We start from the raw sequence: 71,667 nt of genomic DNA, 5'->3' as shown, positions 1-71,667 counted from the left end.
CTCCCGCTACAGATCCTTGCTCTGGCTGACCTGAATCAAATGTCGGGTACTTTTCTGTGGAAGATGCCACGCAAAGGCTGAAGAGAATTCGGCCATGGCTGTTGAAGAAGAGCCCTCACCAGCTCACCGATGAAAATCCCATCTGTGGAGCAGCCCAGGACGATGGAGAACCCCCTGCGAGGAATATGCCAGAAGACTTTGAGGACAGCCTTGATCTGCGGGGAAGTGCAGACCCTCTGTCTCAGGACACTGGCAGCTGTGGACTGAGAGTGCAGGAAGAGGCAGGGGAGGCAGGCAAGCAAGAGCTTCCTGACGGAGGTGTGCCGTGGCAGGCCCCCGCTGAGGGCCAGAGCCAACACCACACCCTCAGCCAGATCCTACTGACAATGATGCATCTGCTAGAGCTCCTTAGAGATCATCTGGAAGGTGGGGGCTCAAGGAGGCAGGTGCAGACTGGCTCCTCCTCCACTGATCACGTGCCCCGTGGGAGCCCCCTGAATCAAGGAAAGCCATCCAGGGCACTGAAGAAGGCACGTCAGGGGAATGAAGAGCTCCCAGGAAACACAACAATCCACCAAGCTGAGCAAGTATCTTTTCACCAGCGAAACAGCCTCTTGGAAAGGGAGATTCAGGAGCTGCACCTGAAGCTCGAGGCAGAGGAGCACCTCAAACACATGGAGATGAAGATGATGGAGGAGAAGGCACGCTGCCTGCAAGTAAAGAACGAACTTGTCAAGGGGCGAAGGAAGGTATATGCCGCCCACTGGAACTTAGGCCTCTACAAGATGATGGCCGAAGACCGACACCGAGAATGGCAGAGAATCTCCTCCTTGCATGACCGAGAGCGCCTCTTGGTGAAGAACAGAAGTGAGGAGAGCCAGAAAGCTGTTCTGTGGGCAGAGAGGGAGTTCCAAAGGCTCAAGGAAGAAAACCATTGCCTCAGGCAGAAGTTGGCCAACTCTGGGACCAAGTTCCAGCCTGTCTCCAGGGGGCCTCCTGCTGTTGCTCCTGCTCCTGCTCCTGCTTCAGCTCCGGCTCCTGCTCCTGCTCTTCTGGGCACAGCCTCCAAATACCCTCAAGGGCCACAGGCTCCCATGAAAGCCCAGAAGCCCAAGAAGGGAGCAAGGGTGCACTGGCCAGACTCCAAGTTCTCGGGTCCCATGCAGGTCTAATTCCCTTTCCCAGCAGCCACCAACACTCACAAGCAGAGCACAAAAGCTCCTGGGCTTCCTTACCCCTTAAGCCACAACCATTGCTCCTTTGACTGGAGATCCACCCCATTCTTGAACTGATGCTACCTATTCCCTATAGCCATGTGAGAGAGCATTTTTCATTGTTAAGGACCAAAAAAATAAAACGATCAAATTGCTGATCCTACTGAGACTGAGAATTGATTGTATGAAGGGATTCTATGCCAAGCAACGAAGGGTTTTAAGTGTCCTTTACTGATCACTTAATTGTCCCAATAACCCAGTGGGTCATATACTACTGAGGTTCAGAGAGGGGACACAACTTGCCCCAAGATCACACAGCTAGTGAATTTCAGAGCTCCCATTCCAAGCCAAGGTTGTCTCATTACCCACTGATGTGAAAATAACTACCACTCCGACCACTACGATGACTTCTGCTTCTTCATTTCTGAGAGAGAGAAAGAGCGAGGGCACACACACATGCAAGCGGGGGAGGGGCAGAGAGACAGAGATTGCTAGACAGCCTTCCCACTCAAGTGCACAACCAGACGCTGGGTTGAATTTCACAGACCATGGGACCACGCCCTGAGCCGAAATCAAGAGTCAGACGTTGACCTGACTAAGCCACACAGGCACCCTTCCCTTGTGCAAGGAACTTCTAGGCAAGCTGCTGTAAGGATCCCAGAAGGGCTTGACAAAATTTTCTCATAGGTCACGTTCTAGTTTGGATGCAAGGATTATGGTGATGCCTAGCTGAGGTAAAGTCCCAGCAAAGCATAGAGGGCAGCCTTTCAGTGTCTCCAACGACTCCCTTCTTGGGTACACATCGTTTTGTGTTCCATACTCTACCACTGGATTAGAGTCAGGAACTCCTGCCTCACTTCGAAAGGACAGAATATGGCCCAAGAGACAGATAGCATGTCCCTTCTGAGGCTCGTAGACAAAGACACTGGTCTCCTCTTGGGCTTGCTCTCGCTCCCTCACCATTGGTTTCGAGGGAAGCCGCCTGCTCCTTGTGGGCTGTATGATGGAGAGGCCCATGCGGCCAGGAATGAATATTTCTTGCTCACCGCAATGGAGGACCTCTGGCTGCTAGGAGCCACCCGAGTGAGCACACAAGCAGATTTCCCGCCAACAAGCCTGGAGATGACTGAAGACCCACATGACATCTTGACTGCAGCCTTGTGAGAGATCCTGAGACACAGGTCCCTGGCTAGATGCACCTGGATGCCTGGCCCACGGAAACCATATGCGGTTATCAATTGGTGTTGTTGGAAGCCCTCTGGGTTGCAGAAAACATTCAAAATAGACACAAGGGTGAAGCCACAGTTTTGGCTGCTGACCCACCCCCCTCTCCTGGGCTTGAAATTCCAGGGAAGTCAAGCGATGGTAGCAACCACTGAGAGATTAGGGTAAACAATGCCAGAAAGAGGTCCTCTATTCTGTTCTCCATGTATCTCTCTGAGAGGACATGCCCTCACCTGATCCACCCGAGCCAATAGGTGGCCCATGCAGGAGGAGACAACTGGCCGTGTGGTCCAAGTCGGCTGAGAGCACTAGACCCAGCGTCGCAGAGCCTCCTTGAAGCCAGAAAAAGAGCCCAGAAGTTCCCTGGTGTCCCTAGAGAAGGCACAGAAATTAGATGAGTTGAAAGCCTGGGACCTGGTCATTGGGCTTCTGGGCAAGAGGATAGATGGCCTGTGGAAGGGACACTGCCTGCAACCCCTCTTGGACCAGACCCCACCTGTCTGCTTTGGGATACTGAGGATTAAGACGAGAGTGAACTAGTGTAGAAGAGATGGTATTCTAATGCTTGGCAGGTTGAAAGCGATTGAAATCGTTGACATTCCTATTCTCCTCGTCCTCAGGACCACCATTAAGGGGAAGGGGCCTTCAAAGAAGCAAGAGGAGTTTATCACTTACAGCAGCCATGTCAAGTGTCAATATCCAACCACTCCAGTCCCTTCCACCCCCTTGGCAGCCCCAATGCTTTCATAAGGACACAGATACATTCCCCTACAGGCTTTGGAGCAAACGTTAAGTTTTGATTTCTCTAAGATAAATGCCATAGTGCCATGACCTGCTCCTATGGCGGTAGCAAGTCTAGTTCTCAAAGAATCTGTGTGGAAGGGTTGAGCCACTCTATTGGACACCTGAAATTGATATTATACTGCATGTGAACGGGAATGTAACTCACGGCTTGGAAAAGGAAAAGAAACTCTTAACTGTTTTCAAGAGTCAGCTCTATCATTTTCCATTCCCAACTGTGATGCGGGAGTGATCCAGTCATTCCACATCCTGCCTTGCATTTGGTGGTGGGGTCTCTCTCTCCCTCTCTGGCACATTTGGTTTGAATCACTGTGATAGGTGTGCAGTGAGAGCTCACTGGAGTTTTCATTTGAATTGCCCCAATGGCAACTTTCTATGTGGTCTCCATCTGTCTACACTTTGGTAAAGGTGGCAGGCCCTTTACTTTTTCCCCACCCCCCCTTCTCTTTCCTATTGCTAACTAGATTGCATGCTTACATGGGGATCAAATTCTGAGTTTCCATGCTTCAGACAGGAGTCCTCTATTAGCTATGTGATTTGGACCTATTTCCTCCAAATTGGTAGCTTGTCTTTTGGGTCTTCTTAAGGAGGTGTTTCACACAGCACAGATTTACAATTCTGATTGTTGGATAAAGTCTATTTAATCAACTTTACCTTAGGGAAAATAATTTGATGTTCGACTGGAGGATTCTTTACCTAGCTTTCCATTCTGGAAATTTTCGCCCACATTTTCCCTATAAGATTTATCATTTTCCATGTAAGGCAGTGATTAATTTTGAGCTACTTTTTAAAATACTCTTTTTTTTTTTTTTCCTTTGGGAGAGTGAACATGTGCATGAGCGGGCAGGGGCCCGGAGGGAGAAGGGAAAAGAGCATCCTCAAGCAGCCTCGCCAGTGAGCTTGGAGCCTGACTTTGTCCCGGGACGCTGAGAGCTTGACAAGAGCCGAAATCAAGAGCTGGCTGCCGCACAGGCTGCCTCACCCAGGCAGCCTGAGTTAAGTTTTGTATAGGGTTTGATACTTAGATTGTGGTCCCCGGCCTCCTCGTCCTCCACCTCCTCCTCCCCTCTCCCGCTCCCTCTTTTGCTTCTCCTTCTTCTTTGCCTATGCATGTCCACTTGCTCTAGCACCATTTATTCAAAACGCTGTCACTCCCCCACTGAACGGCTTTTTACCTTTGTCAAGGCCCCATTCGACATATGGGCGTAGTTCTCTTTCTGGGTCCCTGATTCTGTTCCACTTATCCAACTCTATTCTGTTCCATTGGTCTAGCTCTTCACCAACACCACGCACTTTTGATTACTGTAGACGAATATCTTGAAATGGGGTAGAAGGATTCTTCTGGTTTTCTTCTTTAGTTTTAGTTTCTCCTCTTTTTCTAGGTTCTAAAATAGAAAGATTATAGTTTTGAGACTCCTTTTCTTTTTAGAGAGAGAGAGATAGATAGACACAGAGACAGAGACAGAGACAGAGACAGAGAAATGGAAGCGGTGCAGAAAGAGAGAGAGATGATTAAGCAGCCACCATGCCCAGCACCAGCACAGTGCAGGTTCAGCCTCACTATCCCAAGGTTGACCATGACCCGAGTCAAAATCAAGAGTTGGACTAACTGACTGAGCCACCCAGATGCTCCTCCTCCTTTCTAATGTATGCATTGAGTGCTAAAAATTGAGCTCTCTGTTGATTTAGCTGTGTCCCATCAATTTTAATACGTGGTAGTTTTATTTTCCTTCGGGTAAGTGCACTGAAATTTTATCTTTTGTCTCCGATAATCTAGAAAGTTACTTTCTACGTGTTTAGATTTTGTTATGTTTCTCCCTTTGATATCTAGTTTCATTTTTAACTTTTTTTTTATAAGTGTCAAAGTTTAATTCCAAGACACTGCTACATAGGGTTGAATTTTTTTCAGGTACACAATATAGAGTTTCTCCTCCGTTGCCCAACGACTGTTAGCTCCTGTTGCCAGGCACTGATTTGCCTTGGAGTCTCGGGTGCACCTCCCCCACCCTACTCCCTTCAGCTCCTGTTACCAGGCACTGGTTTGCATTGGAGACGGAACCCTCGTAGGGGTTCCAAGCAGTTTCTAGTGGCCAAGAGGACACTGGTAATCAGAGACAAAGCCCCCAGGCTCTCTGGAGCCAGCTGGTGGCCATTACAATGTCTCCCCCACACAGTTCCGGAGCCGCTGTGGGCTCTCCGGGAACAGCTGTGGGCTTCTGGGTTGCCGATAATCGAACGTTGGCCACATGGGCCACGAGACTCTGGGTTTGGCTGGGAGATCCTCGTGTGGACTGTGTTGCTGGTGTTCATTCCAGTAAAGTGTGGACTCCGCTTAAGAGGAAGAAAGGGGCACTGTGCCCAGAATGAAGTATCTGGAAAAGACATGGAGAAGACCGACCCGGATGCACCAGCCCATGGAGCCGTCGCATCATCGGAGCACAAGGCCAGTCCTCTCCTGCTACAGATCCTTGCTCTGGCTGCCCTGAATCAAGATGTCGGGTACTTTTCTGTGGGAGACGCTACGCAACTGCTGAAGGGAGTTCGGCAAAGGCTGTTGAAGAAGAGCCCTCACCAGCTCACCGATGAAAATCCCATCTGTGGAGCAGCCCAGGACGATGGAGAACCCCCTGCGAGGAATATGCCAGAAGACTTCAAGGACAGCCCTGATCTGCGGGGAAGTGCAGACCCTCTGTCTCAGGACATTGGCAGCTGTGGACTGAGAGGGCAGGAAGAGGCAGGGGAGGCAGGCAGGCCAGAGCTTCCTGACGGAGGTGTGCCGTGGCAGGCCCCCGCTGAGGGCCAGAGCCAACACCACACCCTCAGCCAGATCCTACTGACGGTGATGCATCTGCTAGAGCTCCTTCGAGATCATCTGGAAGGTGGGGGCTCAAGGAGGCAGGTGCAGACTGGCTCCTCCTCCACTGATCACGTGCCCCGTGGGAGCCCCCTGAATCAAGGAAAGCCATCCAGGGCACTGAAGAAGGCACGTCAGGGGAATGAAGAGCTCCCAGGAAACACAACAATCCACCAAGCGGAGCAAGTATCTTTTCACCAGCGAAACAGCCTCCTGGAAAGGGAGATTCAGAAGCTGCACCTGAAGCTCGAGGCAGAGCCTAAGCTGTGCGAAGAGCACCTCAAACACCTGGAGAGGAAGATGATGGAGGAGAAGGCACGCTGCCTGCAAGTGAAGAACGAACTCCCCAAGGTGCGCAGGAAGGTGGATGCTGCCCACTGGAACTTAGGCCTCTACAAGAAGATGGCCGACGACCTGCACCGAGAATGGCAGAGAATCTCCTCGTTGCATGACCGAGAGCGCCTCCTGGTGGAGAACAGAAGTGAGGAGAGCCAGAAGGCTGTTCTGTGGGCAGAGAGGGAGTTCCAAAGGCTCAAGGAAGAAAACCATTGCCTCAGGCAGAAGCTGGCCAACTCTGGGCCCAAGGTCCAGCCTGTCTCCGGGGGGCCTCCTGCTCCTGCTCCTGCTCCTGCTCCAGCTCCAGCTCCTGCTCCTGCTCTTCTGGGCACAGCCTCCAAATGCCCTCAAGGGCCACAGGCTCCCCTGAAAGCCCAGAAGCCCAAGAAGGGAGCAAGGGTGCACTGGCCAGACTCCAAGTTCTCGGGTCCCCTGCAGGTCTGATTCCCTTTCCCAGCAGCCACCAACACTCACAACCAGAGCACAAAAGCTCCTGTGCTTCCTTACCCCTTCAGCCACACCCATTGCTCCTTTGACTGGAGATCCACCCCATTCTTGAACTGATGCTACCTATTCCCTATAGCCATGTGAGAGAGCATTTTTCATTGTTAAGGACCAAAAAAATAAAACGATCAAATTGCTGATCCTACTGCGACTGAGAATTGATTGTATGAAGGGATTCTATGCCAAGCAACGAAGGGTTTTAAGTGTCCTTTACTGATCACTTAATTGTCCCAATAACCCAGTGTGTCATAGACTACTGAGGTTCAGAGAGGGGACACAACTTGCCCCAAGATCACACAGCTAGTGAATTTCAGAGCTCCCATTCCAAGCCAAGGTTGTCTCATTACCCACTGATGTGAAAATAACTACCACTCCTACCACTACGATGACTTCTGCTTCTTCATTTCTGAGAGAGAGAAAGAGCGAGGGCACACACACATGCAAGCGGGGGAGGGGCAGGGAGAGAGAGATTCCTAGACAGCCTTCCCACTCAAGTGCACAACCAGACGCTGGGCTGGATTTCACAGACCATGGGACCACGCCCTGAGCCGAAATCAAGAGTCAGACGTTGACCTGACTAAGCCACACAGGCACCCTTCCCTTGTGCAAGGAACTTCTAGGCAAGCTGCTGTAAGGATCCCAGAAGGGCTTGACAAAATTTTCTCATAGGTCACGTTCTAGTTTGGATGCAAGGATTATGGTGATGCCTAGCTGAGGTAAAGTCCCAGCAAAGCATGGAGGGCAGCCTTTCAGGGTCTCCAACGATTCCCTTCGTGGGTACACCTCGTTTTGTGTTCCATACTCTACCACTGGATTAGAGTCAGGAACTCCTGCCTCACTTCGAAAGGACAGAATATGGCCCGGAGATAGATAGCATGTCCCTTCTGAGGCTCGTAGACAAAGACACTGGTCTCCTCTTGGGCTTGCTCTCGCTCCCTCACCATTGGTTTCGAGGGAAGCCGCCTGCTCCTTGTGGGCTGTATGATGGAGAGGCCCATGTGGCAAGGAATGAATATTTCTTGCTCACTGCAATGGAGGACCTCTGGCTGCTAGGAGCCACCCGAGTGAGCACACAAGCAGATTTCCCGCCAACAAGCCTGGAGATGACTGAAGACCCACATGACATCTTGACTGCAGCCTTGTGAGAGATCCTGAGACACAGGTCCCTGGCTAGATGCACCTGGATGCCTGGCCCACGGAAACCATATGCGGTTATCAATTGGTGTTGTCGGAAGCCCTCTGGGTTGCGGAAAACATTCAAAAAAGACACAAGGGTGAAGCCACAGTTCTGGCTGCTGACCCACCCCCCTCTCCTGGGCTTGGAATTCCAGGGAAGTCAAGCGATGGTAGCAACCACTGAGAGATTAGGGTAAACAATGCCAGAAAGAGGTCCTCTATTCTGTTCTCCATGTATCTCTCTGAGAGGACATGCCCTCACCTGATCCACCCGAGCCAATAGGTGGCCCATGCAGGAGGAGACAACTGGCCGTGTGGTCCAAGTCGGCTGAGAGCACTAGACCCAGCGTCGCAGAGCCTCCTTGAAGGCACAAAAAGAGCCCAGAAGTTCCCTGGTGTCCCTAGAGAAGGCACAGAAATTAGATGAGTTGAAAGCCTGGGACCTGGTCATTGGGCTTCTGGGCAAGAGGGGAGATGGCCTGTGGAAGGGACACTGCCTGCAACCCCTCTTGGACCAGACCCCACCTGTCTGCTTTGGGATACTGAGGATTAAGACGAGAGTGAACTAGTGTAGAAGAGATGGTGTTCTAATGCTTGGCAGGTTGAAAGCGATTGAAATTGTTGACATTCCTATTCTCCTCGTCCTCAGGACCACCATTAAGGGGAAGGGGCCTTCAAAGAAGCAAGAGGAGTTTATCACTTACAGCAGCCATGTCAAGTGTCAATATCCAACCACTCCAGTCCCTTCCACCCCCTTGGCAGCCCCAATGCTTTCATAAGGACACAGATACATTCCCCTACAGGCTTTGGAGCAAACGTTAAGTTTTGATTTCTCTAAGATAAATGCCATAGTGCCATGACCTGCTCCTATGGCGGTAGCAAATCTAGTTCTCAAAGAATCTGTGTGTAAGGGTTGAGCCACTCTATTGGACACCTGAAATTGATATTATACTGCATGTGAACGGGAATGTAACTCACGGCTTGGAAAAGGAAAAGAAACTCTTAACTGTTTTCAAGAGTCAGCTCTATCATTTTCCATTCCCAACTGTGATGCGGGAGTGATCCAGTCATTCCACATCCTGCCTTGCATTTGGTGGTGGGGTCTCTCTCTCCCTCTCTGGCGCATTTGGTTTGAATCACTGTGATAGGTGTGCAGTGAGAGCTCACTGGAGTTTTCATTTGAATTGCCCCAATGGCAACTTTCTATGTGGTCTCCATCTGTCTACGCTTTGGTAAAGGTGGCAGGCCCTTTACTTTTTCCCCACCCCCCCTTCTCTTTCCTTTTGCTAACTAGATTGCATGCTTACTTGGGGATCAAATTCTGAGTTTCCATGCTTCAGACAGGAGTCCTCTATTAGCTATGTGATTTGGACCTATTTCCTCCAAGTTGGTAGCTTGTCTTTTGGGTCTTCTTAAGGAGGTCTTTCACATGGCACAGATTTACAATTCTGATTGTTGGATAAAGTCTAATTAATCAACTTTACCTTAGGGAAAATAATTTCATGTGCGACTGGAGGATTCTTTACCTAGCTTTCCATTCTGGAAATTTTTCCCCACATTTTCCCTATAAGATTTATCATTTTCCATGTAAGGCAGTGATTAATTTTGAGCTACTTTTTAAAATACTCTTTTTTTCTTTTTTTCCTTTGGGAGAGTGAACATGTGCATGAGCGGGCAGGGGCCTGGAGGGAGAAGGGAAAAGAGCATCCTCAAGCAGCCTCGCCAGTGAGCTTGGAGCCTGACTTTGTCCCGGGACGCTGAGAGCTTGACAAGAGCCGAAATCAAGAGCTGGCTGCCGCACAGGCTGCCTCACCCAGGCAGCCTGAGTTAAGTTTTGTATAGGGTTTGATACTTAGATTGTGGTCCCCGGCCTCCTCGTCCTCCACCTCCTCCTCCCCTCTCCCGCTCCCTCTTCTGCTTCTCCTTCTTCTTTGCCTATGCATGTCCACTTGCTCTAGCACCATTTATTCAAAACGCTGTCACTCCTCCACTGAACGGCTTTTTACCTTTGTCAAGGCCCCATTCGACATATGGGCGTAGTTCTCTTTCTGGGTCCCTGATTCTGTTCCACTTATCCATCTGTATTCTGTTCCATTGGTCTAGCTCTTCACCAACACCACGCATTTTGATTACTGTAGACGAATATCTTGAAATGGGGTAGAAGGATTCTTCTGGTTTTCTTCTTTAGTTTTAGTTTCTCTTCTTTTTCTAGGTTCTAAAATAGAAAGATTATAGTTTTGAGACTCCTTTTCTTTTTAGAGAGAGAGAGAGAGATAGACACAGAGACAGAGACAGAGACAGAGACAGAGAAACGGAAGCGGTGCAGAAAGAGAGAGAGATGATTAAGCAGCCACCATGCCCAGCACCAGCACAATGCAGGTTCAGCCTCAGTATCCCAAGGTTGACCATGACCCGAGTCAAAATCAAGAGTTGGACTAACTGACTGAGCCACCCAGATGCTCCTCCTCCTTTCTAATGTATGCATTGAGTGCTAAAAATTGAGCTCTCTGTTGATTTAGCTGTGTCCCATCAATTTTAATACGTGGTAGTTTTATTTTCCTTCGGGTCAGTGCACTGAAATTTTATCTTTTGTCTCCGATAATCTAGAAAGTTACTTTCTACGTGTTTAGATTTTGTTATGTTTCTCCCTTTGATATCTAGTTTCATTTTTAACTTTTTTTTATAAGTGTCAAAGTTTAATTCCAAGACAATGCTACAGAGGGTTGCATTTTTTTCAGGTACACAATATAGAGATTCTCCTCCGCTGCCCAACGACTGTTAGCTCCTGTTGCCAGGCACTGATTTGCGTTGGAGTCTCGGGTGCACCTCCCCCACCCCTACTCCCTTCAGCTCCTGTTGCCAGGCACTGGTTTGCATTGGAGACGGAACCCTCGTAGGGGTTCCAAGCAGTTTCTAGTGGCCGAGAGGACACTGGTGATCAGAGACAAAGCCCCCAGGCTCTCTGGAGCCAGCTGGTGGCCATTTCAATGTCTCCCCACACAGTTCTGGAGCCGCTGTGGGCTCTCCGGGAACAGCTGTGGGCTTCTGGGTTGCCGATAATCGAACGTTGGCCACATGGGCCACGAGACTCTGGGTTTGGCTGGGAGATCCTCGTGTGCACTGTGTTGCTGGTGTTCATTCCAGTAAAGTGTGGACTCCGCTTAAGAGGAAGAAAGGGGCACTGTGCCCAGAATGAAGTATCTGGAAAAGACATGGAGAAGACCGACCCGGATGCACCAGCCCATGGAGCCGTCGCATCATCGGAGCACAAGGCCAGTCCTCTCCCGCTACAGATCCTTGCTCTGGCTGCCCTGAATCAAGATGTCGGGTACTTTTCTGTGGGAGACGCTACGCAACTGCTGAAGGGAGTTCGGCAAAGGCTGTTGAAGAAGAGCCCTCACCAGCTCACCGATGAAAATCCCATCTGTGGAGCAGCCCAGGACGATGGAGAACCCCCTGCGAGGAATATGCCAGAAGACTTCAAGGACAGCCCTGATCTGCGGGGAAGTGCAGACCCTCTGTCTCAGGACATTGGCAGCTGTGGACTGAGAGGGCAGGAAGAGGCAGGGGAGGCAGGCAGGCCAGAGCTTCCTGACGGAGGTGTGCCGTGGCAGGCCCCCGCTGAGGGCCAGAGCCAACACCACACCCTCAGCCAGATCCTACTGACGGTGATGCATCTGCTAGAGCTCCTTCGAGATCATCTGGAAGGTGGGGGCTCAAGGAGGCAGGTGCAGACTGGCTCCTCCTCCACTGATCACGTGCCCCGTGGGAGCCCCCTGAATCAAGGAAAGCCATCCAGGGCACTGAAGAAGGCACGTCAGGGGAATGAAGAGCTCCCAGGAAACACAACAATCCACCAAGCTGAGCAAGTATCTTTTCACCAGCGAAACAGCCTCCTGGAAAGGGAGATTCAGAAGCTGCACCTGAAGCTCGAGGCAGAGCCTAAGCTGTGCGAAGAGCACCTCAAACACCTGGAGAGGAAGATGATGGAGGAGAAGGCACGCTGCCTGCAAGTGAAGAACGAACTCGCCAAGGTGCGCAGGAAGGTGGATGCTGCCCACTGGAACTTAGGCCTCTACAAGAAGATGGCCGACGACCTGCACCGAGAATGGCAGAGAATCTCCTCCTTGCATGACCGAGAGCGCCTCCTGGTGGAGAACAGAAGTGAGGAGAGCCAGGAGGCTGTTCTGTGGGCAGAGAGGGAGTTCCAAAGGCTCAAGGAAGAAAACCATTGCCTCAGGCAGAAGCTGGCCAACTCTGGGCCCAAGGTCCAGCCTGTCTCCGGGGGGCCTCCTGCTCCTGCTCCTGCTCCTGATCCAGCTCCAGCTCCTGCTCCTGCTCTTCTGGGCACAGCCTCCAAATGCCCTCAAGGGCCACAGGCTCCCCTGAAAGCCCAGAAGCCCAAGAAGGGAGCAAGGGTGCACTGGCCAGACTCCAAGTTCTCGGGTCCCCTGCAGGTCTGATTCCCTTTCCCAGCAGCCACCAACACTCACAACCAGAGCACAAAAGCTCCTGTGCTTCCTTACCCCTTCAGCCACACCCATTGCTCCTTTGACTGGAGATCCACCCCATTCTTGAACTGATGCTACCTATTCCCTATAGCCATGTGAGAGAGCATTTTTCATTGTTAAGGACCAAAAAAATAAAACGATCAAATTGCTGATCCTACTGCGACTGAGAATTGATTGTATGAAGGGATTCTATGCCAAGCAACGAAGGGTTTTAAGTGTCCTTTACTGATCACTTAATTGTCCCAATAACCCAGTGTGTCATAGACTACTGAGGTTCAGAGAGGGGACACAACTTGCCCCAAGATCACACAGCTAGTGAATTTCAGAGCTCCCATTCCAAGCCAAGGTTGTCTCATTACCCACTGATGTGAAAATAACTACCACTCCTACCACTACGATGACTTCTGCTTCTTCATTTCTGAGAGAGAGAAAGAGCGAGGGCACACACACATGCAAGCGGGGGAGGGGCAGGGAGAGAGAGATTCCTAGACAGCCTTCCCACTCAAGTGCACAACCAGACGCTGGGCTGGATTTCACAGACCATGGGACCATGCCCTGAGCCGAAATCAAGAGTCAGACGTTGACCTGACTAAGCCACACAGGCACCCTTCCCTTGTGCAAGGAACTTCTAGGCAAGCTGCTGTAAGGATCCCAGAAGGGCTTGACAAAATTTTCTCATAGGTCACGTTCTAGTTTGGATGCAAGGATTATGGTGATGCCTAGCTGAGGTAAAGTCCCAGCAAAGCATGGAGGGCAGCCTTTCAGGGTCTCCAACGATTCCCTTCGTGGGTACACCTCGTTTTGTGTTCCATACTCTACCACTGGATTAGAGTCAGGAACTCCTGCCTCACTTCGAAAGGACAGAATATGGCCCGGAGATAGATAGCATGTCCCTTCTGAGGCTCGTAGACAAAGACACTGGTCTCCTCTTGGGCTTGCTCTCGCTCCCTCACCATTGGTTTCGAGGGAAGCCGCCTGCTCCTTGTGGGCTGTATGATGGAGAGGCCCATGTGGCAAGGAATGAATATTTCTTGCTCACTGCAATGGAGGACCTCTGGCTGCTAGGAGCCACCCGAGTGAGCACACAAGCAGATTTCCCGCCAACAAGCCTGGAGATGACTGAAGACCCACATGACATCTTGACTGCAGCCTTGTGAGAGATCCTGAGACACAGGTCCCTGGCTAGATGCACCTGGATGCCTGGCCCACGGAAACCATATGCGGTTATCAATTGGTGTTGTCGGAAGCCCTCTGGGTTGCGGAAAACATTCAAAAAAGACACAAGGGTGAAGCCACAGTTCTGGCTGCTGACCCACCCCCCTCTCCTGGGCTTGGAATTCCAGGGAAGTCAAGCGATGGTAGCAACCACTGAGAGATTAGGGTAAACAATGCCAGAAAGAGGTCCTCTATTCTGTTCTCCATGTATCTCTCTGAGAGGACATGCCCTCACCTGATCCACCCGAGCCAATAGGTGGCCCATGCAGGAGGAGACAACTGGCCGTGTGGTCCAAGTCGGCTGAGAGCACTAGACCCAGCGTCGCAGAGCCTCCTTGAAGGCACAAAAAGAGCCCAGAAGTTCCCTGGTGTCCCTAGAGAAGGCACAGAAATTAGATGAGTTGAAAGCCTGGGACCTGGTCATTGGGCTTCTGGGCAAGAGGATAGATGGCCTGTGGAAGGGACACTGCCTGTAACCCCTCTTGGACCAGACCCCACCTGTCTGCTTTGGGATACTGAGGATTAAGATGAGAGTGAACTAGTGTAGAAGAGATGGTGTTCTAATGCTTGGCAGGTTTAAAGCGATTGAAATCGTTGACATTCCTATTCTCCTCGTCCTCAGGACCACCATTAAGGGGAAGGGGCCTTCAAAGAAGCAAGAGGAGTTTATCACTTACAGCAGCCATGTCAAGTGTCAATATCCAACCACTCCAGTCCCTTCCACCCCCTTGGCAGCCCCAATGTTTTCATAAGGACACAGATACATTCCCCTACAGGCTTTGGAGCAAACGTTAAGTTTTGAGTTCTCTAAGATAAATGCCATAGTGCCATGACCTGCTCCTATGGCGGTAGCAAGTCTAGTTCTCAAAGAATCTGTGTGGAAGGGTTGAGCCACTCTATTGGACACCTGAAATTGATATTATACTGCATGTGAACGGGAATGTAACTCACGGCTTGGAAAAGGAAAAGAAACTCTTAACTGTTTTCAAGAGTCAGCTCTATCATTTTCCATTCCCAACTGTGATGCGGGAGTGATCCAGTCATTCCACATCCTGCCTTGCATTTGGTGGTGGGGTCTCTCTCTCCCTCTATGGCGCATTTGGTTTGAATCACTGTGATAGGTGTGCAGTGAGAGCTCACTGGAGTTTTCATTTGAATTGCCACAATGGCAACTTTCTATGTGGTCTCCATCTGTCTACGCTTTGGTAAAGGTGGCAGGCCCTTTACTTTTTCCCCACCCCCCCTTCTCTTTCCTTTTGCTAACTAGATTGCATGCTTACTTGGGGATCAAATTCTGAGTTTCCATGCTTCAGACAGGAGTCCTCTATTATCTATGTGATTTGGACCTATTTCCTCCAAATTGGTAGCTTGTCTTTTGGGTCTTCTTAAGGAGGTGTTTCACATGGCACAGATTTACAATTCTGATTGTTGGATAAAGTCTAATTAATCAACTTTACCTTAGGGAAAATAATTTGATGTTCGACTGGAGGATTCTTTACCTAGCTTTCCATTCTGGAAATTTTTCCCCACATTTTCCCTATAAGATTTATCATTTTCCATGTAAGGCAGTGATTAATTTTGAGCTACTTTTTAAAATACTCTTTTTTTCTTTTTTTCCTTTGGGAGAGTGAACATGTGCATGAGCGGGCAGGGGCCCGGAGGGAGAAGGGAAAAGAGCATCCTCAAGCAGCCTCGCCAGTGAGCTTGGAGCCTGACTTTGTCCCGGGACGCTAGAGCTTGACAAGAGTCGAAATCAATAGCTGGCTGCCGCACAGGCTGCCTCACCCAGGCAGCCTGAGTTAAGTTTTGTATAGGGTTTGATACTTAGATTGTGGTCCCCGGCCTCCTCGTCCTCCACCTCCTCCTCCCCTCTCCCGCTCCCTCTTCTGCTTCTCCTTCTTCTTTGCCTATGCATGTCCACTTGCTCTAGCACCATTTATTCAAAACGCTGTCACTCCTCCACTGAACGGCTTTTTACCTTTGTCAAGGCCCCATTCGACATATGGGTGTAGTTCTCTTTCTGGGTCCCTGATTCTGTTCCACTTATCCATCTTTATTCTGTTCCATTGGTCTAGCTCTTCACCAACACCACGCACTTTTGATTACTGTAGACAAGTATCTTGAAATGGGGTAGAAGGATTCTTCTGGTTTTCTCCTTTGTTTTAGTTTCTCCTCTTTTTCTAGGTTCTAAAATAGAAAGATTATAGTTTTGAGACTCCTTTTCTTTTTAGAGAGAGAGAGAGAGATAGACACAGAGACAGAGACAGAGACAGAGACAGAGACAGAGAAATGGAAGCGGTGCAGAAAGAGAGAGAGATGATTAAGCAGCCACCATGCCCAGCACCAGCACAATGCAGGTTCAGCCTCACTATCCCAAGGTTGACCATGACCCGAGTCAAAATCAAGAGTTGGACTAACTGACTGAGCCACCCAGATGCTCCTCCTCCTTTCTAATGTATGCATTGAGTGCTAAAAATTGAGCTCTCTGTTGATTTAGCTGTGTCCCATCAATTTTAATAAGTGGTAGTTTTATTTTCCTTCGGGTCAGTGCACTGAAATTTTATCTTTTGTCTCCGATAATCTAGAAAGTTACTTTCTACGTGTTTAGATTTTGTTATGTTTCTCCCTTTGATATCTAGTTTCATTTTTAACTTTTTTTTATAAGTGTCAAAGTTTAATTCCAAGACAATGCTACAGAGGGTTGCATTTTTTTCAGGTACACAATATAGAGATTCTCCTCCGCTGCCCAACGACTGTTAGCTCCTGTTGCCAGGCACTGATTTGCGTTGGAGTCTCGGGTGCACCTCCCCCACCCCTACTCCCTTCAGCTCCTGTTGCCAGGCACTGGTTTGCATTGGAGACGGAACCCTCGTAGGGGTTCCAAGCAGTTTCTAGTGGCCGAGAGGACACTGGTGATCAGAGACAAAGCCCCCAGGCTCTCTGGAGCCAGCTGGTGGCCATTTCAATGTCTCCCCACACAGTTCTGGAGCCGCTGTGGGCTCTCCGGGAACAGCTGTGGGCTTCTGGGTTGCCGATAATCGAACGTTGGCCAAATGGGCCACGAGACTCTGGGTTTGGCTGGGAGATCCTCGTGTGCACTGTGTTGCTGGTGTTCATTCCAGTAAAGTGTGGACTCCGCTTAAGAGGAAGAAAGGGGCACTGTGCCCAGAATGAAGTATCTGGAAAAGACATGGAGAAGACCGTCCCGGATGCACCAGCCCATGGAACCGTCGCATCATCGGAGCACAAGGCCAGTCCTCTCCCGCTACAGATCCTTGCTCTGGCTGCCCTGAATCAAGATGTCGGGTACTTTTCTGTGGGAGACGCTACGCAACTGCTGAAGGGAGTTCGGCAAAGGCTGTTGAAGAAGAGCCCTCACCAGCTCACCGATGAAAATCCCATCTGTGGAGCAGCCCAGGACGATGGAGAACCCCCTGCGAGGAATATGCCAGAAGACTTCAAGGACAGCCCTGATCTGCGGGGAAGTGCAGACTCTCTGTCTCAGGACATTGGCAGCTGTGGACTGAGAGGGCAGGAAGAGGCAGGGGAGGCAGGCAGGCCAGAGCTTCCTGACGGAGGTGTGCCGTGGCAGGCCCCCGCTGAGGGCCAGAGCCAACACCACACCCTCAGCCAGATCCTACTGACGGTGATGCATCTGCTAGAGCTCCTTGGAGATCTTCTGGAAGGTGGGGGCTCAAGGAGGCAGGTGCAGCCTGGCTCCTCCTCCACTGATCACGTGCCCCGTGGGAGCCCCCTGAATCAAGGAAAGCCATCCAGGGCACTGAAGAAGGCACGTCAGGGGAATGAAGAGCTCCCAGGAAACACAACAATCCACCAAGCGGAGCAAGTATCTTTTCACCAGCGAAACAGCCTCCTGGAAAGGGAGATTCAGAAGCTGCACCTGAAGCTCGAGGCAGAGCCTAAGCTGTGCGAAGAGCACCTCAAACACCTGGAGAGGAAGATGATGGAGGAGAAGGCACGCTGCCTGCAAGTGAAGAACGAACTCGCCAAGGTGCGCAGGAAGGTGGATGCTGCCCACTGGAACTTAGGCCTCTACAAGAAGATGGCCGACGACCTGCACCGAGAATGGCAGAGAATCTCCTCCTTGCATGACCGAGAGCGCCTCCTGGTGGAGAACAGAAGTGAGGAGAGCCAGAAGGCTGTTCTGTGGGCAGAGAGGGAGTTCCAAAGGCTCAAGGAAGAAAACCATTGCCTCAGGCAGAAGCTGGCCAACTCTGGGCCCAAGGTCCAGCCTGTCTCCGGGGGGCCTCCTGCTCCTGCTCCTGCTCCTGCTCCAGCTCCAGCTCCTGCTCCTGCTCTTCTGGGCACAGCCTCCAAATGCCCTCAAGGGCCACAGGCTCCCCTGAAAGCCCAGAAGCCCAAGAAGGGAGCAAGGGTGCACTGGCCAGACTCCCAAGTTCTCGGGTCCCCTGCAGGTCTGATTCCCTTTCCCAGCAGCCACCAACACTCACAACCAGAGCACAAAAGCTCCTGTGCTTCCTTACCCCTTCAGCCACACCCATTGCTCCTTTGACTGGAGATCCACCCCATTCTTGAACTGATGCTACCTATTCCCTATAGCCATGTGAGAGAGCATTTTTCATTGTTAAGGACCAAAAAAATAAAACGATCAAATTGCTGATCCTACTGCGACTGAGAATTGATTGTATGAAGGGATTCTATGCCAAGCAACGAAGGGTTTTAGTGTCCTTTACTGATCACTTAATTGTCCCAATAACCCAGTGTGTCATATACTACTGAGGTTCAGAGAGGGGACACAACTTGCCCCAAGATCACACAGCTAGTGAATTTCAGAGCTCCCATTCCAAGCCAAGGTTGTCTCATTACCCACTGATGTGAAAATAACTACCACTCCTACCACTACGATGACTTCTGCTTCTTCATTTCTGAGAGAGAGAAAGAGCGAGGGCACACACACATGCAAGCGGGGGAGGGGCAGGGAGAGAGAGATTCCTAGACAGCCTTCCCACTCAAGTGCACAACCAGACGCTGGGCTGGATTTCACAGACCATGGGACCACGCCCTGAGCCGAAATCAAGAGTCAGACGTTGACCTGACTAAGCCACACAGGCACCCTTCCCTTGTGCAAGGAACTTCTAGGCAAGCTGCTGTAAGGATCCCAGAAGGGCTTGACAAAATTTTCTCATAGGTCACGTTCTAGTTTGGATGCAAGGATTATGGTGATGCCTAGCTGAGGTAAAGTCCCAGCAAAGCATGGAGGGCAGCCTTTCAGGGTCTCCAACGATTCCCTTCGTGGGTACACCTCGTTTTGTGTTCCATACTCTACCACTGGATTAGAGTCAGGAACTCCTGCCTCACTTCGAAAGGACAGAATATGGCCCGGAGATAGATAGCATGTCCCTTCTGAGGCTCGTAGACAAAGACACTGGTCTCCTCTTGGGCTTGCTCTCGCTCCCTCACCATTGGTTTCGAGGGAAGCCGCCTGCTCCTTGTGGGCTGTATGATGGAGAGGCCCATGTGGCAAGGAATGAATATTTCTTGCTCACTGCAATGGAGGACCTCTGGCTGCTAGGAGCCACCCGAGTGAGCACACAAGCAGATTTCCCGCCAACAAGCCTGGAGATGACTGAAGACCCACATGACATCTTGACTGCAGCCTTGTGAGAGATCCTGAGACACAGGTCCCTGGCTAGATGCACCTGGATGCCTGGCCCACGGAAACCATATGCGGTTATCAATTGGTGTTGTCGGAAGCCCTCTGGGTTGCGGAAAACATTCAAAAAAGACACAAGGGTGAAGCCACAGTTCTGGCTGCTGACCCACCCCCCTCTCCTGGGCTTGGAATTCCAGGGAAGTCAAGCGATGGTAGCAACCACTGAGAGATTAGGGTAAACAATGCCAGAAAGAGGTCCTCTATTCTGTTCTCCATGTATCTCTCTGAGAGGACATGCCCTCACCTGATCCACCCGAGCCAATAGGTGGCCCATGCAGGAGGAGACAACTGGCCGTGTGGTCCAAGTCGGCTGAGAGCACTAGACCCAGCGTCGCAGAGCCTCCTTGAAGCCAGAAAAAGAGCCCAGAAGTTCCCTGGTGTCCCTAGAGAAGGCACAGAAATTAGATGAGTTGAAAGCCTGGGACCTGGTCATTGGGCTTCTGGGCAAGAGGATAGATGGCCTGTGGAAGGGACACTGCCTGTAACCCCTCTTGGACCAGACCCCACCTGTCTGCTTTGGGATACTGAGGATTAAGATGAGAGTGAACTAGTGTAGAAGAGATGGTGTTCTAATGCTTGGCAGGTTTAAAGCGATTGAAATCGTTGACATTCCTATTCTCCTCGTCCTCAGGACCACCATTAAGGGGAAGGGGCCTTCAAAGAAGCAAGAGGAGTTTATCACTTACAGCAGCCATGTCAAGTGTCAATATCCAACCACTCCAGTCCCTTCCACCCCCTTGGCAGCCCCAATGTTTTCATAAGGACACAGATACATTCCCCTACAGGCTTTGGAGCAAACGTTAAGTTTTGATTTCTCTAAGATAAATGCCATAGTGCCATGACCTGCTCCTATGGCGGTAGCAAGTCTAGTTCTCAAAGAATCTGTGTGGAAGGGTTGAGCCACTCTATTGGACACCTGAAATTGATATTATACTGCATGTGAACGGGAATGTAACTCACGGCTTGGAAAAGGAAAAGAAACTCTTAACTGTTTTCAAGAGTCAGCTCTATCATTTTCCATTCCCAACTGTGATGCGGGAGTGATCCAGTCATTCCACATCCTGCCTTGCATTTGGTGGTGGGGTCTCTCTCTCCCTCTATGGCGCATTTGGTTTGAATCACTGTGATAGGTGTGCAGTGAGAGCTCACTGGAGTTTTCATTTGAATTGCCACAATGGCAACTTTCTATGTGGTCTCCATCTGTCTACGCTTTGGTAAAGGTGGCAGGCCCTTTACTTTTTCCCCACCCCCCCTTCTCTTTCCTTTTGCTAACTAGATTGCATGCTTACTTGGGGATCAAATTCTGAGTTTCCATGCTTCAGACAGGAGTCCTCTATTATCTATGTGATTTGGACCTATTTCCTCCAAATTGGTAGCTTGTCTTTTGGGTCTTCTTAAGGAGGTGTTTCACATGGCACAGATTTACAATTCTGATTGTTGGATAAAGTCTAATTAATCAACTTTACCTTAGGGAAAATAATTTGATGTTCGACTGGAGGATTCTTTACCTAGCTTTCCATTCTGGAAATTTTTCCCCACATTTTCCCTATAAGATTTATCATTTTCCATGTAAGGCAGTGATTAATTTTGAGCTACTTTTTAAAATACTCTTTTTTTCTTTTTTTCCTTTGGGAGAGTGAACATGTGCATGAGCGGGCAGGGGCCCGGAGGGAGAAGGGAAAAGAGCATCCTCAAGCAGCCTCGCCAGTGAGCTTGGAGCCTGACTTTGTCCCGGGACGCTAGAGCTTGACAAGAGTCGAAATCAATAGCTGGCTGCCGCACAGGCTGCCTCACCCAGGCAGCCTGAGTTAAGTTTTGTATAGGGTTTGATACTTAGATTGTGGTCCCCGGCCTCCTCGTCCTCCACCTCCTCCTCCCCTCTCCCGCTCCCTCTTCTGCTTCTCCTTCTTCTTTGCCTATGCATGTCCACTTGCTCTAGCACCATTTATTCAAAACGCTGTCACTCCTCCACTGAACGGCTTTTTACCTTTGTCAAGGCCCCATTCGACATATGGGTGTAGTTCTCTTTCTGGGTCCCTGATTCTGTTCCACTTATCCATCTTTATTCTGTTCCATTGGTCTAGCTCTTCACCAACACCACGCACTTTTGATTACTGTAGACAAGTATCTTGAAATGGGGTAGAAGGATTCTTCTGGTTTTCTCCTTTGTTTTAGTTTCTCCTCTTTTTCTAGGTTCTAAAATAGAAAGATTATAGTTTTGAGACTCCTTTTCTTTTTAGAGAGAGAGAGAGAGATAGACACAGAGACAGAGACAGAGACAGAGACAGAGAAATGGAAGCGGTGCAGAAAGAGAGAGAGATGATTAAGCAGCCACCATGCCCAGCACCAGCACAATGCAGGTTCAGCCTCACTATCCCAAGGTTGACCATGACCCGAGTCAAAATCAAGAGTTGGACTAACTGACTGAGCCACCCAGATGCTCCTCCTCCTTTCTAATGTATGCATTGAGTGCTAAAAATTGAGCTCTCTGTTGATTTAGCTGTGTCCCATCAATTTTAATAAGTGGTAGTTTTATTTTCCTTCGGGTCAGTGCACTGAAATTTTATCTTTTGTCTCCGATAATCTAGAAAGTTACTTTCTACGTGTTTAGATTTTGTTATGTTTCTCCCTTTGATATCTAGTTTCATTTTTAACTTTTTTTTATAAGTGTCAAAGTTTAATTCCAAGACAATGCTACAGAGGGTTGCATTTTTTTCAGGTACACAATATAGAGATTCTCCTCCGCTGCCCAACGACTGTTAGCTCCTGTTGCCAGGCACTGATTTGCGTTGGAGTCTCGGGTGCACCTCCCCCACCCCTACTCCCTTCAGCTCCTGTTGCCAGGCACTGGTTTGCATTGGAGACGGAACCCTCGTAGGGGTTCCAAGCAGTTTCTAGTGGCCGAGAGGACACTGGTGATCAGAGACAAAGCCCCCAGGCTCTCTGGAGCCAGCTGGTGGCCATTTCAATGTCTCCCCACACAGTTCTGGAGCCGCTGTGGGCTCTCCGGGAACAGCTGTGGGCTTCTGGGTTGCCGATAATCGAACGTTGGCCAAATGGGCCACGAGACTCTGGGTTTGGCTGGGAGATCCTCGTGTGCACTGTGTTGCTGGTGTTCATTCCAGTAAAGTGTGGACTCCGCTTAAGAGGAAGAAAGGGGCACTGTGCCCAGAATGAAGTATCTGGAAAAGACATGGAGAAGACCGTCCCGGATGCACCAGCCCATGGAACCGTCGCATCATCGGAGCACAAGGCCAGTCCTCTCCCGCTACAGATCCTTGCTCTGGCTGCCCTGAATCAAGATGTCGGGTACTTTTCTGTGGGAGACGCTACGCAACTGCTGAAGGGAGTTCGGCAAAGGCTGTTGAAGAAGAGCCCTCACCAGCTCACCGATGAAAATCCCATCTGTGGAGCAGCCCAGGACGATGGAGAACCCCCTGCGAGGAATATGCCAGAAGACTTCAAGGACAGCCCTGATCTGCGGGGAAGTGCAGACTCTCTGTCTCAGGACATTGGCAGCTGTGGACTGAGAGGGCAGGAAGAGGCAGGGGAGGCAGGCAGGCCAGAGCTTCCTGACGGAGGTGTGCCGTGGCAGGCCCCCGCTGAGGGCCAGAGCCAACACCACACCCTCAGCCAGATCCTACTGACGGTGATGCATCTGCTAGAGCTCCTTGGAGATCTTCTGGAAGGTGGGGGCTCAAGGAGGCAGGTGCAGCCTGGCTCCTCCTCCACTGATCACGTGCCCCGTGGGAGCCCCCTGAATCAAGGAAAGCCATCCAGGGCACTGAAGAAGGCACGTCAGGGGAATGAAGAGCTCCCAGGAAACACAACAATCCACCAAGCGGAGCAAGTATCTTTTCACCAGCGAAACAGCCTCCTGGAAAGGGAGATTCAGAAGCTGCACCTGAAGCTCGAGGCAGAGCCTAAGCTGTGCGAAGAGCACCTCAAACACCTGGAGAGGAAGATGATGGAGGAGAAGGCACGCTGCCTGCAAGTGAAGAACGAACTCGCCAAGGTGCGCAGGAAGGTGGATGCTGCCCACTGGAACTTAGGCCTCTACAAGAAGATGGCCGACGACCTGCACCGAGAATGGCAGAGAATCTCCTCCTTGCATGACCGAGAGCGCCTCCTGGTGGAGAACAGAAGTGAGGAGAGCCAGAAGGCTGTTCTGTGGGCAGAGAGGGAGTTCCAAAGGCTCAAGGAAGAAAACCATTGCCTCAGGCAGAAGCTGGCCAACTCTGGGCCCAAGGTCCAGCCTGTCTCCGGGGGGCCTCCTGCTCCTGCTCCTGCTCCTGCTCCAGCTCCAGCTCCTGCTCCTGCTCTTCTGGGCACAGCCTCCAAATGCCCTCAAGGGCCACAGGCTCCCCTGAAAGCCCAGAAGCCCAAGAAGGGAGCAAGGGTGCACTGGCCAGACTCCCAAGTTCTCGGGTCCCCTGCAGGTCTGATTCCCTTTCCCAGCAGCCACCAACACTCACAACCAGAGCACAAAAGCTCCTGTGCTTCCTTACCCCTTCAGCCACACCCATTGCTCCTTTGACTGGAGATCCACCCCATTCTTGAACTGATGCTACCTATTCCCTATAGCCATGTGAGAGAGCATTTTTCATTGTTAAGGACCAAAAAAATAAAACGATCAAATTGCTGATCCTACTGCGACTGAGAATTGATTGTATGAAGGGATTCTATGCCAAGCAACGAAGGGTTTTAGTGTCCTTTACTGATCACTTAATTGTCCCAATAACCCAGTGTGTCATATACTACTGAGGTTCAGAGAGGGGACACAACTTGCCCCAAGATCACACAGCTAGTGAATTTCAGAGCTCCCATTCCAAGCCAAGGTTGTCTCATTACCCACTGATGTGAAAATAACTACCACTCCTACCACTACGATGACTTCTGCTTCTTCATTTCTGAGAGAGAGAAAGAGCGAGGGCACACACACATGCAAGCGGGGGAGGGGCAGGGAGAGAGAGATTCCTAGACAGCCTTCCCACTCAAGTGCACAACCAGACGCTGGGCTGGATTTCACAGACCATGGGACCACGCCCTGAGCCGAAATCAAGAGTCAGACGTTGACCTGACTAAGCCACACAGGCACCCTTCCCTTGTGCAAGGAACTTCTAGGCAAGCTGCTGTAAGGATCCCAGAAGGGCTTGACAAAATTTTCTCATAGGTCACGTTCTAGTTTGGATGCAAGGATTATGGTGATGCCTAGCTGAGGTAAAGTCCCAGCAAAGCATGGAGGGCAGCCTTTCAGGGTCTCCAACGATTCCCTTCGTGGGTACACCTCGTTTTGTGTTCCATACTCTACCACTGGATTAGAGTCAGGAACTCCTGCCTCACTTCGAAAGGACAGAATATGGCCCGAGAGATAGATAGCATGTCCCTTCTGAGGCTCGTAGACAAAGACACTGGTCTCCTCTTGGGCTTGCTCTCGCTCCCTCACCATTGGTTTCGAGGGAAGCCGCCTGCTCCTTGTGGGCTGTATGATGGAGAGGCCCATGTGGCAAGGAATGAATATTTCTTGCTCACCGCAATGGAGGACCTCTGGCTGCTAGGAGCCACCCGAGTGAGCACACAAGCAGATTTCCCGCCAACAAGCCTGGAGATGATTGAAGACCCACATGACATCTTGACTGCAGCCTTGTGAGAGATCCTGAGACACAGGTCCCTGGCTAGATGCACCTGGATGCCTGGCCCACGGAAACCATATGCGGTTATCAATTGGTGTTGTCGGAAGCCCTCTGGGTTGCGGAAAACATTCAAAAAAGACACAAGGGTGAAGCCACAGTTCTGGCTGCTGACCCACCCCCCTCTCCTGGGCTTGGAATTCCAGGGAAGTCAAGCGATGGTAGCAACCACTGAGAGATTAGGGTAAACAATGCCAGAAAGAGGTCCTCTATTCTGTTCTCCATGTATCTCTCTGAGAAGACATGCCCTCACCTGATCCACCCGAGCCAATAGGTGGCCCATGCAGGAGGAGACAACTGGCCGTGTGGTCCAAGTCGGCTGAGAGCACTAGACCCAGCATCGCAGAGCCTCCTTGAAGGCAGAAAAAGAGCCCAGAAGTTCCCTGGTGTCCCTAGAGAAGGCACAGAAATTAGATGAGTTGAAAGCCTGGGAACTGGTCATTGGGCTTCTGGGCAAGAGGGGAGATGGCCTGTGGAAGGGACACTGCCTGCAACCCCTCTTGGACCAGACCCCACCTGTCTGCTTTGGGATACTGAGGATTAAGACGAGAGTGAACTAGTGTAGAAGAGATGGTGTTCTAATGCTTGGCAGGTTGAAAGCGATTGAAATTGTTGACATTCCTATTCTCCTCGTCCTCAGGACCACCATTAAGGGGAAGGGGCCTTCAAAGAAGCAAGAGGAGTTTATCACTTACAGCAGCCATGTCAAGTGTCAATATCCAACCACTCCAGTCCCTTCCACCCCCTTGGCAGCCCCAATGCTTTCATAAGGACACAGATACATTCCCCTACAGGCTTTGGAGCAAACGTTAAGTTTTGATTTCTCTAAGATAAATGCCATAGTGCCATGACCTGCTCCTATGGCGGTAGCAAATCTAGTTCTCAAAGAATCTGTGTGTAAGGGTTGAGCCACTCTATTGGACACCTGAAATTGATATTATACTGCATGTGAACGGGAATGTAACTCACGGCTTGGAAAAGGAAAAGAAACTCTTAACTGTTTTCAAGAGTCAGCTCTATCATTTTCCATTCCCAACTGTGATGCGGGAGTGATCCAGTCATTCCACATCCTGCCTTGCATTTGGTGGTGGGGTCTCTCTCTCCCTCTCTGGCGCATTTGGTTTGAATCACTGTGATAGGTGTGCAGTGAGAGCTCACTGGAGTTTTCATTTGAATTGCCCCAATGGCAACTTTCTATGTGGTCTCCATCTGTCTACGCTTTGGTAAAGGTGGCAGGCCCTTTACTTTTTCCCCACCCCCCCTTCTCTTTCCTTTTGCTAACTAGATTGCATGCTTACTTGGGGATCAAATTCTGAGTTTCCATGCTTCAGACAGGAGTCCTCTATTAGCTATGTGATTTGGACCTATTTCCTCCAAGTTGGTAGCTTGTCTTTTGGGTCTTCTTAAGGAGGTCTTTCACATGGCACAGATTTACAATTCTGATTGTTGGATAAAGTCTAATTAATCAACTTTACCTTAGGGAAAATAATTTCATGTGCGACTGGAGGATTCTTTACCTAGCTTTCCATTCTGGAAATTTTTCCCCACATTTTCCCTATAAGATTTATCATTTTCCATGTAAGGCAGTGATTAATTTTGAGCTACTTTTTAAAATACTCTTTTTTTCTTTTTTTCCTTTGGGAGACTGAACATGTGCATGAGCGGGCAGGGGCCTGGAGGGAGAAGGGAAAAGAGCATCCTCAAGCAGCCTCGCCAGTGAGCTTGGAGCCTGACTTTGTCCCGGGACGCTGAGAGCTTGACAAGAGCCGAAATCAAGAGCTGGCTGCCGCACAGGCTGCCTCACCCAGGCAGCCTGAGTTAAGTTTTGTATAGGGTTTGATACTTAGATTGTGGTCACCGGCCTCCTCGTCCTCCACCTCCTCCTCCCCTCTCCCGCTCCCTCTTCTGCTTCTCCTTCTTCTTTGCCTATGCATGTCCACTTGCTCTAGCACCATTTATTCAAAACGCTGTCACTCCCCCACTGAACGGCTTTTTACCTTTGTCAAGGCCCCATTCGACATATGGGCGTAGTTCTCTTTCTGGGTCCCTGATTCTGTTCCACTTATCCATCTGTATTCTGTTCCATTGGTCTAGCTCTTCACCAACACCACGCATTTTGATTACTGTAGACGAATATCTTGAAATGGGGTAGAAGGATTCTTCTGGTTTTCTTCTTTAGTTTTAGTTTCTCCTCTTTTTCTAGGTTCTAAAATAGAAAGATTATAGTTTTGAGACTCCTTTTCTTTTTAGAGAGAGAGAGAGAGATAGACACAGAGACAGAGACAGAGACAGAGACAGAGAAACGGAAGCGGTGCAGAAAGAGAGAGAGATGATTAAGCAGCCACCATGCCCAGCACCAGCACAATGCAGGTTCAGCCTCACTATCCCAAGGTTGACCATGACCCGAGTCAAAATCAAGAGTTGGACTAACTGACTGAGCCACCCAGATGCTCCTCCTCCTTTCTAATGTATGCATTGAGTGCTAAAAATTGAGCTCTCTGTTGATTTAGCTGTGTCCCATCAATTTTAATACGTGGTAGTTTTATTTTCCTTCGGGTCAGTGCACTGAAATTTTATCTTTTGTCTCCGATAATCTAGAAAGTTACTTTCTACGTGTTTAGATTTTGTTATGTTTCTCCCTTTGATATCTAGTTTCATTTTTAACTTTTTTTTATAAGTGTCAAAGTTTAATTCCAAGACAATGCTACAGAGGGTTGCATTTTTTTCAGGTACACAATATAGAGATTCTCCTCCGCTGCCCAACGACTGTTAGCTCCTGTTGCCAGGCACTGATTTGCGTTGGAGTCTCGGGTGCACCTCCCCCACCCCTACTCCCTTCAGCTCCTGTTGCCAGGCACTGGTTTGCATTGGAGACGGAACCCTCGTAGGGGTTCCAAGCAGTTTCTAGTGGCCGAGAGGACACTGGTGATCAGAGACAAAGCCCCCAGGCTCTCTGGAGCCAGCTGGTGGCCATTTCAATGTCTCCCCACACAGTTCTGGAGCCGCTGTGGGATCGCCGGGAACAGCTGTGGGCTTCTGGGTTGCCGATAATCGAACGTTGGCCACATGGGCCACGAGACTCTGGGTTTGGCTGGGAGATCCTCGTGTGCACTGTGTTGCTGGTGTTCATTCCAGTAAAGTGTGGACTCCGTTTAAGAGGAAGAAAGGGGCACTGTGCCCAGAATGAAGTATCTGGAAAAGACATGGAGAAGACCGACCCGGATGCACCAGCCCATGGAGCCGTCGCATCATCGGAGCACAAGGCCAGTCCTCTCCCGCTACAGATCCTTGCTCTGGCTGCCCTGAATCAAGATGTCGGGTACTTTTCTGTGGGAGACGCTACGCAACTGCTGAAGGGAGTTCGGCAAAGGCTGTTGAAGAAGAGCCCTCACCAGCTCACCGATGAAAATCCCATCTGTGGAGCAGCCCAGGACGATGGAGAACCCCCTGCGAGGAATATGCCAGAAGACTTCAAGGACAGCCCTGATCTGCGGGGAAGTGCAGACCCTCTGTCTCAGGACATTGGCAGCTGTGGACTGAGAGGGCAGGAAGAGGCAGGGGAGGCAGGCAGGCCAGAGCTTCCTGACGGAGGTGTGCCGTGGCAGGCCCCCGCTGAGGGCCAGAGCCAACACCACACCCTCAGCCAGATCCTACTGACGGTGATGCATCTGCTAGAGCTCCTTCGAGATCATCTGGAAGGTGGGGGCTCAAGGAGGCAGGTGCAGACTGGCTCCTCCTCCACTGATCACGTGCCCCGTGGGAGCCCCCTGAATCAAGGAAAGCCATCCAGGGCACTGAAGAAGGCACGTCAGGGGAATGAAGAGCTCCCAGGAAACACAACAATCCACCAAGCGGAGCAAGTATCTTTTCACCAGCGAAACAGCCTCCTGGAAAGGGAGATTCAGAAGCTGCACCTGAAGCTCGAGGCAGAGCCTAAGCTGTGCGAAGAGCACCTCAAACACCTGGAGAGGAAGATGATGGAGGAGAAGGCACGCTGCCTGCAAGTGAAGAACGAACTCGCCAAGGTGCGCAGGAAGGTGGATGCTGCCCACTGGAACTTAGGCCTCTACAAGAAGATGGCCGACGACCTGCACCGAGAATGGCAGAGAATCTCCTCCTTGCATGACCGAGAGCGCCTCCTGGTGGAGAACAGAAGTGAGGAGAGCCAGGAGGCTGTTCTGTGGGCAGAGAGGGAGTTCCAAAGGCTCAAGGAAGAAAACCATTGCCTCAGGCAGAAGCTGGCCAACTCTGGGCCCAAGGTCCAGCCTGTCTCCGGGGGGCCTCCTGCTCCTGCTCCTGCTCCTGCTCCAGCTCCAGCTCCTGCTCCTGCTCTTCTGGGCACAGCCTCCAAATGCCCTCAAGGGCCACAGGCTCCCCTGAAAGCCCAGAAGCCCAAGAAGGGAGCAAGGGTGCACTGGCCAGACTCCAAGTTCTCGGGTCCCTTGCAGGTCTGATTCCCTTTCCCAGCAGCCACCAACACTCACAACCAGAGCACAAAAGCTCCTGTGCTTCCTTACCCCTTCAGCCACACCCATTGCTCCTTTGACTGGAGATCCACCCCATTCTTGAACTGATGCTACCTATTCCCTATAGCCATGTGAGAGAGCATTTTTCATTGTTAAGGACCAAAAAAATAAAACGATCAAATTGCTGATCCTACTGCGACTGAGAATTGATTGTATGAAGGGATTCTATGCCAAGCAACCAAGGGTTTTAAGTGTCCTTTACTGATCACTTAATTGTCCCAATAACCCAGTGTGTCATATACTACTGAGGTTCAGAGAGGGGACACAACTTGCCCCAAGATCACACAGCTAGTGAATTTCAGAGCTCCCATTCCAAGCCAAGGTTGTCTCATTACCCACTGATGTGAAAATAACTACCACTCCTACCACTACGATGACTTCTGCTTCTTCATTTCTGAGAGAGAGAAAGAGCGAGGGCACACACACATGCAAGCGGGGGAGGGGCAGGGAGAGAGAGATTCCTAGACAGCCTTCCCACTCAAGTGCACAACCAGACGCTGGGCTGGATTTCACAGACCATGGGACCACGCCCTGAGCCGAAATCAAGAGTCAGACGTTGACCTGACTAAGCCACACAGGCACCCTTCCCTTGTGCAAGGAACTTCTAGGCAAGCTGCTGTAAGGATCCCAGAAGGGCTTGACAAAATTTTCTCATAGGTCACGTTCTAGTTTGGATGCAAGGATTATGGTGATGCCTAGCTGAGGTAAAGTCCCAGCAAAGCATGGAGGGCAGCCTTTCAGGGTCTCCAACGATTCCCTTCGTGGGTACACCTCGTTTTGTGTTCCATACTCTACCACTGGATTAGAGTCAGGAACTCCTGCCTCACTTCGAAAGGACAGAATATGGCCCGAGAGATAGATAGCATGTCCCTTCTGAGGCTCGTAGACAAAGACACTGGTCTCCTCTTGGGCTTGCTCTCGCTCCCTCACCATTGGTTTCGAGGGAAGCCGCCTGCTCCTTGTGGGCTGTATGATGGAGAGGCCCATGTGGCAAGGAATGAATATTTCTTGCTCACCGCAATGGAGGACCTCTGGCTGCTAGGAGCCACCCGAGTGAGCACACAAGCAGATTTCCCGCCAACAAGCCTGGAGATGACTGAAGACCCACATGACATCTTGACTGCAGCCTTGTGAGAGATCCTGAGACACAGGTCCCTGGCTAGATGCACCTGGATGCCTGGCCCACGGAAACCATATGCGGTTATCAATTGGTGTTGTCGGAAGCCCTCTGGGTTGCGGAAAACATTCAAAAAAGACACAAGGGTGAAGCCACAGTTCTGGCTGCTGACCCACCCCCCTCTCCTGGGCTTGGAATTCCAGGGAAGTCAAGCGATGGTAGCAACCACTGAGAGATTAGGGTAAACAATGCCAGAAAGAGGTCCTCTATTCTGTTCTCCATGTATCTCTCTGAGAGGACATGCCCTCACCTGATCCACCCGAGCCAATAGGTGGCCCATGCAGGAGGAGACAACTGGCCGTGTGGTCCAAGTCGGCTGATAGCACTAGACCCAGCGTCGCAGAGCCTCCTTGAAGGCACAAAAAGAGCCCAGAAGTTCCCTGGTGTCCCTAGAGAAGGCACAGAAATTAGATGAGTTGAAAGCCTGGGACCTGGTCATTGGGCTTCTGGGCAAGAGGATAGATGGCCTGTGGAAGGGACACTGCCTGTAACCCCTCTTGGACCAGACCCCACCTGTCTGCTTTGGGATACTGAGGATTAAGATGAGAGTGAACTAGTGTAGAAGAGATGGTGTTCTAATGCTTGGCAGGTTTAAAGCGATTGAAATCGTTGACATTCCTATTCTCCTCGTCCTCAGGACCACCATTAAGGGGAAGGGGCCTTCAAAGAAGCAAGAGGAGTTTATCACTTACAGCAGCCATGTCAAGTGTCAATATCCAACCACTCCAGTCCCTTCCACCCCCTTGGCAGCCCCAATGTTTTCATAAGGACACAGATACATTCCCCTACAGGCTTTGGAGCAAACGTTAAGTTTTGATTTCTCTAAGATAAATGCCATAGTGCCATGACCTGCTCCTATGGCGGTAGCAAGTCTAGTTCTCAAAGAATCTGTGTGGAAGGGTTGAGCCACTCTATTGGACACCTGAAATTGATATTATACTGCATGTGAACGGGAATGTAACTCACGGCTTGGAAAAGGAAAAGAAACTCTTAACTGTTTTCAAGAGTCAGCTCTATCATTTTCCATTCCCAACTGTGATGCGGGAGTGATCCAGTCATTCCACATCCTGCCTTGCATTTGGTGGTGGGGTCTCTCTCTCCCTCTATGGCGCATTTGGTTTGAATCACTGTGATAGGTGTGCAGTGAGAGCTCACTGGAGTTTTCATTTGAATTGCCACAATGGCAACTTTCTATGTGGTCTCCATCTGTCTACGCTTTGGTAAAGGTGGCAGGCCCTTTACTTTTTCCCCACCCCCCCTTCTCTTTCCTTTTGCTAACTAGATTGCATGCTTACTTGGGGATCAAATTCTGAGTTTCCATGCTTCAGACAGGAGTCCTCTATTATCTATGTGATTTGGACCTATTTCCTCCAAATTGGTAGCTTGTCTTTTGGGTCTTCTTAAGGAGGTGTTTCACATGGCACAGATTTACAATTCTGATTGTTGGATAAAGTCTAATTAATCAACTTTACCTTAGGGAAAATAATTTGATGTTCGACTGGAGGATTCTTTACCTAGCTTTACATTCTGGAAATTTTTCCCCACATTTTCCCTATAAGATTTATCATTTTCCATGTAAGGCAGTGATTAATTTTGAGCTACTTTTTAAAATACTCTTTTTTTCTTTTTGTCCTTTGGGAGAGTGAACATGTGCATGAGCGGGCAGGGGCCCGGAGGGAGAAGGGAAAAGAGCATCCTCAAGCAGCCTCGCCAGTGAGCTTGGAGCCTGACTTTGTCCCGGGACACTAGAGCTTGACAAGAGTCGAAATCAAGAGCTGGCTGCCGCACAGGCTGCCTCACCCAGGCAGCCTGAGTTAAGTTTTGTATAGGGTTTGATACTTAGATTGTGGTCCCCGGCCTCCTCGTCCTCCACCTCCTCCTCCCCTCTCCCGCTCCCTCTTCTGCTTCTCCTTCTTCTTTGCCTATGCATGTCCACTTGCTCTAGCACCATTTATTCAAAACGCTGTCACTCCTCCACTGAACGGCTTTTTACCTTTGTCAAGGCCCCATTCGACATATGGGTGTAGTTCTCTTTCTGGGTCCCTGATTCTGTTCCACTTATCCATCTTTATTCTGTTCCATTGGTCTAGCTCTTCACCAACACCACGCACTTTTGATTACTGTAGACGAGTATCTTGAAATGGGGTAGAAGGATTCTTCTGGTTTTCTCCTTTGTTTTAGTTTCTCCTCTTTTTCTAGGTTCTAAAATAGAAAGATTATAGTTTTGAGACTCCTTTTCTTTTTAGAGAGAGAGAGAGAGATAGACACAGTGACAGAGACAGAGACAGAGACAGAGAAACGGAAGCGGTGCAGAAAGAGAGAGAGATGATTAAGCAGCCACCATGCCCAGCACCAGCACAATGCAGGTTCAGCCTCACAATCCCAAGGTTGACCATGACCCGAGTTAAAATCAAGAGTTGGACTAACTGACTGAGCCACCCAGATGCTCCTCCTCCTTTCTAATGTATGCATTGAGTGCTAAAAATTGAGCTCTCTGTTGATTTAGCTGTGTCCCATCAATTTTAATACGTTGTAGTTTTATTTTCCTTCGGGTTAGTGCACTGAAATTTTATCTTTTGTCTCCGATAATCTAGAAAGTTACTTTCTACGTGTTTAGATTTTGTTATCTTTCTCCCTTTGATATCTAGTTTCATTTTCAACTTTTTTTTATAATTGTCAAAGTTTAATTCCAAGACAATGCTACAGAGGGTTGCATTTTTTTCAGGTACACAATATAGAGATTCTCCTCCGCTGCCCAACGACTGTTAGCTCCTGTTGCCAGGCACTGATTTGCCTTGGAGTCTCGGGTGCACCTCCCCCACCCCTACTCCCTTCAGCTCCTGTTGCCAGGCACTGGTTTGCATTGGAGACGGAACCCTCGTAGGGGTTCCAAGCAGTTTCTAGTGGCCGAGAGGACACTGGTGATCAGAGAAAAAGCCCCCAGGCTCTCTGGAGCCAGCTGGTGGCCATTTCAATGTCTCCCCACACAGTTCTGGAGCCGCTGTGGGCTCTCCGGGAACAGCTGTGGGCTTCTGGGTTGCCGATAATCGAACGTTGGCCACATGGGCCACGAGACTCTGGGTTTGGCTGGGAGATCCTCGTGTGCACTGTGTTGCTGGTGTTCATTCCAGTAAAGTGTGGACTCCGCTTAAGAGGAAGAAAGGGGCACTGTGCCCAGAATGAAGTATCTGGAAAAGACATGGAGAAGACCGTCCCGGATGCACCAGCCCATGGAGCCGTCGCATCATCGGAGCACAAGGCCAGTCCTCTCCCGCTACAGATCCTTGCCCTGGCTGCCCTGAATCAAGATGTCGGGTACTTTTCTGTGGGAGACGCTACGCAACTGCTGAAGGGAGTTCGGCAAAGGCTGTTGAAGAAGAGCCCTCACCAGCTCACCGATGAAAATCCCATCTGTGGAGCAGCCCAGGACGATGGAGAACCCCCTGCGAGGAATATGCCAGAAGACCTCAAGGACAGCCCTGATCTGCGGGGAAGTGCAGACCCTCTGTCTCAGGACATTGGCAGCTGTGGACTGAGAGGGCAGGAAGAGGCAGGGGAGGCAGGCAGGCCAGAGCTTCCTGACGGAGGTGTGCCGTGGCAGGCCCCCGCTGAGGGCCAGAGCCAACACCACACCCTCAGCCAGATCCTACTGACGGTGATGCATCTGCTAGAGCTCCTTCGAGATCATCTGGAAGGTGGGGGCTCAAGGAGGCAGGTGCAGACTGGCTCCTCCTCCACTGATCACGTGCCCCGTGGGAGCCCCCTGAATCAAGGAAAGCCATCCAGGGCACTGAAGAAGGCACGTCAGGGGAATGAAGAGCTCCCAGGAAACACAACAATCCACCAAGCGGAGCAAGTATCTTTTCACCAGCGAAACAGCCTCCTGGAAAGGGAGATTCAGAAGCTGCACCTGAAGCTCGAGGCAGAGCCTAAGCTGTGCGAAGAGCACCTCAAACACCTGGAGAGGAAGATGATGGAGGAGAAGGCACGCTGCCTGCAAGTGAAGAACGAACTCGCCAAGGTGCGCAGGAAGGTGGATGCTGCCCACTGGAACTTAGGCCTCTACAAGAAGATGGCCGACGACCTGCACCGAGAATGGCAGAGAATCTCCTCCTTGCATGACCGAGAGCGCCTCCTGGTGGAGAACAGAAGTGAGGAGAGCCAGAAGGCTGTTCTGTGGGCAGAGAGGGAGTTCCAAAGGCTCAAGGAAGAAAACCATTGCCTCAGGCAGAAGCTGGCCAACTCTGGGCCCAAGGTCCAGCCTGTCTCCGGGGGGCCTCCTGCTCCTGCTCCTGCTCCTGCTCCAGCTCCAGCTCCAGCTCCTACTCCTGCTCCTGCTCTTCTGGGCACAGCCTCCAAATGCCCTCAAGGGCCACAGACTCCCCTGAAAGCCCAGAAGCCCAAGAAGGGAGCAAGGGTGCACTGGCCAGACTCCAAGTTCTCGGGTCCCCTGCAGGTCTGATTCCCTTTCCCAGCAGCCACCAACACTCACAACCAGAGCACAAAAGCTCCTGTGCTTCCTTACCCCTTCAGCCACACCCATTGCTCCTTTGACTGGAGATCCACCCCATTCTTGAACTGATGCTACCTATTCCCTATAGCCATGTGAGAGAGCATTTTTCATTGTTAAGGACCAAAAAAATAAAACGATCAAATTGCTGATCCTACTGCGACTGAGAATTGATTGTATGAAGGGATTCTATGCCAAGCAACCAAGGGTTTTAAGTGTCCTTTACTGATCACTTAATTGTCCCAATAACCCAGTGTGTCATAGACTACTGAGGTTCAGAGAGGGGACACAACTTGCCCCAAGATCACACAGCTAGTGAATTTCAGAGCTCCCATTCCAAGCCAAGGTTGTCTCATTACCCACTGATGTGAAAATAACTACCACTCCTACCACTACGATGACTTCTGCTTCTTCATTTCTGAGAGAGAGAAAGAGCGAGGGCACACACACATGCAAGCGGGGGAGGGGCAGGGAGAGAGAGATTCCTAGACAGCCTTCCCACTCAAGTGCACAACCAGACGCTGGGCTGGATTTCACAGACCATGGGACCACGCCCTGAGCCGAAATCAAGAGTCAGACGTTGACCTGACTAAGCCACACAGGCACCCTTCCCTTGTGCAAGGAACTTCTAGGCAAGCTGCTGTAAGGATCCCAGAAGGGCTTGACAAAATTTTCTCATAGGTCACGTTCTAGTTTGGATGCAAGGATTATGGTGATGCCTAGCTGAGGTAAAGTCCCAGCAAAGCATGGAGGGCAGCCTTTCAGGGTCTCCAACGATTCCCTTCGTGGGTACACCTCGTTTTGTGTTCCATACTCTACCACTGGATTAGAGTCAGGAACTCCTGCCTCACTTCGAAAGGACAGAATATGGCCCGAGAGATAGATAGCATGTCCCTTCTGAGGCTCGTAGACAAAGACACTGGTCTCCTCTTGGGCTTGCTCTCGCTCCCTCACCATTGGTTTCGAGGGAAGCCGCCTGCTCCTTGTGGGCTGTATGATGGAGAGGCCCATGTGGCAAGGAATGAATATTTCTTGCTCACTGCAATGGAGGACCTCTGGCTGCTAGGAGCCACCCGAGTGAGCACACAAGCAGATTTCCCGCCAACAAGCCTGGAGATGACTGAAGACCCACATGACGTCTTGACTGCAGCCTTGTGAGAGATCCTGAGACACAGGTCCCTGGCTAGATGCACCTGGATGCCTGGCCCACGGAAACCATATGCGGTTATCAATTGGTGTTGTCGGAAGCCCTCTGGGTTGCGGAAAACATTCAAAAAAGACACAAGGGTGAAGCCACAGTTCTGGCTGCTGACCCACCCCCCTCTCCTGGGCTTGGAATTCCAGGGAAGTCAAGCGATGGTAGCAACCACTGAGAGATTAGGGTAAACAATGCCAGAAAGAGGTCCTCTATTCTGTTCTCCATGTATCTCTCTGAGAGGACATGCCCTCACCTGATCCACCCGAGCCAATAGGTGGCCCATGCAGGAGGAGACAACTGGCCGTGTGGTCCAAGTCGGCTGAGAGCACTAGACCCAGCGTCGCAGAGCCTCCTTGAAGGCACAAAAAGAGCCCAGAAGTTCCCTGGTGTCCCTAGAGAAGGCACAGAAATTAGATGAGTTGAAAGCCTGGGACCTGGTCATTGGGCTTCTGGGCAAGAGGGGAGATGGCCTGTGGAAGGGACACTGCCTGCAACCCCTCTTGGACCAGACCCCACCTGTCTGCTTTGGGATACTGAGGATTAAGACGAGAGTGAACTAGTGTAGAAGAGATGGTGTTCTAATGCTTGGCAGGTTGAAAGCGATTGAAATCGTTGACATTCCTATTCTCCTCGTCCTCAGGACCACCATTAAGGGGAAGGGGCCTTCAAAGAAGCAAGAGGAGTTTATCACTTACAGCAGCCATGTCAAGTGTCAATATCCAACCACTCCAGTCCCTTCCACCCCCTTGGCAGCCCCAATGCTTTCATAAGGACACAGATACATTCCCCTACAGGCTTTGGAGCAAACGTTAAGTTTTGATTTCTCTAAGATAAATGCCATAGTGCCATGACCTGCTCCTATGGCGGTAGCAAATCTAGTTCTCAAAGAATCTGTGTGTAAGGGTTGAGCCACTCTATTGGACACCTGAAATTGATATTATACTGCATGTGAACGGGAATGTAACTCACGGCTTGGAAAAGGAAAAGAAACTCTTAACTGTTTTCAAGAGTCAGCTCTATCATTTTCCATTCCCAACTGTGATGCGGGAGTGATCCAGTCATTCCACATCCTGCCTTGCATTTGGTGGTGGGGTCTCTCTCTCCCTCTCTGGCGCATTTGGTTTGAATCACTGTGATAGGTGTGCAGTGAGAGCTCACTGGAGTTTTCATTTGAATTGCCCCAATGGCAACTTTCTATGTGGTCTCCATCTGTCTACGCTTTGGTAAAGGTGGCAGGCCCTTTACTTTTTCCCCACCCCCCCTTCTCTTTCCTTTTGATAACTAGATTGCATGCTTACTTGGGGATCAAATTCTGAGTTTCCATGCTTCAGACAGGAGTCCTCTATTAGCTATGTGATTTGGACCTATTTCCTCCAAGTTGGTAGCTTGTCTTTTGGGTCTTCTTAAGGAGGTCTTTCACATGGCACAGATTTACAATTCTGATTGTTGGATAAAGTCTAATTAATCAACTTTACCTTAGGGAAAATAATTTCATGTGCGACTGGAGGATTCTTTACCTAGCTTTCCATTCTGGAAATTTTTCCCCACATTTTCCCTATAAGATTTATCATTTTCCATGTAAGGCAGTGATTAATTTTGAGCTACTTTTTAAAATACTCTTTTTTTCTTTTTTTCCTTTGGGAGAGTGAACATGTGCATGAGCGGGCAGGGGCCTGGAGGGAGAAGGGAAAAGAGCATCCTCAAGCAGCCTCGCCAGTGAGCTTGGAGCCTGACTTTGTCCCGGGACGCTGAGAGCTTGACAAGAGCCGAAATCAAGAGCTGGCTGCCGCACAGGCTGCCTCACCCAGGCAGCCTGAGTTAAGTTTTGTATAGGGTTTGATACTTAGATTGTGGTCCCCGGCCTCCTCGTCCTCCACCTCCTCCTCCCCTCTCCCGCTCCCTCTTCTGCTTCTCCTTCTTCTTTGCCTATGCATGTCCACTTGCTCTAGCACCATTTATTCAAAACGCTGTCACTCCTCCACTGAACGGCTTTTTACCTTTGTCAAGGCCCCATTCGACATATGGGCGTAGTTCTCTTTCTGGGTCCCTGATTCTGTTCCACTTATCCATCTTTATTCTGTTCCATTGGTCTAGCTCTTCACCAACACCACGCACTTTTGATTACTGTAGACGAATATCTTGAAATGGGGTAGAAGGATTCTTCTGGTTTTCTTCTTTAGTTTTAGTTTCTCCTCTTTTTCTAGGTTCTAAAATAGAGAGATTATAGTTTTGAGACTCCTTTTCTTTTTAGAGAGAGAGAGAGAGATAGACACAGAGACAGAGACAGAGACAGAGAAAGGGAAGCGGTGCAGAAAGAGAGAGAGATGATTAAGCAGCCACCATGCCCAGCACCAGCACAATGCAGGTTCAGCCTCACAATCCCAAGGTTGACCATGACCCGAGTTAAAATCAAGAGTTGGACTAACTGACTGAGCCACCCAGATGCTCCTCCTCCTTTCTAATGTATGCATTGAGTGCTAAAAATTGAGCTCTCTGTTGATTTAGCTGTGTCCCATCAATTTTAATACGTTGTAGTTTTATTTTCCTTCGGGTTAGGGCACTGAAATTTTATCTTTTGTCTCCGATAATCTAGAAAGTTACTTTCTACGTGTTTAGATTTTGTTATCTTTCTCCCTTTGATATCTAGTTTCATTTTCAACTTTTTTTTATAATTGTCAAAGTTTAATTCCAAGACAATGCTACAGAGGGTTGCATTTTTTTCAGGTACACAATATAGAGATTCTCCTCCGCTGCCCAACGACTGTTAGCTCCTATTGCCAGGCACTGATTTGCGTTGGAGTCTCGGGTGCACCTCCCCCACCCCTACTCCCTTCAGCTCCTGTTGCCAGGCACTGGTTTGCATTGGAGACGGAACCCTCGTAGGGGTTCCAAGCAGTTTCTAGTGGCCGAGAGGACACTGGTGATCAGAGACAAAGCCCCCAGGCTCTCTGGAGCCAGCTGGTGGCCATTACAATGTCTCCCCACACAGTTCTGGAGCCGCTGTGGGCTCTCCGGGAACAGCTGTGGGCTTCTGGGTTGCCGATAATCGAACGTTGGCCACATGGGCCACGAGACTCTGGGTTTGGCTGGGAGATCCTCGTGTGCACTGTGTTGCTGGTGTTCATTCCAGTAAAGTGTGGACTCCGCTTAAGAGGAAGAAAGGGGCACTGTGCCCAGAATGAAGTATCTGGAAAAGACATGGAGAAGACCGTCCCGGATGCACCAGCCCATGGAGCCGTCGCATCATCGGAGCACAAGGCCAGTCCTCTCCCGCTACAGATCCTTGCTCTGGCTGCCCTGAATCAAGATGTCGGGTACTTTTCTGTGGGAGACGCTACGCAACTGCTGAAGGGAGTTCGGCAAAGGCTGTTGAAGAAGAGCCCTCACCAGCTCACCGATGAAAATCCCATCTGTGGAGCAGCCCAGGACGATGGAGAACCCCCTGCGAGGAATATGCCAGAAGACTTCAAGGACAGCCCTGATCTGCGGGGAAGTGCAGACCCTCTGTCTCAGGACATTGGCAGCTGTGGACTGAGAGGGCAGGAAGAGGCAGGGGAGGCAGGCAGGCCAGAGCTTCCTGACGGAGGTGTGCCGTGGCAGGCCCCCGCTGAGGGCCAGAGCCAACACCACACCCTCAGCCAGATCCTACTGACGGTGATGCATCTGCTAGAGCTCCTTCGAGATCATCTGGAAGGTGGGGGCTCAAGGAGGCAGGTGCAGACTGGCTCCTCCTCCACTGATCACGTGCCCCGTGGGAGCCCCCTGAATCAAGGAAAGCCATCCAGGGCACTGAAGAAGGCACGTCAGGGGAATGAAGAGCTCCCAGGAAACACAACAATCCACCAAGCTGAGCAAGTATCTTTTCACCAGCGAAACAGCCTCCTGGAAAGGGAGATTCAGAAGCTGCACCTGAAGCTCGAGGCAGAGCCTAAGCTGTGCGAAGAGCACCTCAAACACCTGGAGAGGAAGATGATGGAGGAGAAGGCACGCTGCCTGCAAGTGAAGAACGAACTCGCCAAGGTGCGCAGGAAGGTGGATGCTGCCCACTGGAACTTAGGCCTCTACAAGAAGATGGCCGACGACCTGCACCGAGAATGGCAGAGAATCTCCTCCTTGCATGACCGAGAGCGCCGCCTGGTGGAGAACAGAAGTGAGGAGAGCCAGAAGGCTGTTCTGTGGGCAGAGAGGGAGTTCCAAAGGCTCAAGGAAGAAAACCATTGCCTCAGGCAGAAGCTGGCCAACTCTGGGCCCAAGGTCCAGCCTGTCTCCGGGGGGCCTCCTGCTCCTGCTCCTGCTCCTGCTCCAGCTCCAGCTCCAGCTCCTACTCCTGCTCCTGCTCTTCTGGGCACAGCCTCCAAATGCCCTCAAGGTCCACAGACTCCCCTGAAAGCCCAGAAGCCCAAGAAGGGAGCAAGGGTGCACTGGCCAGACTCCAAGTTCTCGGGTCCCCTGCAGGTCTGATTCCCTTTCCCAGCAGCCACCAACACTCACAACCAGAGCACAAAAGCTCCTGTGCTTCCTTACCCCTTCAGCCACACCCATTGCTCCTTTGACTGGAGATCGACCCCATTCTTGAACTGATGCTACCTATTCCCTATAGCCATGTGAGAGAGCATTTTTCATTGTTAAGGACCAAAAAATTAAAACGATCAAATTGCTGATCCTACTGCGACTGAGAATTGATTGTATGAAGGGATTCTATGCCAAGCAACCAAGGGTTTTAAGTGTCCTTTACTGATCACTTAATTGTCCCAATAACCCAGTGTGTCATATACTACTGAGGTTCAGAGAGGGGACACAACTTGCCCCAAGATCACACAGCTAGTGAATTTCAGAGCTCCCATTCCAAGCCAAGGTTGTCTCATTACCCACTGATGTGAAAATAACTACCACTCCTACCACTACGATGACTTCTGCTTCTTCATTTCTGAGAGAGAGAAAGAGCGAGGGCACACACACATGCAAGCGGGGGAGGGGCAGGGAGAGAGAGATTCCTAGACAGCCTTCCCACTCAAGTGCACAACCAGACGCTGGGCTGGATTTCACAGACCATGGGACCACGCCCTGAGCCGAAATCAAGAGTCAGACGTTGACCTGACTAAGCCACACAGGCACCCTTCCCTTGTGCAAGGAACTTCTAGGCAAGCTGCTGTAAGGATCCCAGAAGGGCTTGACAAAATTTTCTCATAGGTCACGTTCTAGTTTGGATGCAAGGATTATGGTGATGCCTAGCTGAGGTAAAGTCCCAGCAAAGCATGGAGGGCAGCCTTTCAGGGTCTCCAACGATTCCCTTCGTGGGTACACCTCGTTTTGTGTTCCATACTCTACCACTGGATTAGAGTCAGGAACTCCTGCCTCACTTCGAAAGGACAGAATATGGCCCGAGAGATAGATAGCATGTCCCTTCTGAGGCTCGTAGACAAAGACACTGGTCTCCTCTTGGGCTTGCTCTCGCTCCCTCACCATTGGTTTCGAGGGAAGCCGCCTGCTCCTTGTGGGCTGTATGATGGAGAGGCCCATGTGGCAAGGAATGAATATTTCTTGCTCACTGCAATGGAGGACCTCTGGCTGCTAGGAGCCACCCGAGTGAGCACACAAGCAGATTTCCCGCCAACAAGCCTGGAGATGACTGAAGACCCACATGACGTCTTGACTGCAGCCTTGTGAGAGATCCTGAGACACAGGTCCCTGGCTAGATGCACCTGGATGCCTGGCCCACGGAAACCATATGCGGTTATCAATTGGTGTTGTCGGAAGCCCTCTGGGTTGCGGAAAACATTCAAAAAAGACACAAGGGTGAAGCCACAGTTCTGGCTGCTGACCCACCCCCCTCTCCTGGGCTTGGAATTCCAGGGAAGTCAAGCGATGGTAGCAACCACTGAGAGATTAGGGTAAACAATGCCAGAAAGAGGTCCTCTATTCTGTTCTCCATGTATCTCTCTGAGAGGACATGCCCTCACCTGATCCACCCGAGCCAATAGGTGGCCCATGCAGGAGGAGACAACTGGCCGTGTGGTCCAAGTCGGCTGAGAGCACTAGACCCAGCGTCGCAGAGCCTCCTTGAAGGCACAAAAAGAGCCCAGAAGTTCCCTGGTGTCCCTAGAGAAGGCACAGAAATTAGATGAGTTGAAAGCCTGGGACCTGGTCATTGGGCTTCTGGGCAAGAGGGGAGATGGCCTGTGGAAGGGACACTGCCTGCAACCCCTCTTGGACCAGACCCCACCTGTCTGCTTTGGGATACTGAGGATTAAGACGAGAGTGAACTAGTGTAGAAGAGATGGTGTTCTAATGCTTGGCAGGTTGAAAGCGATTGAAATCGTTGACATTCCTATTCTCCTCGTCCTCAGGACCACCATTAAGGGGAAGGGGCCTTCAAAGAAGCAAGAGGAGTTTATCACTTACAGCAGCCATGTCAAGTGTCAATATCCAACCACTCCAGTCCCTTCCACCCCCTTGGCAGCCCCAATGCTTTCATAAGGACACAGATACATTCCCCTACAGGCTTTGGAGCAAACGTTAAGTTTTGATTTCTCTAAGATAAATGCCATAGTGCCATGACCTGCTCCTATGGCGGTAGCAAATCTAGTTCTCAAAGAATCTGTGTGTAAGGGTTGAGCCACTCTATTGGACACCTGAAATTGATATTATACTGCATGTGAACGGGAATGTAACTCACGGCTTGGAAAAGGAAAAGAAACTCTTAACTGTTTTCAAGAGTCAGCTCTATCATTTTCCATTCCCAACTGTGATGCGGGAGTGATCCAGTCATTCCACATCCTGCCTTGCATTTGGTGGTGGGGTCTCTCTCTCCCTCTCTGGCGCATTTGGTTTGAATCACTGTGATAGGTGTGCAGTGAGAGCTCACTGGAGTTTTCATTTGAATTGCCCCAATGGCAACTTTCTATGTGGTCTCCATCTGTCTACGCTTTGGTAAAGGTGGCAGGCCCTTTACTTTTTCCCCACCCCCCCTTCTCTTTCCTTTTGATAACTAGATTGCATGCTTACTTGGGGATCAAATTCTGAGTTTCCATGCTTCAGACAGGAGTCCTCTATTAGCTATGTGATTTGGACCTATTTCCTCCAAGTTGGTAGCTTGTCTTTTGGGTCTTCTTAAGGAGGTCTTTCACATGGCACAGATTTACAATTCTGATTGTTGGATAAAGTCTAATTAATCAACTTTACCTTAGGGAAAATAATTTCATGTGCGACTGGAGGATTCTTTACCTAGCTTTCCATTCTGGAAATTTTTCCCCACATTTTCCCTATAAGATTTATCATTTTCCATGTAAGGCAGTGATTAATTTTGAGCTACTTTTTAAAATACTCTTTTTTTCTTTTTTTCCTTTGGGAGAGTGAACATGTGCATGAGCGGGCAGGGGCCTGGAGGGAGAAGGGAAAAGAGCATCCTCAAGCAGCCTCGCCAGTGAGCTTGGAGCCTGACTTTGTCCCGGGACGCTGAGAGCTTGACAAGAGCCGAAATCAAGAGCTGGCTGCCGCACAGGCTGCCTCACCCAGGCAGCCTGAGTTAAGTTTTGTATAGGGTTTGATACTTAGATTGTGGTCCCCGGCCTCCTCGTCCTCCACCTCCTCCTCCCCTCTCCCGCTCCCTCTTCTGCTTCTCCTTCTTCTTTGCCTATGCATGTCCACTTGCTCTAGCACCATTTATTCAAAACGCTGTCACTCCTCCACTGAACGGCTTTTTACCTTTGTCAAGGCCCCATTCGACATATGGGCGTAGTTCTCTTTCTGGGTCCCTGATTCTGTTCCACTTATCCATCTTTATTCTGTTCCATTGGTCTAGCTCTTCACCAACACCACGCACTTTTGATTACTGTAGACGAATATCTTGAAATGGGGTAGAAGGATTCTTCTGGTTTTCTTCTTTAGTTTTAGTTTCTCCTCTTTTTCTAGGTTCTAAAATAGAGAGATTATAGTTTTGAGACTCCTTTTCTTTTTAGAGAGAGAGAGAGAGATAGACACAGAGACAGAGACAGAGACAGAGAAAGGGAAGCGGTGCAGAAAGAGAGAGAGATGATTAAGCAGCCACCATGCCCAGCACCAGCACAATGCAGGTTCAGCCTCACAATCCCAAGGTTGACCATGACCCGAGTTAAAATCAAGAGTTGGACTAACTGACTGAGCCACCCAGATGCTCCTCCTCCTTTCTAATGTATGCATTGAGTGCTAAAAATTGAGCTCTCTGTTGATTTAGCTGTGTCCCATCAATTTTAATACGTTGTAGTTTTATTTTCCTTCGGGTTAGGGCACTGAAATTTTATCTTTTGTCTCCGATAATCTAGAAAGTTACTTTCTACGTGTTTAGATTTTGTTATCTTTCTCCCTTTGATATCTAGTTTCATTTTCAACTTTTTTTTATAATTGTCAAAGTTTAATTCCAAGACAATGCTACAGAGGGTTGCATTTTTTTCAGGTACACAATATAGAGATTCTCCTCCGCTGCCCAATGACTGTTAGCTCCTATTGCCAGGCACTGATTTGCCTTGGAGTCTCGGGTGCACCTCCCCCACCCCTACTCCCTTCAGCTCCTGTTGCCAGGCACTGGTTTGCATTGGAGACGGAACCCTCGTAGGGGTTCCAAGCAGTTTCTAGTGGCTGAGAGGACACTGGTGATCAGAGAAAAAGCCCCCAGGCTCTCTGGAGCCAGCTGGTGGCCATTACAATGTCTCCCCACACAGTTCTGGAGCCGCTGTGGGCTCTCCGGGAACAGCTGTGGGCTTCTGGGTTGCCGATAATCGAACGTTGGCCACATGGGCCACGAGACTCTGGGTTTGGCTGGGAGATCCTCGTGTGCACTGTGTTGCTGGTGTTCATTCCAGTAAAGTGTGGACTCCGCTTAAGAGGAAGAAAGGGGCACTGTGCCCAGAATGAAGTATCTGGAAAAGACATGGAGAAGACCGTCCCGGATGCACCAGCCCATGGAGCCGTCGCATCATCGGAGCACAAGGCCAGTCCTCTCCCGCTACAGATCCTTGCTCTGGCTGCCCTGAATCAAGATGTCGGGTACTTTTCTGTGGGAGACGCTACGCAACTGCTGAAGGGAGTTCGGCAAAGGCTGTTGAAGAAGAGCCCTCACCAGCTCACCGATGAAAATCCCATCTGTGGAGCAGCCCAGGACGATGGAGAACCCCCTGCGAGGAATATGCCAGAAGACTTCAAGGACAGCCCTGATCTGCGGGGAAGTGCAGACCCTCTGTCTCAGGACATTGGCAGCTGTGGACTGAGAGGGCAGGAAGAGGCAGGGGAGGCAGGCAGGCCAGAGCTTCCTGACGGAGGTGTGCCGTGGCAGGCCCCCGCTGAGGGCCAGAGCCAACACCACACCCTCAGCCAGATCCTACTGACGGTGATGCATCTGCTAGAGCTCCTTCGAGATCATCTGGAAGGTGGGGGCTCAAGGAGGCAGGTGCAGACTGGCTCCTCCTCCACTGATCACGTGCCCCGTGGGAGCCCCCTGAATCAAGGAAAGCCATCCAGGGCACTGAAGAAGGCACGTCAGGGGAATGAAGAGCTCCCAGGAAACACAACAATCCACCAAGCTGAGCAAGTATCTTTTCACCAGCGAAACAGCCTCCTGGAAAGGGAGATTCAGAAGCTGCACCTGAAGCTCGAGGCAGAGCCTAAGCTGTGCGAAGAGCACCTCAAACACCTGGAGAGGAAGATGATGGAGGAGAAGGCACGCTGCCTGCAAGTGAAGAACGAACTCGCCAAGGTGCGCAGGAAGGTGGATGCTGCCCACTGGAACTTAGGCCTCTACAAGAAGATGGCCGACGACCTGCACCGAGAATGGCAGAGAATCTCCTCCTTGCATGACCGAGAGCGCCTCCTGGTGGAGAACAGAAGTGAGGAGAGCCAGAAGGCTGTTCTGTGGGCAGAGAGGGAGTTCCAAAGGCTCAAGGAAGAAAACCATTGCCTCAGGCAGAAGCTGGCCAACTCTGGGCCCAAGGTCCAGCCTGTCTCCGGGGGGCCTCCTGCTCCTGCTCCTGCTCCTGCTCCAGCTCCAGCTCCAGCTCCTACTCCTGCTCCTGCTCTTCTGGGCACAGCCTCCAAATGCCCTCAAGGGCCACAGACTCCCCTGAAAGCCCAGAAGCCCAAGAAGGGAGCAAGGGTGCACTGGCCAGACTCCAAGTTCTCGGGTCCCCTGCAGGTCTGATTCCCTTTCCCAGCAGCCACCAACACTCACAACCAGAGCACAAAAGCTCCTGTGCTTCCTTACCCCTTCAGCCACACCCATTGCTCCTTTGACTGGAGATCGACCCCATTCTTGAACTGATGCTACCTATTCCCTATAGCCATGTGAGAGAGCATTTTTCATTGTTAAGGACCAAAAAATTAAAACGATCAAATTGCTGATCCTACTGCGACTGAGAATTGATTGTATGAAGGGATTCTATGCCAAGCAACCAAGGGTTTTAAGTGTCCTTTACTGATCACTTAATTGTCCCAATAACCCAGTGTGTCATATACTACTGAGGTTCAGAGAGGGGACACAACTTGCCCCAAGATCACACAGCTAGTGAATTTCAGAGCTCCCATTCCAAGCCAAGGTTGTCTCATTACCCACTGATGTGAAAATAACTACCACTCCTACCACTACGATGACTTCTGCTTCTTCATTTCTGAGAGAGAGAAAGAGCGAGGGCACACACACATGCAAGCGGGGGAGGGGCAGGGAGAGAGAGATTCCTAGACAGCCTTCCCACTCAAGTGCACAACCAGACGCTGGGCTGGATTTCACAGACCATGGGACCACGCCCTGAGCCGAAATCAAGAGTCAGACGTTGACCTGACTAAGCCACACAGGCACCCTTCCCTTGTGCAAGGAACTTCTAGGCAAGCTGCTGTAAGGATCCCAGAAGGGCTTGACAAAATTTTCTCATAGGTCACGTTCTAGTTTGGATGCAAGGATTATGGTGATGCCTAGCTGAGGTAAAGTCCCAGCAAAGCATGGAGGGCAGCCTTTCAGGGTCTCCAACGATTCCCTTCGTGGGTACACCTCGTTTTGTGTTCCATACTCTACCACTGGATTAGAGTCAGGAACTCCTGCCTCACTTCGAAAGGACAGAATATGGCCCGAGAGATAGATAGCATGTCCCTTCTGAGGCTCGTAGACAAAGACACTGGTCTCCTCTTGGGCTTGCTCTCGCTCCCTCACCATTGGTTTCGAGGGAAGCCGCCTGCTCCTTGTGGGCTGTATGATGGAGAGGCCCATGTGGCAAGGAATGAATATTTCTTGCTCACTGCAATGGAGGACCTCTGGCTGCTAGGAGCCACCCGAGTGAGCACACAAGCAGATTTCCCGCCAACAAGCCTGGAGATGACTGAAGACCCACATGACGTCTTGACTGCAGCCTTGTGAGACATCCTGAGACACAGGTCCCTGGCTAGATGCACCTGGATGCCTGGCCCACGGAAACCATATGCGGTTATCAATTGGTGTTGTCGGAAGCCCTCTGGGTTGCGGAAAACATTCAAAAAAGACACAAGGGTGAAGCCACAGTTCTGGCTGCTGACCCACCCCCCTCTCCTGGGCTTGGAATTCCAGGGAAGTCAAGCGATGGTAGCAACCACTGAGAGATTAGGGTAAACAATGCCAGAAAGAGGTCCTCTATTCTGTTCTCCATGTATCTCTCTGAGAGGACATGCCCTCACCTGATCCACCCGAGCCAATAGGTGGCCCATGCAGGAGGAGACAACTGGCCGTGTGGTCCAAGTCGGCTGAGAGCACTAGACCCAGCGTCGCAGAGCCTCCTTGAAGGCACAAAAAGAGCCCAGAAGTTCCCTGGTGTCCCTAGAGAAGGCACAGAAATTAGATGAGTTGAAAGCCTGGGACCTGGTCATTGGGCTTCTGGGCAAGAGGGGAGATGGCCTGTGGAAGGGACACTGCCTGCAACCCCTCTTGGACCAGACCCCACCTGTCTGCTTTGGGATACTGAGGATTAAGACGAGAGTGAACTAGTGTAGAAGAGATGGTGTTCTAATGCTTGGCAGGTTGAAAGCGATTGAAATCGTTGACATTCCTATTCTCCTCGTCCTCAGGACCACCATTAAGGGGAAGGGGCCTTCAAAGAAGCAAGAGGAGTTTATCACTTACAGCAGCCATGTCAAGTGTCAATATCCAACCACTCCAGTCCCTTCCACCCCCTTGGCAGCCCCAATGCTTTCATAAGGACACAGATACATTCCCCTACAGGCTTTGGAGCAAACGTTAAGTTTTGATTTCTCTAAGATAAATGCCATAGTGCCATGACCTGCTCCTATGGCGGTAGCAAATCTAGTTCTCAAAGAATCTGTGTGTAAGGGTTGAGCCACTCTATTGGACACCTGAAATTGATATTATACTGCATGTGAACGGGAATGTAACTCACGGCTTGGAAAAGGAAAAGAAACTCTTAACTGTTTTCAAGAGTCAGCTCTATCATTTTCCATTCCCAACTGTGATGCGGGAGTGATCCAGTCATTCCACATCCTGCCTTGCATTTGGTGGTGGGGTCTCTCTCTCCCTCTCTGGCGCATTTGGTTTGAATCACTGTGATAGGTGTGCAGTGAGAGCTCACTGGAGTTTTCATTTGAATTGCCCCAATGGCAACTTTCTATGTGGTCTCCATCTGTCTACGCTTTGGTAAAGGTGGCAGGCCCTTTACTTTTTCCCCACCCCCCCTTCTCTTTCCTTTTGCTAACTAGATTGCATGCTTACTTGGGGATCAAATTCTGAGTTTCCATGCTTCAGACAGGAGTCCTCTATTAGCTATGTGATTTGGACCTATTTCCTCCAAGTTGGTAGCTTGTCTTTTGGGTCTTCTTAAGGAGGTCTTTCACATGGCACAGATTTACAATTCTGATTGTTGGATAAAGTCTAATTAATCAACTTTACCTTAGGGAAAATAATTTCATGTGCGACTGGAGGATTCTTTACCTAGCTTTCCATTCTGGAAATTTTTCCCCACATTTTCCCTATAAGATTTATCATTTTCCATGTAAGGCAGTGATTAATTTTGAGCTACTTTTTAAAATACTCTTTTTTTCTTTTTTTCCTTTGGGAGAGTGAACATGTGCATGAGCGGGCAGGGGCCTGGAGGGAGAAGGGAAAAGAGAATCCTCAAGCAGCCTCGCCAGTAAGCTTGGAGCCTGACTTTGTCCCGGGACGCTGAGAGCTTGACAAGAGCCGAAATCAAGAGCTGGCTGCCGCACAGGCTGCCTCACCCAGGCAGCCTGAGTTAAGTTTTGTATAGGGTTTGATACTTAGATTGTGGTCCCCGGCCTCCTCGTCCTCCACCTCCTCCTCCCCTCTCCCGCTCCCTCTTCTGCTTCTCCTTCTTCTTTGCCTATGCATGTCCACTTGCTCTAGCACCATTTATTCAAAACGCTGTCACTCCTCCACTGAACGGCTTTTTACCTTTGTCAAGGCCCCATTCGACATATGGGCGTAGTTCTCTTTCTGGGTCCCTGATTCTGTTCCACTTATCCATCTTTATTCTGTTCCATTGGTCTAGCTCTTCACCAACACCACGCACTTTTGATTACTGTAGACGAATATCTTGAAATGGGGTAGAAGGATTCTTCTGGTTTTCTTCTTTAGTTTTAGTTTCTCCTCTTTTTCTAGGTTCTAAAATAGAGAGATTATAGTTTTGAGACTCCTTTTCTTTTTAGAGAGAGAGAGAGAGATAGACACAGAGACAGAGACAGAGACAGAGAAAGGGAAGCGGTGCAGAAAGAGAGAGAGATGATTAAGCAGCCACCATGCCCAGCACCAGCACAATGCAGGTTCAGCCTCACAATCCCAAGGTTGACCATGACCCGAGTTAAAATCAAGAGTTGGACTAACTGACTGAGCCACCCAGATGCTCCTCCTCCTTTCTAATGTATGCATTGAGTGCTAAAAATTGAGCTCTCTGTTGATTTAGCTGTGTCCCATCAATTTTAATACGTTGTAGTTTTATTTTCCTTCGGGTTAGGGCACTGAAATTTTATCTTTTGTCTCCGATAATCTAGAAAGTTACTTTCTACGTGTTTAGATTTTGTTATCTTTCTCCCTTTGATATCTAGTTTCATTTTCAACTTTTTTTTATAATTGTCAAAGTTTAATTCCAAGACAATGCTACAGAGGGTTGCATTTTTTTCAGGTACACAATATAGAGATTCTCCTCCGCTGCCCAACGACTGTTAGCTCCTATTGCCAGGCACTGATTTGCCTTGGAGTCTCGGGTGCACCTCCCCCACCCCTACTCCCTTCAGCTCCTGTTGCCAGGCACTGGTTTGCATTGGAGACGGAACCCTCGTAGGGGTTCCAAGCAGTTTCTAGTGGCCGAGAGGACACTGGTGATCAGAGAAAAAGCCCCCAGGCTCTCTGGAGCCAGCTGGTGGCCATTACAATGTCTCCCCACACAGTTCTGGAGCCGCTGTGGGCTCTCCGGGAACAGCTGTGGGCTTCTGGGTTGCCGATAATCGAACGTTGGCCACATGGGCCACGAGACTCTGGGTTTGGCTGGGAGATCCTCGTGTGCACTGTGTTGCTGGTGTACATTCCAGTAAAGTGTGGACTCCGCTTAAGAGGAAGAAAGGGGCACTGTGCCCAGAATGAAGTATCTGGAAAAGACATGGAGAAGACCGTCCCGGATGCACCAGCCCATGGAGCCGTCGCATCATCGGAGCACAAGGCCAGTCCTCTCCCGCTACAGATCCTTGCTCTGGCTGCCCTGAATCAAGATGTCGGGTACTTTTCTGTGGGAGACGCTACGCAACTGCTGAAGGGAGTTCGGCAAAGGCTGTTGAAGAAGAGCCCTCACCAGCTCACCGATGAAAATCCCATCTGTGGAGCAGCCCAGGACGATGGAGAACCCCCTGCGAGGAATATGCCAGAAGACTTCAAGGACAGCCCTGATCTGCGGGGAAGTGCAGACCCTCTGTCTCAGGACATTGGCAGCTGTGGACTGAGAGGGCAGGAAGAGGCAGGGGAGGCAGGCAGGCCAGAGCTTCCTGACGGAGGTGTGCCGTGGCAGGCCCCCGCTGAGGGCCAGAGCCAACACCACACCCTCAGCCAGATCCTACTGACGGTGATGCATCTGCTAGAGCTCCTTCGAGATCATCTGGAAGGTGGGGGCTCAAGGAGGCAGGTGCAGACTGGCTCCTCCTCCACTGATCACGTGCCCCGTGGGAGCCCCCTGAATCAAGGAAAGCCATCCAGGGCACTGAAGAAGGCACGTCAGGGGAATGAAGAGCTCCCAGGAAACACAACAATCCACCAAGCTGAGCAAGTATCTTTTCACCAGCGAAACAGCCTCCTGGAAAGGGAGATTCAGAAGCTGCACCTGAAGCTCGAGGCAGAGCCTAAGCTGTGCGAAGAGCACCTCAAACACCTGGAGAGGAAGATGATGGAGGAGAAGGCACGCTGCCTGCAAGTGAAGAACGAACTCGCCAAGGTGCGCAGGAAGGTGGATGCTGCCCACTGGAACTTAGGCCTCTACAAGAAGATGGCCGACGACCTGCACCGAGAATGGCAGAGAATCTCCTCCTTGCATGACCGAGAGCGCCTCCTGGTGGAGAACAGAAGTGAGGAGAGCCAGAAGGCTGTTCTGTGGGCAGAGAGGGAGTTCCAAAGGCTCAAGGAAGAAAACCATTGCCTCAGGCAGAAGCTGGCCAACTCTGGGCCCAAGGTCCAGCCTGTCTCCGGGGGGCCTCCTGCTCCTGCTCCTGCTCCTGCTCCAGCTCCAGCTCCAGCTCCTACTCCTGCTCCTGCTCTTCTGGGCACAGCCTCCAAATGCCCTCAAGGGCCACAGACTCCCCTGAAAGCCCAGAAGCCCAAGAAGGGAGCAAGGGTGCACTGGCCAGACTCCAAGTTCTCGGGTCCCCTGCAGGTCTGATTCCCTTTCCCAGCAGCCACCAACACTCACAACCAGAGCACAAAAGCTCCTGTGCTTCCTTACCCCTTCAGCCACACCCATTGCTCCTTTGACTGGAGATCGACCCCATTCTTGAACTGATGCTACCTATTCCCTATAGCCATGTGAGAGAGCATTTTTCATTGTTAAGGACCAAAAAATTAAAACGATCAAATTGCTGATCCTACTGCGACTGAGAATTGATTGTATGAAGGGATTCTATGCCAAGCAACCAAGGGTTTTAAGTGTCCTTTACTGATCACTTAATTGTCCCAATAACCCAGTGTGTCATATACTACTGAGGTTCAGAGAGGGGACACAACTTGCCCCAAGATCACACAGCTAGTGAATTTCAGAGCTCCCATTCCAAGCCAAGGTTGTCTCATTACCCACTGATGTGAAAATAACTACCACTCCTACCACTACGATGACTTCTGCTTCTTCATTTCTGAGAGAGAGAAAGAGCGAGGGCACACACACATGCAAGCGGGGGAGGGGCAGGGAGAGAGAGATTCCTAGACAGCCTTCCCACTCAAGTGCACAACCAGACGCTGGGCTGGATTTCACAGACCATGGGACCACGCCCTGAGCCGAAATCAAGAGTCAGACGTTGACCTGACTAAGCCACACAGGCACCCTTCCCTTGTGCAAGGAACTTCTAGGCAAGCTGCTGTAAGGATCCCAGAAGGGCTTGACAAAATTTTCTCATAGGTCACGTTCTAGTTTGGATGCAAGGATTATGGTGATGCCTAGCTGAGGTAAAGTCCCAGCAAAGCATGGAGGGCAGCCGTTCAGGGTCTCCAACGATTCCCTTCGTGGGTACACCTCGTTTTGTGTTCCATACTCTACCACTGGATTAGAGTCAGGAACTCCTGCCTCACTTCGAAAGGACAGAATATGGCCCGAGAGATAGATAGCATGTCCCTTCTGAGGCTCGTAGACAAAGACACTGGTCTCCTCTTGGGCTTGCTCTCGCTCCCTCACCATTGGTTTCGAGGGAAGCCGCCTGCTCCTTGTGGGCTGTATGATGGAGAGGCCCATGTGGCAAGGAATGAATATTTCTTGCTCACTGCAATGGAGGACCTCTGGCTGCTAGGAGCCACCCGAGTGAGCACACAAGCAGATTTCCCGCCAACAAGCCTGGAGATGACTGAAGACCCACATGACGTCTTGACTGCAGCCTTGTGAGACATCCTGAGACACAGGTCCCTGGCTAGATGCACCTGGATGCCTGGCCCACGGAAACCATATGCGGTTATCAATTGGTGTTGTCGGAAGCCCTCTGGGTTGCGGAAAACATTCAAAAAAGACACAAGGGTGAAGCCACAGTTCTGGCTGCTGACCCACCCCCCTCTCCTGGGCTTGGAATTCCAGGGAAGTCAAGCGATGGTAGCAACCACTGAGAGATTAGGGTAAACAATGCCAGAAAGAGGTCCTCTATTCTGTTCTCCATGTATCTCTCTGAGAGGACATGCCCTCACCTGATCCACCCGAGCCAATAGGTGGCCCATGCAGGAGGAGACAACTGGCCGTGTGGTCCAAGTCGGCTGAGAGCACTAGACCCAGCGTCGCAGAGCCTCCTTGAAGGCACAAAAAGAGCCCAGAAGTTCCCTGGTGTCCCTAGAGAAGGCACAGAAATTAGATGAGTTGAAAGCCTGGGACCTGGTCATTGGGCTTCTGGGCAAGAGGGGAGATGGCCTGTGGAAGGGACACTGCCTGCAACCCCTCTTGGACCAGACCCCACCTGTCTGCTTTGGGATACTGAGGATTAAGACGAGAGTGAACTAGTGTAGAAGAGATGGTGTTCTAATGCTTGGCAGGTTGAAAGCGATTGAAATCGTTGACATTCCTATTCTCCTCGTCCTCAGGACCACCATTAAGGGGAAGGGGCCTTCAAAGAAGCAAGAGGAGTTTATCACTTACAGCAGCCATGTCAAGTGTCAATATCCAACCACTCCAGTCCCTTCCACCCCCTTGGCAGCCCCAATGCTTTCATAAGGACACAGATACATTCCCCTACAGGCTTTGGAGCAAACGTTATGTTTTGATTTCTCTAAGATAAATGCCATAGTGCCATGACCTGCTCCTATGGCGGTAGCAAATCTAGTTCTCAAAGAATCTGTGTGTAAGGGTTGAGCCACTCTATTGGACACCTGAAATTGATATTATACTGCATGTGAACGGGAATGTAACTCACGGCTTGGAAAAGGAAAAGAAACTCTTAACTGTTTTCAAGAGTCAGCTCTATCATTTTCCATTCCCAACTGTGATGCGGGAGTGATCCAGTCATTCCACATCCTGCCTTGCATTTGGTGGTGGGGTCTCTCTCTCCCTCTCTGGCGCATTTGGTTTGAATCACTGTGATAGGTGTGCAGTGAGAGCTCACTGGAGTTTTCATTTGAATTGCCCCAATGGCAACTTTCTATGTGGTCTCCATCTGTCTACGCTTTGGTAAAGGTGGCAGGCCCTTTACTTTTTCCCCACCCCCCCTTCTATTTCCTTTTGCTAACTAGATTGCATGCTTACTTGGGGATCAAATTCTGAGTTTCCATGCTTCAGACAGGAGTCCTCTATTAGCTATGTGATTTGGACCTATTTCCTCCAAGTTGGTAGCTTGTCATTTGGGTCTTCTTAAGGAGGTCTTTCACATGGCACAGATTTACAATTCTGATTGTTGGATAAAGTCTAATTAATCAACTTTACCTTAGGGAAAATAATTTGATGTTCGACTGGAGGATTCTTTACCTAGCTTTCCATTCTGGAAATTTTTCCCCACATTTTCCCTATAAGATTTATCATTTTCCATGTAAGGCAGTGATTAATTTTGAGCTACTTTTTAAAATACTCTTTTTTTCTTTTTTTCCTTTGGGAGAGTGAACATGTGCATGAGCGGGCAGGGGCCTGGAGGGAGAAGGGAAAAGAGCATCCTCAAGCAGCCTCGCCAGTGAGCTTGGAGCCTGACTTTGTCCCGGGACGCTGAGAGCTTGACAAGAGCCGAAATTAAGAGCTGGCTGCCGCACAGGCTGCCTCACCCAGGCAGCCTGAGTTAAGTTTTGTATAGGGTTTGATACTTAGATTGTGGTCCCCGGCCTCCTCGTCCTCTACCTCCTCCTCCCCTCTCCCGCTCCCTCTTCTGCTTCTCCTTCTTCTTTGCCTATGCATGTCCACTTGCTCTAGCACCATTTATTCAAAACGCTGTCACTCCTCCACTGAACGGCTTTTTACCTTTGTCAAGGCCCCATTCGACATATGGGCGTAGTTCTCTTTCTGGGTCCCTGATTCTGTTCCACTTATCCATCTTTATTCTGTTCCATTGGTCTAGCTCTTCACCAACACCACGCACTTTTGATTACTGTAGACGAATATCTTGAAATGGGGTAGAAGGATTCTTCTGGTTTTCTTCTTTAGTTTTAGTTTCTCCTCTTTTTCTAGGTTCTAAAATAGAAAGATTATAGTTTTGAGACTCCTTTTCTTTTTAGAGAGAGAGAGAGAGATAGACACAGAGACAGAGACAGAGACAGAGAAACGGAAGCGGTGCAGAAAGAGAGAGAGATGATTAAGCAGCCACCATGCCCAGCACCAGCACAATGCAGGTTCAGCCTCACTATCCCAAGGTTGACCATGACCCGAGTCAAAATCAAGAGTTGGACTAACTGACTGAGCCACCCAGATGCTCCTCCTCCTTTCTAATGTATGCATTGAGTGCTAAAAATTGAGCTCTCTGTTGATTTAGCTGTGTCCCATCAATTTTAATACGTGGTAGTTTTATTTTCCTTCGGGTCAGTGCACTGAAATTTTATCTTTTGTCTCCGATAATCTAGAAAGTTACTTTCTACGTGTTTAGATTTTGTTATGTTTCTCCCTTTGATATCTAGTTTCATTTTTAACTTTTTTTTATAAGTGTCAAAGTTTAATTCCAAGACAATGCTACAGAGGGTTGCATTTTTTTCAGGTACACAATATAGAGATTCTCCTCCGCTGCCCAACGACTGTTAGCTCCTGTTGCCAGGCACTGATTTGCGTTGGAGTCTCGGGTGCACCTCCCCCACCCCTACTCCCTTCAGCTCCTGTTGCCAGGCACTGGTTTGCATTGGAGACGGAACCCTCGTAGGGGTTCCAAGCAGTTTCTAGTGGCCGAGAGGACACTGGTGATCAGAGACAAAGCCCCCAGGCTCTCTGGAGCCAGCTGGTGGCCATTACAATGTCTCCCCACACAGTTCTGGAGCCGCTGTGGGCTCTCCGGGAACAGCTGTGGGCTTCTGGGTTGCCGATAATCGAACGTTGGCCACATGGGCCACGAGACTCTGGGTTTGGCTGGGAGATCCTCGTGTGCACTGTGTTGCTGGTGTTCATTCCAGTAAAGTGTGGACTCCGCTTAAGAGGAAGAAAGGGGCACTGTGCCCAGAATGAAGTATCTGGAAAAGACATGGAGAAGACCGACCCGGATGCACCAGCCCATGGAGCCGTCGCATCATCGGAGCACAAGGCCAGTCCTCTCCCGCTACAGATCCTTGCTCTGGCTGCCCTGAATCAAGATGTCAGGTACTTTTCTGTGGGAGACGCTACGCAACTGCTGAAGGGAGTTCGGCAAAGGCTGTTGAAGAAGAGCCCTCACCAGCTCACCGATGAAAATCCCATCTGTGGAGCAGCCCAGGACGATGGAGAACCCCCTGCGAGGAATATGCCAGAAGACTTCAAGGACAGCCCTGATCTGCGGGGAAGTGCAGACCCTCTGTCTCAGGACATTGGCAGCTGTGGACTGAGAGGGCAGGAAGAGGCAGGGGAGGCAGGCAGGCCAGAGCTTCCTGACGGAGGTGTGCCGTGGCAGGCCCCCGCTGAGGGCCAGAGCCAACACCACACCCTCAGCCAGATCCTACTGACGGTGATGCATCTGCTAGAGCTCCTTCGAGATCATCTGGAAGGTGGGGGCTCAAGGAGGCAGGGGCAGACTGGCTCCTCCTCCACTGATCACGTGCCCCGTGGGAGCCCCCTGAATCAAGGAAAGCCATCCAGGGCACTGAAGAAGGCACGTCATGGGAATGAAGAGCTCCCAGGAAACACAACAATCCATCAAGCTGAGCAAGTATCTTTTCACCAGCGAAACAGCCTCCTGGAAAGGGAGATTCAGAAGCTGCACCTGAAGCTCGAGGCAGAGCCTAAGCTGTGCGAAGAGCACCTCAAACACCTGGAGAGGAAGATGATGGAGGAGAAGGCACGCTGCCTGCAAGTGAAGAACGAACTCGCCAAGGTGCGCAGGAAGGTGGATGTTGCCCACTGGAACTTAGGCCTCTACAAGAAGATGGCCGACGACCTGCACCGAGAATGGCAGAGAATCTCCTCCTTGCATGACCGAGAGCGCCTCCTGGTGGAGAACAGAAGTGAGGAGAGCCAGAAGGCTGTTCTGTGGGCAGAGAGGGAGTTCCAAAGGCTCAAGGAAGAAAACCATTGCCTCAGGCAGAAGCTGGCCAACTCTGGGCCCAAGGTCCAGCCTGTCTCCGGGGGGCCTCCTGCTCCTGCTCCTGCTCCTGCTCCAGCTCCAGCTCCTGCTCCTGCTCTTCTGGGCACAGCCTCCAAATGCCCTCAAGGGCCACAGGCTCCCCTGAAAGCCCAGAAGCCCAAGAAGGGAGCAAGGGTGCACTGGCCAGACTCCCAAGTTCTCGGGTCCCCTGCAGGTCTGATTCCCTTTCCCAGCAGCCACCAACACTCACAACCAGAGCACAAAAGCTCCTGTGCTTCCTTACCCCTTCAGCCACACCCATTGCTCCTTTGACTGGAGATCCACCCCATTCTTGAACTGATGCTACCTATTCCCTATAGCCATGTGAGAGAGCATTTTTCATTGTTAAGGACCAAAAAAATAAAACGATCAAATTGCTGATCCTACTGCGACTGAGAATTGATTGTATGAAGGGATTCTATGCCAAGCAACCAAGGGTTTTAAGTGTCCTTTACTGATCACTTAATTGTCCCAATAACCCAGTGTGTCATATACTACTGAGGTTCAGAGAGGGGACACAACTTGCCCCAAGATCACACAGCTAGTGAATTTCAGAGCTCCCATTCCAAGCCAAGGTTGTCTCATTACCCACTGATGTGAAAATAACTACCACTCCTACCACTACGATGACTTCTGCTTCTTCATTTCTGAGAGAGAGAAAGAGCGAGGGCACACACACATGCAAGCGGGGGAGGGGCAGGGAGAGAGAGATTCCTAGACAGCCTTCCCACTCAAGTGCACAACCAGACGCTGGGCTGGATTTCACAGACCATGGGACCACGCCCTGAGCCGAAATCAAGAGTCAGACGTTGACCTGACTAAGCCACACAGGCACCCTTCCCTTGTGCAAGGAACTTCTAGGCAAGCTGCTGTAAGGATCCCAGAAGGGCTTGACAAAATTTTCTCATAGGTCACGTTCTAGTTTGGATGCAAGGATTATGGTGATGCCTAGCTGAGGTAAAGTCCCAGCAAAGCATGGAGGGCAGCCTTTCAGGGTCTCCAACGATTCCCTTCGTGGGTACACCTCGTTTTGTGTTCCATACTCTACCACTGGATTAGAGTCAGGAACTCCTGCCTCACTTCGAAAGGACAGAATATGGCCCGAGAGATAGATAGCATGTCCCTTCTGAGGCTCGTAGACAAAGACACTGGTCTCCTCTTGGGCTTGCTCTCGCTCCCTCACCATTGGTTTCGAGGGAAGCCGCCTGCTCCTTGTGGGCTGTATGATGGAGAGGCCCATGTGGCAAGGAATGAATATTTCTTGCTCACCGCAATGGAGGACCTCTGGCTGCTAGGAGCCACCCGAGTGAGCACACAAGCAGATTTCCCGCCAACAAGCCTGGAGATGACTGAAGACCCACATGACATCTTGACTGCAGCCTTGTGAGAGATCCTGAGACACAGGTCCCTGGCTAGATGCACCTGGATGCCTGGCCCACGGAAACCATATGCGGTTATCAATTGGTGTTGTCGGAAGCCCTCTGGGTTGCGGAAAACATTCAAAAAAGACACAAGGGTGAAGCCACAGTTCTGGCTGCTGACCCACCCCCCTCTCCTGGGCTTGAAATTCCAGGGAAGTCAAGCGATGGTAGCAACCACTGAGAGATTAGGGTAAACAATGCCAGAAAGAGGTCCTCTATTCTGTTCTCCATGTATCTCTCTGAGAGGACATGCCCTCACCTGATCCACCCGAGCCAATAGGTGGCCCATGCAGGAGGAGACAACTGGCCGTGTGGTCCAAGTCGGCTGAGAGCACTAGACCCAGCGTCGCAGAGCCTCCTTGAAGCCAGAAAAAGAGCCCAGAAGTTCCCTGGTGTGCCTAGAGAAGGCACAGAAATTAGATGAGTTGAAAGCCTGGGACCTGGTCATTGGGCTTCTGGGCAAGAGGGGAGATGGCCTGTGGAAGGGACACTGCCTGCAACCCCTCTTGGACCAGACCCCACCTGTCTGCTTTGGGATACTGAGGATTAAGACGAGAGTGAACTAGTGTAGAAGAGATGGTGTTCTAATGCTTGGCAGGTTGAAAGCGATTGAAATCGTTGACATTCCTATTCTCCTCGTCCTCAGGACCACCATTAAGGGGAAGGGGCTTTCAAAGAACCAAGAGGAGTTTATCACTTACAGCAGCCATGTCAAGTGTCAATATCCAACCACTCCAGTCCCTTCCACCCCCTTGGCAGCCCCAATGCTTTCATAAGGACACAGATACATTCCCCTACAGGCTTTGGAGCAAACGTTAAGTTTTGATTTCTCTAAGATAAATGCCAAAGTGCCATGACCTGCTCCTATGGCGGTAGCAAGTCTAGTTCTCAAAGAATCTGTGTGGAAGGGTTGAGCCACTCTATTGGACACCTGAAATTGATATTATACTGCATGTGAACGGGAATGTAACTCACGGCTTGGAAAAGGAAAAGAAACTCTTAACTGTTTTCAAGAGTCAGCTCTATCATTTTCCATTCCCAACTGTGATGCGGGAGTGATCCAGTCATTCCACATCCTGCCTTGCATTTGGTGGTGGGGTCTCTCTCTCCCTCTCTGGCGCATTTGGTTTGAATCACTGTGATAGGTGTGCAGTGAGAGCTCACTGGAGTTTTCATTTGAATTGCCCCAATGGCAACTTTCTATGTGGTCTCCATCTGTCTACGCTTTGGTAAAGGTGGCAGGCCCTTTACTTTTTCCCCACCCCCCCTTCTCTTTCCTTTTGCTAACTAGATTGCATGCTTACTTGGGGATCAAATTCTGAGTTTCCATGCTTCAGACAGGAGTCCTCTATTAGCTATGTGATTTGGACCTATTTCCTCCAAGTTGGTAGCTTGTCTTTTGGGTCTTCTTAAGGAGGTCTTTCACACGGCACAGATTTACAATTCTGATTTTTGGATAAAGTCTAATTAATCAACTTTACCTTAGGGAAAATAATTTGATGTTCGACTGGAGGATTCTTTACCTAGCTTTCCATTCTGGAAATTTTTCCCCACATTTTCCCTATAAGATTTATCATTTTCCATGTAAGGCAGTGATTAATTTTGAGCTACTTTTTAAAATACTCTTTTTTTCTTTTTGTCCTTTGGGAGAGTGAACATGTGCATGAGCGGGCAGGGGCCTGGAGGAAGAAGGGAAAAGAGCATCCTCAAGCAGCCTCGCCAGTGAGCTTGGAACCTGACTTTGTCCCGGGACGCTGAGAGCTTGACAAGAGCCGAAATCAAGAGCTGGCTGCCGCACAGGCTGCCTCACCCAGGCAGCCTGAGTTAAGTTTTGTATAGGGTTTGATACTTAGATTGTGGTCCCCGGCCTCCTCGTCCTCCACCTCCTCCTCCCCTCTCCCGCTCCCTCTTCTGCTTCTCCTTCTTCTTTGCCTATGCATGTCCACTTGCTCTAGCACCATTTATTCAAAACGCTGTCACTCCTCCACTGAACGGCTTTTTACCTTTGTCAAGGCCCCATTCGACATATGGGCGTAGTTCTCTTTCTGGGTCCCTGATTCTGTTCCACTTATCCATCTTTATTCTGTTCCATTGGTCTAGCTCTTCACCAACACCACGCACTTTTGATTACTGTAGACGAATATCTTGAAATGGGGTAGAAGGATTCTTCTGGTTTTCTTCTTTAGTTTTAGTTTCTCCTCTTTTTCTAGGTTCTAAAATAGAAAGATTATAGTTTTGAGACTCCTTTTCTTTTTAGAGAGAGAGAGAGAGAGAGACACAGAGACAGAGATAGAGACAGAGACAGAGACAGAGAAACGGAAGCGGTGCAGAAAGAGAGAGAGATGATTAAGCAGCCACCATGCCCAGCACCAGCACAATGCAGGTTCAGCCTCACTATCCCAAGGTTGACCATGACCCGAGTCAAAATCAAGAGTTGGACTAACTGACTGAGCCACCCAGATGCTCCTCCTCCTTTCTAATGTATGCATTGAGTGCTATAAATTGAGCTCTCTGTTGATTTAGCTGTGTCCCACCAATTTTAATACGTTGTAGTTTTATTTTCCTTCGGTTCAGTGCACTGAAATTTTATCTTTTGTCTCCGATAATCTAGAAAGTTACTTTCTACGTGTTTAGATTTTGTTATGTTTCTCCCTTTGATATCTAGTTTCATTTTTAACTTTTTTTTATAAGTGTCAAAGTTTAATTCCAAGACAATGCTACAGAGGGTTGCATTTTTTTCAGGTACACTATATAGAGATTCTCCTCCGCTGCCCAACGACTGTTAGCTCCTGTTGCCAGGCACTGATTTGCGTTGGAGTCTCGGGTGCACCTCCCCCACCCCTACTCCCTTCATTCCTGTTGCCAGGCACTGGTTTGCATTGGAGACGGAACCCTCGTAGGGGTTCCAAGCAGTTTCTAGTGGCCGAGAGGACACTGGTGATCAGAGACAAAGCCCCCAGGCTCTCTGGAGCCAGCTGGTGGCCATTCCAATGTCTCCCCACACAGTTCTGGAGCCGCTGTGGGCTCTCCGGGAACAGCTGTGGGCTTCTGGGTTGCCGATAATCGAACGTTGGCCACATGGGCCACGAGACTCTGGGTTTGGCTGGGAGATCCTCGTGTGCACTGTGTTGCTGGTGTTCATTCCAGTAAAGTGTGGACTCCGCTTAAGAGGAAGAAAGGGGCACTGTGCCCAGAATGAAGTATCTGGAAAAGACATGGAGAAGACCGACCCGGATGCACCAGCCCATGGAGCCGTCGCATCATCGGAGCACAAGGCCAGTCCTCTCCCGCTACAGATCCTTGCTCTGGCTGCCCTGAATCAAGATGTCGGGTACTTTTCTGTGGGAGACGCTACGCAACTGCTGAAGGGAGTTCGGCAAAGGCTGTTGAAGAAGAGCCCTCACCAGCTCACCGATGAAAATCCCATCTGTGGAGCAGCCCAGGACGATGGAGAACCCCCTGCGAGGAATATGCCAGAAGACTTCAAGGACAGCCCTGATCTGCGGGGAAGTGCAGACCCTCTGTCTCAGGACATTGGCAGCTGTGGACTGAGAGGGCAGGAAGAGGCAGGGGAGGCAGGCAGGCCAGAGCTTCCTGACGGAGATGTGCCGTGGCAGGCCCCCGCTGAGGGCCAGAGCCAACACCACACCCTCAGCCAGATCCTACTGACGGTGATGCATCTGCTAGAGCTCCTTCGAGATCATCTGGAAGGTGGGGGCTCAAGGAGGCAGGTGCAGACTGGCTCCTCCTCCACTGATCACGTGCCCCGTGGGAGCCCCCTGAATCAAGGAAAGCCATCCAGGGCACTGAAGAAGGCACGTCAGGGGAATGAAGAGCTCCCAGGAAACACAACAATCCACCAAGCTGAGCAAGTATCTTTTCACCAGCGAAACAGCCTCCTGGAAAGGGAGATTCAGAAGCTGCACCTGAAGCTCGAGGCAGAGCCTAAGCTGTGCGAAGAGCACCTCAAACACCTGGAGAGGAAGATGATGGAGGAGAAGGCACGCTGCCTGCAAGTGAAGAACGAACTCGCCAAGGTGCGCAGGAAGGTGGATGCTGCCCACTGGAACTTAGGCCTCTACAAGAAGATGGCCGACGACCTGCACCGAGAATGGCAGAGAATCTCCTCCTTGCATGACCGAGAGCGCCTCCTGGTGGAGAACAGAAGTGAGGAGAGCCAGGAGGCTGTTCTGTGGGCAGAGAGGGAGTTCCAAAGGCTCAAGGAAGAAAACCATTGCCTCAGGCAGAAGCTGGCCAACTCTGGGCCCAAGGTCCAGCCTGTCTCCGGGGGGCCTCCTGCTCCTGCTCCTGCTCCTGCTCCAGCTCCAGCTCCTGCTCCTGCTCTTCTGGGCACAGCCTCCAAATGCCCTCAAGGGCCACAGGCTCCCCTCAAAGCCCAGAAGCCCAAGAAGGGAGCAAGGGTGCACTGGCCAGACTCCAAGTTCTCGGGTCCCCTGCAGGTCTGATTCCCTTTCCCAGCAGCCACCAACACTCACAACCAGAGCACAAAAGCTCCTGTGCTTCCTTACCCCTTCAGCCACACCCATTGCTCCTTTGACTGGAGATCCACCCCATTCTTGAACTGATGCTACCTATTCCCTATAGCCATGTGAGAGAGCATTTTTCATTGTTAAGGACCAAAAAAATAAAACGATCAAATTGCTGATCCTACTGCGACTGAGAATTGATTGTATGAAGGGATTCTATGCCAAGCAACGAAGGGTTTTAAGTGTCCTTTACTGATCACTTAATTGTCCCAATAACCCAGTGTGTCCTATACTACTGAGGTTCAGAGAGGGGACACAACTTGCCCCAAGATCACACAGCTAGTGAATTTCAGAGCTCCCATTCCAAGCCAAGGTTGTCTAATTACCCACTGATGTGAAAATAACTACCACTCCTACCACTACGATGACTTCTGCTTCTTCATTTCTGAGAGAGAGAAAGAGCGAGGGCACACACACATGCAAGCGGGGGAGGGGCAGGGAGAGAGAGATTCCTAGACAGCCTTCCCACTCAAGTGCACAACCAGACGCTGGGCTGGATTTCACAGACCATGGGACCACGCCCTGAGCCGAAATCAAGAGTCAGACGTTGACCTGACTAAGCCACACAGGCACCCTTCCCTTGTGCAAGGAACTTCTAGGCAAGCTGCTGTAAGGATCCCAGAAGGGCTTGACAAAATTTTCTCATAGGTCACGTTCTAGTTTGGATGCAAGGATTATGGTGATGCCTAGCTGAGGTAAAGTCCCAGCAAAGCGTGGAGGGCAGCCTTTCAGGGTCTCCAACGATTCCCTTCGTGGGTACACCTCGTTTTGTGTTCCATACTCTACCACTGGATTAGAGTCAGGAACTCCTGCCTCACTTCGAAAGGACAGAATATGGCCCAAGAGATAGATAGCATGTCCCTTCTGAGGCTCGTAGACAAAGACACTGGTCTCCTCTTGGGCTTGCTCTCGCTCCCTCACCATTGGTTTCGAGGGAAGCCGCCTGCTCCTTGTGGGCTGTATGATGGAGAGGCCCATGTGGCAAGGAATGAATATTTCTTGCTCACCGCAATGGAGGACATCTGGCTGCTAGGAGCCACCCGAGTGAGCACACAAGCAGATTTCCCGCCAACAAGCCTGGAGATGACTGAAGACCCACATGACATCTTGACTGCAGCCTTGTGAGAGATCCTGAGACACAGGTCCCTGGCTAGATGCACCTGGATGCCTGGCCCACGGAAACCATATGCGGTTATCAATTGGTGTTGTCGGAAGCCCTCTGGGTTGCGGAAAACATTCAAAAAAGACACAAGGGTGAAGCCACAGTTCTGGCTGCTGACCCACCCCCCTCTCCTGGGCTTGAAATTCCAGGGAAGTCAAGCGATGGTAGCAACCACTGAGAGATTAGGGTAAACAATGCCAGAAAGAGGTCCTCTATTCTGTTCTCCATGTATCTCTCTGAGAGGACATGCCCTCACCTGATCCACCCGAGCCAATAGGTGGCCCATGCAGGAGGAGACAACTGGCCGTGTGGTCCAAGTCGGCTGAGAGCACTAGACCCAGCGTCGCAGAGCCTCCTTGAAGCCAGAAAAAGAGCCCAGAAGTTCCCTGGTGTCCCTAGAGAAGGCACAGAAATTAGATGAGTTGAAAGCCTGGGACCTGGTCATTGGGCTTCTGGGCAAGAGGGGAGATGGCCTGTGGAAGGGACACTGCCTGCAACCCCTCTTGGACCAGACCCCACCTGTCTGCTTTGGGATACTGAGGATTAAGACGAGAGTGAACTAGTGTAGAAGAGATGGTGTTCTAATGCTTGGCAGGTTTAAAGCGATTGAAATTGTTGACATTCCTATTCTCCTTGTCCTCAGGACCACCATTAAGGGGAAGGGGCTTTCAAAGAAGCAAGAGGAGTTTATCACTTACAGCAGCCCTGTCAAGTGTCAATATCCAACCACTCCAGTCCCTTCCACCCCCTTGGCAGCCCCACTGCTTTCATAAGGACACAGATACATTCCCCTACAGGCTTTGGAGCAAACGTTAAGTTTTGATTTCTCTAAGATAAATGCCATAGTGCCATGACCTGCTCCTAAGGCGGTAGCAAGTCTAGTTCTCAAAGAATCTGTGTGGAAGGGTTGAGCCACTCTATTGGACACCTGAAATTGATATTATACTGCATGTGAACGGGAATGTAACTCACGGCTTGGAAAAGGAAAAGAAACTCTTAACTGTTTTCAAGAGTCAGCTCTATCATTTTCCATTCCCAACTGTGATGCGGGAGTGATCCAGTCATTCCACATCCTGCCTTGCATTTGGTGGTGGGGTCTCTCTCTCCCTCTCTGGCGCATTTGGTTTGAATCACTGTGATAGGTGTGCAGTGAGAGCTCACTGGAGTTTTCATTTGAATTGCCCCAATGGCAACTTTCTATGTGGTTTCCATCTGTCTACGCTTTGGTAAAGTTGGCAGGCCCTTTCCTTTTTCCCCACCCCCTTCTATTTCCTTTTGCTAACTAGATTGCATGCTTACATGGGGATCACATTCTGAGTTTCCATGCTTCAGACAGGAGTCCTCTATTAGCTATGTGATTTGGACCTATTTCCTCCAAGTTGGTAGCTTGTCTTTTGGGTCTTCTTAAGGAGGTCTTTCACACGGCACAGATTTACAATTCTGATTTTTGGATAAAGTCTAATTAATCAACTTTACCTTAGGGAAAATAATTTGATGTTCGACTGGAGGATTCTTTACCTAGCTTTCCATTCTGGAAATTTTCCCCCACATTTTCCCTATAAGATTTATCATTTTCCATGTAAGGCAGTGATTAATTTTGAGCTACTTTTTAAAATACTCTTTTTTTCTTTTTGTCCTTTGGGAGAGTGAACATGTGCATGAGCGGGCAGGGGCCTGGAGGGAGAAGGGAAAAGAGCATCCTCAAGCAGCCTCGCCAGTGAGCTTGGAGCCTGACTTTGTCCCGGGACGCTGAGAGCTTGACAAGAGCCGAAATAAAGAGCTGGCTGCCGCACAGGCTGCCTCACCCAGGCAGCCTGAGTTAAGTTTTGTATAGGGTTTGATACTTAGATTGTGGTCCCCGGCCTCCTCGTCCTCCACCTCCTCCTCCCCTCTCCCGCTCCCTCTTCTGCTTCTCCTTCTTCTTTGCCTATGCATGTCCACTTGCTCTAGCACCATTTATTCAAAACGCTGTCACTCCTCCACTGAACGGCTTTTTACCTTTGTCAAGGCCCCATTCGACATATGGGTGTAGTTCACTTTCTGGGTCCTTGATTCTGTTCCACTTATCCATCTTTATTCTGTTCCATTGGTCTAGCTCTTCACCAACACCACACACTTTTGATTACTGTAGACGAATATCTTGAAATGGGGTAGAAGGATTCTTCTGGTTTTCTTCTTTAGTTTTAGTTTCTCCTCTTTTTCTAGGTTCTAAAATAGAAAGATTATAGTTTTGAGACTCCTTTTCTTTTTAGAGAGAGAGACAGAGACAGAGAAAGGGAGAGAGAGATGATTAAGCAGCCACCATGCCCAGCACCAGCACAATGCAGGTTCAGCCTCACTATCCCAAGGTTGACCATGACCCGAGTCAAAATCAAGAGTTGGACTAACTGACTGAGCCACCCAGATGCTCCTCCTCCTTTCTAATGTATGCATTGAGTGCTATAAATTGAGCTCTCTGTTGATTTAGCTGTGTCCCACCAATTTTAATACATTGTAGTTTTATTTTCCTTCGGTTCAGTGCACTGAAATTTTATCTTTTGTCTCCGATAATCTAGAAAGTTACTTTCTACGTGTTTAGATTTTGTTATGTTTCTCCCTTTGATATCTAGTTTCATTTTTAACTTTTTTTTATAAGTGTCAAAGTTTAATTCCAAGACAATGCTACAGAGGGTTGCATTTTTTTCAGGTACACAATATAGAGATTCTCCTCCGCTGCCCAACGACTGTTAGCTCCTGTTGCCAGGCACTGATTTGCCTTGGAGTCTCGGGTGCACCTCCCCCACCCCTACTCCCTTCAGCTCCTGTTGCCAGGCACTGGTTTGCATTGGAGACGGAACCCTCGTAGGGGTTCCAAGCAGTTTCTAGTGGCCGAGAGGACACTGGTGATCAGAGACAAAGCCCCCAGGCTCTCTGGAGCCAGCTGGTGGCCATTACAATGTCTCCCCACACAGTTCTGGAGCCGCTGTGGGCTCTCCGGGAACAGCTGTGGGCTTCTGGGTTGCCGATAATCGAACGTTGGCCACATGGGCCACGAGACTCTGGGTTTGGCTGGGAGATCCTCGTGTGCACTGTGTTGCTGGTGTTCATTCCAGTAAAGTGTGGACTCCGCTTAAGAGGAAGAAAGGGGCACTGTGCCCAGAATGAAGTATCTGGAAAAGACATGGAGAAGACCGACCCGGATGCACCAGCCCATGGAGCCGTCGCATCATCGGAGCACAAGGCCAGTCCTCTCCCGCTACAGATCCTTGCTCTGGCTGCCCTGAATCAAGATGTCGGGTACTTTTCTGTGGGAGACGCTACGCAACTGCTGAAGGGAGTTCGGCAAAGGCTGTTGAAGAAGAGCCCTCACCAGCTCACCGATGAAAATCCCATCTGTGGAGCAGCCCAGGACGATGGAGAACCCCCTGCGAGGAATATGCCAGAAGACTTCAAGGACAGCCCTGATCTGCGGGGATGTGCAGACCCTCTGTCTCAGGACATTGGCAGCTGTGGACTGAGAGGGCAGGAAGAGGCAGGGGAGGCAGGCAGGCCAGAGCTTCCTGACGGAGGTGTGCCGTGGCAGGCCCCCGCTGAGGGCCAGAGCCAACACCACACCCTCAGCCAGATCCTACTGACGGTGATGCATCTGCTAGAGCTCCTTCGAGATCATCTGGAAGGTGGGGGCTCAAGGAGGCAGGTGCAGACTGGCTCCTCCTCCACTGATCACGTGCCCCGTGGGAGCCCCCTGAATCAAGGAAAGCCATCCAGGGCACTGAAGAAGGCACGTCAGGGGAATGAAGAGCTCCCAGGAAACACAACAATCCACCAAGCTGAGCAAGTATCTTTTCACCAGCGAAACAGCCTCCTGGAAAGGGAGATTCAGAAGCTGCACCTGAAGCTCGAGGCAGAGCCTAAGCTGTGCGAAGAGCACCTCAAACACCTGGAGAGGAAGATGATGGAGGAGAAGGCACGCTGCCTGCAAGTGAAGAACGAACTCGCCAAGGTGCGCAGGAAGGTGGATGCTGCCCACTGGAACTTAGGCCTCTACAAGAAGATGGCCGACGACCTGCACCGAGAATGGCAGAGAATCTCCTCCTTGCATGACCGAGAGCGCCGCCTGGTGGAGAACAGAAGTGAGGAGAGCCAGGAGGCTGTTCTGTGGGCAGAGAGGGAGTTCCAAAGGCTCAAGGAAGAAAACCATTGCCTCAGGCAGAAGCTGGCCAACTCTGGGCCCAAGGTCCAGCCTGTCTCCGGGGGGCCTCCTGCTCCTGCTCCTGCTCCTGCTCCAGCTCCTGCTCCTGCTCTTCTGGGCACAGCCTACAAATGCCCTCAAGGGCCACAGGCTCCCCTCAAAGCCCAGAAGCCCAAGAAGGGAGCAAGGGTGCACTGGCCAGACTCCAAGTTCTCGGGTCCCCTGCAGGTCTGATTCCCTTTCCCAGCAGCCACCAACACTCACAACCAGAGCACAAAAGCTCCTGTGCTTCCTTACCCCTTCAGCCACACCCATTGCTCCTTTGACTGGAGATCCACCCCATTCTTGAACTGATGCTACCTATTCCCTATAGCCATGTGAGAGAGCATTTTTCATTGTTAAGGACCAAAAAAATAAAACGATCAAATTGCTGATCCTACTGCGACTGAGAATTGATTGTATGAAGGGATTCTATGCCAAGCAACCAAGGGTTTTAAGTGTCCTTTACTGATCACTTAATTGTCCCAATAACCCAGTGTGTCATAGACTACTGAGGTTCAGAGAGGGGACACAACTTGCCCCAAGATCACACAGCTAGTGAATTTCAGAGCTCCCATTCCAAGCCAAGGTTGTCTCATTACCCACTGATGTGAAAATAACTACCACTCCTACCACTACGATGACTTCTGCTTCTTCATTTCTGAGAGAGAGAAAGAGCGAGGGCACACACACATGCAAGCGGGGGAGGGGCAGGGAGAGAGAGATTCCTAGACAGCCTTCCCACTCAAGTGCACAACCAGACGCTGGGCTGGATTTCACAGACCATGGGACCACGCCCTGAGCCGAAATCAAGAGTCAGACGTTGACCTGACTAAGCCACACAGGCACCCTTCCCTTGTGCAAGGAACTTCTAGGCAAGCTGCTGTAAGGATCCCAGAAGGGCTTGACAAAATTTTCTCATAGGTCACGTTCTAGTTTGGATGCAAGGATTATGGTGATGCCTAGCTGAGGTAAAGTCCCAGCAAAGCGTGGAGGGCAGCCTTTCAGGGTCTCCAACGATTCCCTTCGTGGGTACACCTCGTTTTGTGTTCCATACTCTACCACTGGATTAGAGTCAGGAACTCCTGCCTCACTTCGAAAGGACAGAATATGGCCCGAGAGATAGATAGCATGTCCCTTCTGAGGCTCGTAGACAAAGACACTGGCCTCCTCTTGGGCTTGCTCTCGCTCCCTCACCATTGGTTTCGAGGGAAGCCGCCTGCTCCTTGTGGGCTGTATGATGGAGAGGCCCATGTGGCAAGGAATGAATATTTCTTGCTCACCGCAATGGAGGACCTCTGGCTGCTAGGAGCCACCCGAGTGAGCACACAAGCAGATTTCCCGCCAACAAGCCTGGAGATGACTGAAGACCCACATGACATCTTGACTGCAGCCTTGTGAGAGATCCTGAGACACAGGTCCCTGGCTAGATGCACCTGGATGCCTGGCCCACGGAAACCATATGCGGTTATCAATTGGTGTTGTCGGAAGCCCTCTGGGTTGCGGAAAACATTCAAAAAAGACACAAGGGTGAAGCCACAGTTCTGGCTGCTGACCCACCCCCCTCTCCTGGGCTTGAAATTCCAGGGAAGTCAAGCGATGGTAGCAACCACTGAGAGATTAGGGTAAACAATGCCAGAAAGAGGTCCTCTATTCTGTTCTCCATGTATCTCTCTGAGAGGACATGCCCTCACCTGATCCAGCCGAGCCAATAGGTGGCCCTTGCAGGAGGAGACAACTGGCCGTGTGGTCCAAGTCGGCTGAGAGCACTAGACCCAGCGTCGCAGAGCCTCCTTGAAGCCAGAAAAAGAGCCCAGAAGTTCCCTGGTGTCCCTAGAGAAGGCACAGAAATTAGATGAGTTGAAAGCCTGGGACCTGGTCATTGGGCTTCTGGGCAAGAGGGGAGATGGCCTGTGGAAGGGACACTGCCTGCAACCCCTCTTGGACCAGACCCCACCTGTCTGCTTTGGGATACTGAGGATTAAGACGAGAGTGAACTAGTGTAGAAGAGATGGTGTTCTAATGCTTGGCAGGTTTAAAGCGATTGAAATTGTTGACATTCCTATTCTCCTTGTCCTCAGGACCACCATTAAGGGGAAGGGGCTTTCAAAGAAGCAAGAGGAGTTTATCACTTACAGCAGCCCTGTCAAGTGTCAATATCCAACCACTCCAGTCCCTTCCACCCCCTTGGCAGCCCCACTGCTTTCATAAGGACACAGATACATTCTCCTACAGGCTTTGGAGCAAACGTTAAGTTTTGATTTCTCTAAGATAAATGCCATAGTGCCATGACCTGCTCCTAAGGC

The sequence above is a fragment of the Mustela nivalis genome (genome assembly GCF_964662115.1).
Source record: "Mustela nivalis genome assembly, chromosome: 2".
Taxonomy (NCBI): domain Eukaryota; kingdom Metazoa; phylum Chordata; class Mammalia; order Carnivora; family Mustelidae; genus Mustela; species Mustela nivalis.
Note: the sequence above shows the minus strand (reverse complement) of the source record.